Genomic DNA, 67301 nt, shown 5'->3' on the forward strand with positions numbered 1-67301 from the left:
CATGGAGGCTGTGAGAGGATGGAAGGGATGGCGTTGGAAGCCATAGAGATGGTGGCCTAAGCTGTATTGGTGATGGTGGTGCAGTGGTGGTGACCTCAGGAGTGACCCCCATACAGATGAGTGGGGATGAGGAGAGATGGATTGTCACAGTGTTTTCAATAAGGTGTGATAAAGGGGAGAGGTGCATGTGCTGTCACGGCAGCTCCATAACCCCAGGCTGGTGTTTGCTCACCTCAAATGCCCTGCCTTTGCTTGGAGCATGAGGAAGCACTCATAAGTCCTGAGTCAGGAGACCCTCAGCAGGATCCCTAGTGCCCCGCTCCACCCTGCACTTGGAGTCAACCAGTCAATGGATCAGAGGGAGACAGGTCTTTTCCTGGAGGTCTTGCTAGCCAGGAAGAGAAGTGGGAGGAGGAAGAGGGCAGAGAGGAGGAGTGAGAAGAAAAAGAGAAAGGAGAAAGAGGGGAAAGAGCAGGAAGAAGGAGGAGGAAGAAGAGAAGGAAATGCATGGGGTGGAGGAAGAGGAGGGAGAGGAGGAGAGGGCAGAGAAAGAAAAATCTGGGAGAAGGGAGGAGAAGGAGGAAAAGGAGGGAGATGGAAAAGAGGGAGAAGAGGAGAGAGGAAGAGGGAGAAGAGAGGGGAGAAAGCAGGAGAGGCAGAGGGAGAAGAGGAGGAGAAAGGAGAGAGGAGAAAGAGGAAGGAACAGAAGACAGAACAGGAAGAGGATGAAGGAGAGGACAAAGGGCCAATGCTCCTGGGGGCCTCCGCAGAATGCCTGGGGCAGGGCTGAGAAGTGGTCCTGGTGGTGAGGCCATGACCTTGGAAAGTTCAGAGGGTCCCTTCCTAGGGTCACGGTAGGCCCTTCTTAGTTGCTGAGCCCTTGGCTCATCACCAGGCCATTTGAAAGCAAGTGTCCCCTTGAGGAGAGAAGGTGCTAGCTAATCTGGCCTCTCTAAGGTATGGAACTATAAGGAGAGTCTGTGGGAGCTGCTGGCCTGAAATAGGGGCTGGCGATTGAGGTGATCACAGGGAGTCGTTGAATGGCTGGAGAGAGCTGTGTGGCTGGGCTGCCCCCGACCTGGCCTAGGCTAGAGGCTGAGCCCGCGGGAAGGTCCGGTGGTGTCAGCCGACCCAGGGGCTGCACCGCCACCTGCTGAGCAGCCCGGGCAGTCAGGGGTTCTGCGCCGCGGGGCCCACGCACGGGACCAGGGGCGCGCCGACGGCGAGTGGGAATGAGGGGCGCGTAAGGGGGTGCTCAGGTGAGCGCAGGCTCGTTGCTCCCTGGCGCGCCAGCCCTTCTCGCCAGGGAGTTGGGTGCCCGGGTAAACACCAGGCGCGATGTGTGCGGTGTATTCACAGAGAGACAAAGCCAGGGCGGGGCGGGGGCACCGCCCGCGAAGCGGGGGCGGGGGCGCGGGGTGCAGACTAGCCTCCCCCGGCGCGGGGTGCCCACACAGCCTGTGAACCCTGAGCCCGGCCCACGGACAGGTGGAGCGGGGGCGGGGCGGTGGCTGGGCGGGTCCCGCCCCGGGGGTGGGGCTGGGAGGGCCGGGCGGGGCGGGGCTGCGCTATGCAAATATCGCCCACGGGCGGCCAATTGCCGGCGCTCCCCGCGCGGCTCTGAGCGCCCCGTCCCGCCGGCGGCTGCGAGACCAGAGCGAGCGAACGAACCGCGGCCGTCCGGAGAGCCCCGAGCGCAGCGCAGGACCAGGGCACGCCGCGAGGAACCGTGCAGCCCGGCGCGGCCGCCCGGCCGGGGTCCAGCAACCGGGAGAGCGCAGCGCTTCGAAGCCGAGTGCGCGCCACCGCCCGCGCCCCGCGCTGGGGAATGCGCCCTCGGCGCGCCGGCCAGGGGGCGCCCGCAGCCCGCCCCGTGGGAGGCGGCCCCGAGCGCCCCTGAGTCTTCCCATGGCCCGGGCTGGGGCCCGGGCCCTCGGCTGCTGACGCGCCCGAAGCCCGCGGAACCGGTTAAGCCGCGGCCGCGGCGCCGATCCCGGCTGAGGCGCAGCGGCGAGAGGTCGCTGGCAGGGCCATGGCCCCGGGGGGCCGCTAGCGCGGACCGGCCCAACGGGAACCGCTCCGTGCCGCCGCCGCCGCCCGGGCGCCCAGGCCCCGCCGCTGCGGAAGAGGTGAGTGCAGCGGGAACCGGGAGGGAGCGGGCAGGCGGCCGGGCCACCCCGCGACCCCTCTGGGACCCGCGGCACTGCAACTCCGCAGAAGTGTCCGGGGAGCGGGGCTCGTCGAGCCGGGGGGCTGCCCGCGGACATAGGGGCGACAAGGCTAGGGTGGAATTCTTACCTGTCCTGGCGGCCCGGACCCCTTACCTACGGGGCGGCGTATGGATGTGTAGATGATGTGGCCTGCGGGGTCACCAATGTGCAAAGCAACTTTTTCCTGCAAGGTTCTGGATGGGTGCTTTCATACACCCCCTACCTTCGCGCTTCTGGAGCGGGAGTTCCGATCCCCCTTCGCCTGCCTCAGCTCTCTCTCTCATTAACGCCTGAGGCAGCGCTCTTCCCCGTTGGTGCGCCTGCCCTACCTCAGTGTCTCTACTTGAGGACTGGTCAGCCCGAAGGGAAGCGCTCTACTGGCAGTCCCCACGTGGGGGGTCTCCCAGATCAGCAGGGTGGGAGGACCTCCAGTCCTGAGGCATTTCTCCCAGCATTGTGCCAGCCCCTTGACTGCCAGCTGCCACCTTGGGTTTGCTTTTACAGCAGAGTACTGCCTGGATTAGGGGCACGGCTGTATGTAGGGTGTAGGTGAGCTTGGAGAGCCTGTGGTCAATCCCTAGTTTGAACCAGGGGTCCCATTGGTGAAGTGGGCAGGGGATGGCGGGGGCTTGGTGGGCTTGCCTCAGCAGATGGGACAGGAGGGTATCGAAGTGGCCTAGGAATGAGGCAGTGCTGGCAGGAGTTGGCTGGAGCTGGGGCTGGGGGCCCCACTAGATAAATAACTCCTAATTCTTGAGATAGCTGTGTTTTGCCACCAGAACATTACTGCTTGGGGGAGGTGAGGGACACTCCAACCAAAGACACTAGTATGTCCACCCTGAAGCTGGGCCAGGTTGGGGACCTCTGTCCTCCTGAATTCACCCAGATAGTCTCCCAGTAGTTGTTATCCTAGTTGCAGAGAAGGGAAAACTGCACCCAGGGGTTGGGAGCCTCATCTCAGCCCAGGGGGTTGAGGCCTCTTCCCAGGCTACCCAGGGGGTGTGCCAGGACCCCATAGGGTATAGTGTCTAAGCAGGCGGGGGCACAGGCACGCCTACTCCTGCTGCTCCCCCTCAGCTCCGAAGGAGCCAGGCCCGGAAGTGGGGAGGTGGGGGCTGGAGAGAAAGCAGGGGCCAGAGAGAAGGCGGCAGCCCAGCCTCAGCCACTCTCTGCTCAGCATACCTTGGGGGGAAGATGGAGCCAGGCTCAGGTGACCTTGACTGGGAAACCCTGGCCACAAAAGGGGGGTTTCAGTCCCAGCTATGCTGGGGTGGCTCTGCTTCCTGGTCCTTGAGGTGTTGGGGGATGGGGAAGCTGAGGAGCCAAGAAGGAGATAAAGCTCTTGTTGAAGGGGGGGAGGGAATCTGAGGGGCTGGGTAGTGGGTGGGGTGCTGTTGATAATCTCCCCATGTTCCCCCACGGCCCCTGTTCCTGCCTCCCTTCCATCCAGGCAGTCCTCAGCTCGGAGGAGCCAACCTCCCTTCCTGGAGGCAGGCCGTCCACCCCCACCCCCAACTCCAAGCCTGGGTGGTCTGGATTCCGCTGGACAGTTTGACCACCTGGCCCCCTGTCCCGCCCCAGGTGCCACCGGACTCCTTCCTCTGGCCGCCTCTTCCCTGCACCCCTTGCCAGCCCCAGCTCCACGTTTCTTTGTTCAAGCGTCTCTCCTCCGTCCCTCCCTCTCTCCTCCCTCTCTCCTCCTCCCTCCCGCCTGCCTCCCTCTCTTGCTCCCTCCCACCAGCTTTTTTCCCTCCTTCCCTGCTTTCCTCCTGGTGGGCTCCCAGGTGGCGGTGGCTGTTCCTCCTCTGTCCACTGACCTGGGCTTGGTGTGACTTGGGGGCTTTTCTGGGGCTGGGGCTGGATGACAGACATCTCGGGACTGGCAGAGGGGAAGGCACTCTGGGAGTGCCCTCCCTTTCCCTCTCTGTCCTTCTTCTCCTTTTCTTCCTTCCCTCTCCTTCTTTCCCCCACCTGCCAGGCTGCCCAAGAAGGGGGCTGGACTTGAGACTGAGGCCCCAGCAGACTTGAGCACCCCCCCATTCACCTCTTTAAAGGGCCAAAGCATTTGGATGGGAAGTCCCTGTAGGGACCCAGTAGAAAGACTCTCCACCTATCTGAACACATTGGGTGACTCCAATCCTGTCCTTGGTGACACTGACTTCGTCACCATGAACATGGATGCAGGAAAAAATGAGGTCATGGGGAGCGGGGAGGTGGGAGGCAGGTTGACACAAGCCCTGGATACATAGTATCGAAGCTCTCTGAGGGACTCAGACAGCATCTTGCGCCAGGACAGTATCTCCCAGCTCCCCTGAGCCCCACCCCACTAGCAGGTCAAGTTCTTGAGCAAACTCATGCTTGTAAGGACGTGTGTGGACCTGCAAGTGTGAACGTGTGCATATCCACAACTGTTATCAGGGCCTCCCAGGTGCACCTGGAGGGTGACGGTGGCTGCACAGCCATTTCTCCCACCTGCCCCCACTTCTCAGAGCCTGCCATTCAATCAGCACTAGCTTTGTGCCTCCCAGACCTGGGAAGGGGCTGGTTCTTTTTCCCCCCGTCCCCCAGTCAGCCTCCCCAGGAGGGAGCATATGTGATGGGGGATCTGGAAGGACCATGAGCAGCGTGCCAGGCCCTCAGGAGAGAACATACACACAGAGGGCACTGCATAAGGAGTGGACCAAGAGGCTGAAGCTGCACTTCCTGTCTGAGGAGCCATGAGTGGTTTGCCTTGGCAGGAGAGGCAAGGGCTGGGGGAGGTGGGTCTAGGGATGTCATCAGGGTCTGATGAGTGGGGCCTAAGAGTCAGACTGCAGCCTGGGCCTCTTGCCTCAGCATTGAGCAGCTATGGCAGCGGAGTCCCAGGCCATAGTACTGCCAACTCCCATCCCAGTGTCCTAGAGATGGGCCTGGGATCCTGCCTGCCATGGAAGAAGGGAGTACACAGGGCAGATCTGGGGGATGGGGCTCATGTTTTCAGTCTGGATGCCCCCACCCGCAGTGCATCCGGTTGGGGGGGATGGTAGGAGTTGGCGCTGGTTTGTGCCGGGAGGGAGCAATATGTTCTGACAACTGGTGCTGGGCTGCGTTTACCCAACAGCCAGCCTGCCTGGGGAGACAATATTTGAAAAACAGTATTGAAACTTGGACCTGCTGGGGCTGTGGAGGATTCTGAAGGGGGCAATGCCGCTGGCCCAGATCCAGCCCCAGGCCCACTGGCCATCCTATCTTCCCTTCTTTGCCCTCTAGAGGTGGAACTGGAAGTTTTCCCTGGCAGGAAGTCCTTCTGCCTGTCTGACCTGGGTCTCTCCTGCTTTGATTTTAGTAAAAGTGGACTCTGCCATTCTCTGCCTTTCCTTTTCTGACTGGTGCTCCCTCTCTTCCATCTTGGGCTGTCTGCATGTGTTTCATTCCCCCACTCTCTCCTGTGCCTCCCCTCTACCGCAATAATCAGGTCCAGGTTTCTCTGTACTGGGAGAAGACCTGTGGCTGGAGCAGGCAGGGGTGCACCCCATCTGTTCCCCCATTCCTCCAGGTGGGAGGGAGAAGGAGTAACCCACTTTATTGGGCGTGGATGCAGGGGAGAAAGGAGAAAGCATGCTGGGAGCTGGAAAGAGCACTAAGATCACCTAGTTGGGCTGGGCCCTGTGAATGGAATTCAGCATGCTATGAGGGGTAGGGTTTGAGTCTCTAGCAGCCCCTATCAGTTCTGGGGACCCCAGGCTGGGGCCCATCGGTACTATCTCCCCAGACAAAGGCAGGCCAAACAACGCATATGAGGTGTGCACACAGGGGCATTCATGGCCCCAGGCTGGGGGTGGAAGCGTGGAGGTACCCATCAACCTCTTTGTTCACCTTAGAAAATGAACAAGGGGGCCGGGCGCGGTGGCTCAAGCCTGTAATCCCAGCACTTTGGGAGGCCGAGACGGGCGGATCACGAGGTCAGGAGATCGAGACCATCCTGGCTAACATGGTGAAACCCCGTCTCTATTAAGAAATACAAAAAACTAGCCGGGCGAGGTGGCGGGCGCCTGTAGTCCCAGCTACTCGGGAGGCTGAGGCTGGAGAATGGCGTAAACCCGGGAGGCGGAGCTTGCAGTGAGCTGAGATCCGGCCACTGCACTCCAGCCTGGGTGACAGAGCGAGACTCCGTCTCAAAAAAAAAAAAAAAAAAAGAAAATGAACAAGGGAAATGTTGGTAGGGTCAGACTCCCCCGTCTGCCTCACACATTCCAATCTTTTTTTCCCTTCCCAGGTGTCTAGAGAGTGGAGCCTGCCTTCTGGGCCCTAGGCCCCTCCCACAATGCTTGTCGCAGGTCTTCTTCTCTGGGCTTGCCTACTGACTGGGGCCTGGCCAGCCTTCCCCACCCAGGACCACTTCCCAGCCACACCCCGGGTCCGGCTCTCATTCAAAGGTAAGAAGCTGTTTTGTTCTTCCCCAGAAATCATCCTCTCTTTACAATAGCGCTTGGCTCCTCTGCACACGAGAGAGAGGGTAGGTCAGGACAAAACCAGGACAAATTGTACAGCCACATAGGTTGTAGGGGAGAAGGGGGACTAGGGAGGTGGTGACTTGCTGAGAAAGGCTAGAGAACTGACCCACTTAGACACTTAGCAAAAGAGTCCAGAGTCTGGGCATCTTCCGGAGTCAGACTGTGGGTTCCTGAGCTGGGTGGCCTGGGGTCTGTAGGGCATGTCTCTCTGTATGATAATCGGAGAGGTGGCAATGTCACTCCTTCCAAACTTGTGTCTGCTGCGGCCCCTCCTTGCCACTGCTATGCATCTGGTCCTGCCCTGAGCAGCCCCTGGGGTGGAAGGTCAGGCAGTTGGGCAGACACTGGAGCCTCTGGAAGAGCAGGACCTGCTCTCTTGGGGTGTGGATGCTCCAGGAGCCTTCCTACGGTTTCCAAGTTGGAAAGGTTCCTAGAATCTGGGAGGGGACTGTTGGCTGTGACTGGCAGGGAGGCCACCGGTGGGTTCAGGCAGAGTACATGCTACTGTTAGGGCCTGAGCTCCTGAGCTCCAGTGAGCACTTTGATGAGAAGTCACTGGAGGTTTCAGTGATGGGCTGGGGTCTGCAGAGTGAGAGGCTGGTCGCCCACTCCATCACCATTGCACTTAACCCACTGGGCAGGTGCACGCACACGGTACACACATGGGCGTACAGATGGCTCACTTGAGAGCCACTTCCTCAAGAGTGTGTGTCGTCTGAAGAGTCTACCCTGGGCCCAGGGTGAGGGGCAGTGGCCATGCTGGGGCCTGGGGGACCTGGGGTCATTGGGAGTTCTCAGCCTTGGCCCTCCTCTGGCCAGAGGTAACTTCATCCAGCCGCCTGCCCTGGGTGGGGTCGACTCAGCCCTGGCTGGCCAGATTTCCGGGCAGCCATATTGGGGTGAAAGGCTGGGGTGACCTTTCCTTCCTTGGGCTTGGCGGAGGCCTAGCCCCCACCTCACCATGTCCCCCAGCAGGGCCCCTCCCCTGGCCTCGTCCCACCCTGGCCCTTGACGGGAGGAGAGGGGGAGTAAGCTGCTTATCATCCCTCTTCCCAGTCACTGGTTCCTGGAATTTCTGAGGCTGTGCCTGGAAGGAGTCCCCTGCAGGGCCTAAGAAATGGGCCGAGAAGAGTTAATTTGTTTGGGCTGAAAAGCAGCCCCCTTCCCTGGCCCGGGAAGGTGAGATATTTATTCTGCTGATACCTCCACCCTTCCCTGGTGGAATTCTTCAGAGCAGATTAATAAATCTTGAAGGGGCCAGTTCCCCCGACCCCCTCCCTGGCCCAGGGTCTGGCAGTGAGAGTACAGTGTCTCCTCCCCCAACAGTGGAAGGGAGGGGTGGCTTGGTCTCCACACCCCTGGGACCTTGCGTCCACTCTGGGTGTTGTTTTTGTCATCATGCATGCAAGCAAGCAGGAGGGGCAAGACAGAGAGAGGTCTTCCGTGTGCTCCTTCTAAGCCTCCCTGGACCTCCAGGGGCAAAGGCTTTTGTTCCTGTTTTCCAAAGAGAGAAACTGAGGCTCAGGCAAGGGCTGGGTCAAGGTCAGGCAAGAGGCAGAGGCAAAGCCAGAAATAGAACCCTGGTGTCCTGGCCTTGCCGGTGCCCACATTGCGTTGGGTCGATTCCCTCTCAATTAGCTCTGAAGCCGACACCCGCAGTGACTAAAAGCTGAGCTCGCTGGCAGCCAGCCTGGGTGCTGCCTGTCGTGGCTGCCTGGGGTGGGGCTGCAGCGTGCCTGGGGCCACCCATCCCAGGGCCCCTGTGCCTTTGCACAGGCAGGTTCCCCTGCCCTGAATGACCTTCCCTGTTCCGACCTGGCCTTGTGTCCTAATTTTGTGCTTAGACGTCACTTCCTACTATATGGCAGGCCCCGTGCTGAGTGCTGGGGACTCTGTGGTGAACAAGATGGGGTGCTCACAGTCAAGCTGGCAGAAAAAGCAATGGACACCCAGTTGGTCAGGGCCACCTGGGAGCCCAGCACCTGCTGTGTACCAGGCCCCGTGTATCCCCACACACTGGGTGGTCTCAGCCTGGTTATGCATACATGAAGTGGCCCTCAGTGAGGAGCAGGCCCTCACCAAGTGTGTGTGGAGTGAGAATGGAGACCAACACTTCAAGAAATGGCTCCCACCATCTTCCTCCCAGGGTACACATGAGTGGCACAGAGAAGGTTACTCTCAGAAGCACTGCTGGTCACTGTGGCTCCGTGTCATAGTTATTTAATCTGTGCCTTGGATAGACACGGCAGTTGACACCCCAGGCCTACAGGAGCTCAGGCTGGGCACTCCCTGCCCTGCCCTGGGTCCTGCTGCAGTGGGGAGGTGCCAGTTCCCGCCTGGGTAGGGCTGGACCCTCCAAACTGGAGGTCCTGGCATAAGAGGCCATACTGCCCAGGGTAGATAAAGGAACAAAGGCAGGAACTGGGCCAGGCTTGGGTTTGCTGCCCGCCCATCCGCCTGGGCACCCCAGCCAGGTCTAGAGCCAGGAGGGTGTGAGGGTCAAGCAGCCCAGGGTTCCCTCAGATTAGGGGCCTCCTATGGCCCAGCTTCGGGGCTTCAGCAGCACAGCCAAGATCAGGCAGAAGTGAGTCAAATGGAAAAGATTTCCAGGAGCAGGTGAGGGGTTTGTTCATTCCTCACTCTTGAGAGAGTGGAGCCTGGGCTGAAAGCCTGGACAGACCCTCCTTCCTTCACCCATCCATGCCTGGGCCTGGAGTCCCCTTCACCCCAGAATCACTGCCAGGTCTTAGAGAAAAAGCTCTTCCTTCCCCCACCCTGAGATGACCCAGGCTCTGGGGCAACACCTCCTTCTGTGGCAGCAGCAGGGAGGTGTGAGGGCCCTGCCAGGCCCTTTGTTCAGCCTGGGGAGTGTTTACTTTTTCCCAGGAAGCTACCCCACGACACACTGCTGCTGCCTGGGCTGGGTTTGGCCAGGGATTGGGGCCAAGAGATGCTTGGTGGGGTTGAAGGACCCTGTGATGACATGAGATGGTTGTGCTGCTAGGGAAGCTGAGGCAGGAGTAGGGAGAGGGAGCAGAAGGTCACCCTGCCAGGGGAGGTCAGGAAAGATGAACACAATCGAAATAGTAGTAGGAGCCCACGAGGATAACCAAGCAATGGTCCCTCCAAGGCCTGAGGAGGGTCTGCCTAGGTTTCCTGTGAGGAAGGAGGCTTGCAGGGGCCGAGCAGCTTCCCAGGTCACTCAGGAGCAGGACTGAGATGGAGCCTGGATCTGCCTGATGCCTGAGTCTGTCCCAGGACTGAGAGTGGAGGGCAGGGATGGTGGTGGTGCTGGAGGCACAGACCTTTCGCATGAGCTAGGAACAAGGAAGATTCCAGTATTCTGCAGTTCTGGTTTAGCCTTCCTAGCCTCATTTCCCAAAGAAAGGGCTGGGGTTGCATTGGGCAGGCTCCTCATGCCCTCTGTCTGCTGAAGCAACAGAATTGGGGTTTGCTTATTTCCAGCCTATAAATCCAGCCCTCCATCACTCCAGCCCTTCCACTGAGCAGGGTCCCTAGGAAAGCCTCTCATGTCAGAGATGGGAACACCAGGGCCTAAGAGAGGAAAGGGCTCCTGTTCCAGAGCAGCCTGGAGTTTGGGTCCTCTGGGCCAATGGCCCAGAACAGTGCCACTGCTCACATCATTTGCATGTGGCATCAGAGGACCAAGGTTGTCAGGTTTGGAGATGATGAGGTTAGAGGTTAGGAAGGGTCACAGCCCATTGACTTCCGCTCAGGAGTTGGTGTGAGTTGAGGTGCCTCTAGCAAGCCTTGATGGGGCCTTAGCCCTCAGGCCTGGTGCAGGAGTAGGGGTGGGGCTGGAGAGCTAGAGGATCGGCTCTTGTCCCCCAGGGGCTCCTTGGCCAGCCAGAGCAAGGCATGGGCTTTGGTGGGGGAGGAGGGGGAGGAGGCCCAGGAGCTTTGAGGCCAGTGTGGCACCAGGGAGCTGGGTGGGAGTCAGGAGGCTCTGGCAGCTACAGTGGGGGTTGGAGCTCACAAGCCAGGGAGGGTGGGTGTTCCAGGATGATGAGGGAGGAAGGAAGACTCAAAGCATGAACTTGAGCCCAGATCCCTTGAGCCCAGATCTGGAGTTTCAGTTTTCTGGAAATGGGAGCTGCCTTACTCCTGAGAGACTTGGAAGTAGCCGCTTTGGAGTTGGGAGGTCCTGGAAGCTGCCCATCCCCCAACTGGCGAGGAATTGGTCTTTGGAGAGAATGGAGATAGGGTCCTTGTGCTTGCCTGAGAACCTGCCTGACGCCCAGCCTGGGTCAGCCAGGCCAGGCGCTGGGGCTTTCAGATGTGGCCTTCCAGATCCAGTGGAGCTTCAGATGGGACCGCCACTGGCTGGGCCTCCACAGCACAGGCCTTGTCTCTGGTTCCCTGGCATGATGCCTGCCCCTCCCTCCCTGGCTCCAGCTTCCCTTGGCACTAATCGAGGAGCTGGTGCATGCTCAAGGAGTAAATCATGTTCCTTGGCAGCCCCCGCTGCTTCGTAATCGTAAAGAATTTAAAGAGAAACCGCCAAGATAAAAATCTCTCACCCCAGCCCAAAAAGGCATCTTTCACCCTGCAGCTTGGGAGACAGTGAACCTCAGAGTGGGCTCTTGGCTGTCTGCACCTGTGTGTATGCACCTCCGGCCCCTTGACCCCTCCAGAGGTGGTAATAGCTTAGAAGGTGGCTTTAGGGCCATGGGTACCTGGTCCTTGACTCCTGGGAGACCTCCATCTCCTCACTCAGGAGAGTGGAGTGCTTAAATTTGGTGTAATGCAGAAGTGGTGGTGGTCGTGGTTGAGCTGGCTGGTCTTAAAGGCAAAACCCAGTTCTACCAGTGTTAGCTGTGTAAGTCCAGCCAAGTGGCTTAGCCCCTCTGAGCCCTGGTTTCTCCTGTGTAAGGTGGGAATGGCAGTGGCCCTGTGGAAGCAGCATCATGAGGGCTCAGACTTGCTTGCATCCTGGCCGCTGGTAGACCTTGCTTGGTGAACATCATTCTATGTTCCCACTGCCTTTTCTGGAAAATGGGAGTAAGAATAATACTGGCCTCATTGTGTTGTCGGGAGGATTAGCTGTGTGAGTATGGTCACTGTGGAAGAAATCTCAGTCACCAGGAGCAATCCTAAGGCTGGTAGGCAGGGGAGGGCAGGTCCAGGGGCACGCCCCAAGGAGTCCCGGACTACCTCACCCCTTCCTCCAGAATTCTAACTTTTGGTAAGGGAGATGTTATTTGGAAATGATTCCAGGAAGGACCCTGAGCCCTGTGGGGTGGGTAGAGTAGGGTCAGGAGGAGGAAAATTCCTACGATGGGTATCTGGGCAGGCTTCTTGGAGGAGGCTGCATCTCGAGCAGGGGAGGGGAGGTTGTGGGGGAGGGAAGAACCGGAGCACAGGGAGGGTGCATGTGGTGCAGCACCTGGGGAAGAGGACAGACGCTAGATGCAGTCTTGCTTTTGGGACAAAGATGTGGAGTTATACTTTCTGTTTCTGGTTTTTAAGCTCTTTTTCCTCATGGCAGAGGTACTAAATATGTATTGTGGAAAAATTCCAGTGATATGGATGCATTTGGCGGGAGTGATGCCTTGGAAGTAGCTCCCTAGAGACTGGCTCCAAGGCCTGGTTGGGGTGCACAGTTGGCTGCAATAACTCCTTCTGTGAATGCTGCTTCAGCTCCTACCGTGTGTGCTAGGGGTGACCAGACCTGGGCTAGTCACTCAGGCATCTGCAGGGCTGGGCAGAAAGCATGTTTGCCTGGCTTGGCCTGGTGCTATCCTGGGAATCTGAGCCCAGCCTCAAGGAGCCCTGGGAACTTTGGAGAAGCAGAGAGGATTCCTGCTGCATTTTTCTTAGAAATAGCAAGAGGGCCTTTGCCAGAGGCCTGGATGCCAGAAGGCTATGGTCTGAATCCAAAGCCTAGCTCACGTGGGTGCCAGAGCTTGGCAGGCCTACAGCCCCCCACCCAGGCTGCTGGGCAGCCCCAGGGAGTGGGTGGAGGCCTCCTGGGCTCCAGTCCCTGACCACTAGTCCTGACCCAGCAAAGAATGGGGTCTGGGCAGTGGCTGCTGGCCTAGGATTGGGGGGCTAGCCTGTTGGGGAAGGAGCAGGGCTCATCTGGGCTGACGGGCTGGGCTGACTTCTGGCACTCTCACCAGGCCGAGAGGAGCACTGGCTATCTGGTGCATCTCTGCAGGGCAAAGACAGACCCAAAGCAACCGGCCCCTCCGAGGATCAGGAAGCCTCAGCTCCGGATCCCCCTTCCCCCACTCTTCTTCCTTCCTTCCTCTCCCTACTCCCCCTTGCCTCCACCCCTCCCTTTGCCACCCCTCTTGGCTTCCTACCCGGACATGCTCTTTCCTCAGACGTCTCTGTACCCAGCCAAGAGCCTTGTTCCTTCCCACTTGGGGCTCGGTGCTGATGCCCTCATTTCCCCCCGGCCAGAGTCCACTGCCTGGTGTATCTGCTGTTCCGCCAGCACGGTTGCCTTCTAAGGGTCATACACTACGATTGGCAGAGCAGCTAGAATTTGGGAGCCCTTTGGGCTTCTACAGCCCCAAGGCTGAGTGGGTAGCACTTCAGGGGGCCTCTCCTGGGGCTGCCTGTACTGCCATTTTTATCAGCGCTGTCCTGGCTGGGCCCGAGGCCTGTGCAGCATGCTGACTGCCTGCCCTTGACTGGCTACCAGCTGAGTCCTGCTGAGGTCCTAACCCAGCCTCACTGCATCCTCCAAGGCTGACCCCAAGCACGCACCTGTCTGCCCTGTACCTTGGTTTCCCCATCAAAATGTTGGGGAGGGGCTAAGACTATCTGGAACATCCTGGAAATCTCTGGCTGGGTGATGTGAAGGGGCTGCAGGGACCACAGGAATCTGAGGAAGGCTGCAGAGATGGGGGCTGGGCCCGGGGCAGGGGGAGGGTCTTGACACCCACCAGCCTGTTGGTCCCATCCTGGCCTGTCTGTCTGGGTGATTTATCAGAGTAAATGAGCCATGGAGAGTTTGTTGTCTTTTGCAGTCATGGGGAGGAGGAGGTGGTGGAGGAAGGAGTGAGGGGTTTCCGGGCCAGGTCTGGAATGTGGGAGGAGGGGGTGGGTCCCCCGGGGGTCTCTGAAACTGGAGGCACTCACTGAATGGCCTTTTCACTCTCCCCACCTGAGAAATGGATCAGTGCAGCCCTCCCCTTCAGAGCGAGCCCCTCTTTCCACCCCGTTCATACTTCTTGGGGCACATTCCTGTGTGATCTGCTTGTCTGGTCACCTCCTCCCACCCCCTGCTCAGGGCCAGGTCTCGATCACAGTGTCCTTCCAAAGCTGAGCCACAGCCCTGACTTGCCCAGCTGGTGAATGCCCAAATGTGTTCTCACAGGCAACCATGCATGCTGTTAAGTTCCAAGTGGGACGTCTAGGCCTCTGGAACTACTAGCCCAGGCCTAGGATGGTCAGGTGCATGGGACCATGGCGAAGGCAGGGTTCAGTGGAGGTGCTGAGGCCAGAGAGCCCCCATCTTTTGGGACAGAAGGTCAGAAGTCATTGGGTGTCCTTCGGGGATGAGGCGTGGACCCCTGGTTCTGGGCTGGCGAGTCAGGGAGTGATCCTGCTGCTCCATCACTTCTGGCTTTTCCTGGTTTGAGGCTGAGCTGTGCCCTCAGCCTATCCTGTCCTGGGCGGAGTAGGTGAGCGCTGGGGCGGAACGGGCGTGGGAACAGCATGCCTGGACCTGCTGGCCCCAGCCCCCTGCCCTCAGCCTTCAGTCACTGAAATGGGAGGGAAGTATACAGCAGCATTTTGGCCCAGCTGGGCTCTTACCCCTGTATGGTGTTTGCTGAACAGCTGGGATGTTTACAGTAGCCCTTGCAAAGGAGTCCCTTGTTCCAGGAGATTTCCCATCTTGAGGGTCCCTCTGGGGCTCTTCTGACCTCACCAACTCCCTGCACCCCTGGGATAGATGTGTCAGGGATACAGAGACCATAACCATCTCCACCCTTGCCATAGCCAGTGGCGTCTGTCCCCTTGGCCTCTGGCCTTGGCGTCCCTCTGCCCTGGAGGAGCCAACATTTCCCACTGCATTTCCTAGAGTGGCAGCTCTAGGTGGTGAAATACGGTAACTGGGTCCCCAGTTCAGACATTTAAATTAAATTCAGTCAGAGCGATTATTGAATAAAAACATGCGGAGTCATTTACATGTTAATTATGTTGAATGGACTACTAGACCATAATTAGTTGCTAATTGGGTGAGAGTGGCTGTAATTGGTTTTGTTGGCACTGACCTGGCTTACCTACCTGGGGGGAAGTGGGGGTTGGTGTGGGTGGCTCCTAGGGAGACCCTCTGGATCTCCAATCTGGAAGGCCTGGCTAGAGATGGTATGGGGGGGTCAGATCTCGAGGGGCTTAGGGTCAGAGGAACCTGGAACCTCTCCCCGGGGAGGGTACAACTGGGGTCTGGCTTGTAGGGTTCACATCCAGAGCATGGGGGGAAAAGGGGGAACTGAGGGAGCTACCCCAGATCAGGCTCCCCTGCCCAACCCCATGTGGGACCTGGTGAACAAATGGTGAGTGCCCAAGAGTGGGTCTGTGGGAGCACAAGGCAGGTGTCACTTGGGTGTATCTCTGCACATGCTGGGCCCTGGGTTGGCCTGATCAGGGTGTCATTGGGGTGTAAGTGGGTGTGCCAAGCAGGGGGAAGGTACATGCAAAGGCATCTGGGCCTCTCTGCCCTCCCCACTTAGCTTGGCTGGGGTTCCCGGGGTTGTAGGTCTGTGGCCATGGACTGAGGCCTTCCGGCTGGCCGCTCATTAAAAGAGGATTAGGCTGAGAGCCAGGGGGCCAGCCCAGTCCCCAGGCCTTCCTCTGGGGCTCCTCACAGCTTTGGGGGAGTGATAAAAGGGCTCGGGCCACCCCTTCCTGGATCCTGTGGGAGTATCCAGTAGGAACCACCTGGGCCCTGCCATGCCTCTTGCTGCCACTGCTACCATAGCCTTGGCTACCTCAGTTTCCCTCCTCAGAAGGTCAGGAGGTCTGTCTTTCTGGTGGATGAAACACTGACAAAGACCCAGGCCTGTGCCTCCCCTTGGCCCCCAGTCCCATCTCTCTTCAACTCAGGGATTAGGGCTGTACTGGCTCACTAGAGGTCAGAGGTCTGAGCTAGGCTGCAGGGATCTGTCTATCACCCCCAGTCCCCATCACTGCTGGGGGAGGTGATGCTGTCAGTCAGGGCCTGTTGCTTTGTGGGGCTATAACCAAGGGGGCGGGCTGCCCACCTTTGCTCCAAGACCCCTTTTTTGCAGCAGCCCATGCCTCGTTGGACACAGACCTGATGTCCTGGAGACCAGCAGCAAGGGGTAGGGGCTGCCCACTTGGGGTCTTCGGGTAAGGGCTGTGGACATGCCTCCTCAGTGCCTGTCCTCGCCTGCCCCCACCTTTAAAGTAAGGCGTCACCAGCTGCTTCTCAGAGATGAGGGACCAGGGGTCCCCCAGGACCCAGCCCCCTGTGCCCTGAGAAGGTCCTGCCTCTGGACCTGCGCCAGGCTGCTTTGGGCCAGGACCCCAAGTGCTTGACGGCCACGAGAGAGTCCTAGAGGCCAGGAACGGCTGCGGAAATGAGGTGTCTGATGCCAGAAAAGGCTCTTCCTTCCTGATGACGGGAAAATCTTTCCCGGATGTCACCCCTCCCAACCTGTGCCCAGCCTGGGTGAGAGTATGGGGGTGGGGAGCCCTTCCCAGGAGACAGCACCCAGGCACACCACCCTTCCTTCCCCTAAGGTCAAAGCTTATCCGGGCTGGAGTCCTGATCCCCACAGAACCCTTGATCGTGCCCAGCCCCTCCCTCAACGTTGCCATGGCATTTGAGGAGGCATGGCGCTCCTGCTGCCAGAGCCGGGCGTGGGACAGGTGGAGCAGATATGGGGACTGGCCTGAGGATATGACCAGACTGGGTCTGCATCAGTCCTGCCCCCCATTGATGCCACCTCAGGTCCCAGGTTCCTTTGTTCCTTCTGTCCCAAGTCCTTGTCCCTTAAGGGAGCTGGGGCCTGGTAGGATCTGGTCCCTGCCGACGGCAGGTTTTAGAGGAGGATACACAGGGCTACTTGCCCACCCCCTGCTCTGATCCAGGCTTCTTGGAGGAATGAAGGCTCCCAGTTCCTTTGCCTCATGGTGGAGTGGGGAGCAGGGGACAGGACACCAGTTTTGCCTCTCACCCTGTGACCTGGGGTGAGTACCACTCTCCTTTGGGCCTCAGTCTTCCTGTCTGCAGCTGGGAGTACAGGGCTGTCACAGGGCCTCTTGTTTCAATTTTCACGTACAATCTGGCATGAGTGGGATAAGAAGTCCAGCTGTGGGTTGAGAAGGCTGGAACTTTATACCTTCTTTGCTCTGGGACCCGGGGAAGTTCCCACCCCTCTCCACCTTGGTTCGTCTCTGGTAGTCTGGGTTTGGATGAATGATTTGGGATTTAGCTCTACTCCTGTAGGTTGGGGTTGGGGTAGGGACACCCTGGAGTTGGGAAGGCTGGAGCTGAGTCCACAGGAGGCTCCTTCCTGCCTTATAGCCCTCTCTGCTCCCCAGTCTAGCACTAGGAAATGGGGTAGCTGGGGTGGGAATGGGGGTGAATGTCCTACAAGAGGTAGTGACACCTGGAAGCCTGCTTCCTTGGGGAAGGACTTGGGACCGCATCCCACTGTACTTTCCCTGAAAGGCAGACACCCATGAAGGATGGTTTGGGGGAAGACCCGAGGAATGCCAGGCTGTGAGCCTCTCTCTGAGATCAGAACGGGGTCACTGATCCTCAGGGTCACTGTGAGTGTCAGTACCAGGAGGGCCTGAGAGATGGTATAGACTGGAGAATGAGGGTCAGAGAGCAAGAGTGCCCCCACCTCAGATCATGAAGCTCACCCAGAAACTCAAGCCATAGCCAAGGATCCCTGACCCTGGGTCCCACCCCTTCCCCACCATGCACGGCCTCCTGGGGTTCCCCTCTCCCCCCACACTGTTTTCACAGTGATCAAAGCATCATGTCCTGTGACACCAGAGCCATTGACGCCATATCCCGTGGCCACTGGGAGGGGTCCTGCAGGTCCTGAGTCATGTGCCCTGTCCATGGGGAGCGAGTCACCTTCCGGCACTGGCCCTCCTGGCAAGCAGTCTCTACCACCAGGACTGGCTTCCCCTGGGCCTCCCCCTCCTTCTGCCATGGACCTGGGTGGGAATCCCACCCCCAAGCACTCTGGCACGTCACATCCCTTCCCTGTGCCCTTGTTATTGTGAGCACAGGGCTTTGTGCACAGCAGGTATTTGATAACTGAGCAAGGGGCTCCCTCCACCCCCACCTCCACTAAGGGGCAGACTGGGGGCAGGGGGCAGAGAGGGTCAAGGCTAATCTCTTGCCCCTAAGCTGGGACTCAGTTTCCTCATCCTCTGAGTGTTCTCTACGGCCTTTCTCACAGAGGGAGCTGGAGCCTGGGAGTGCTGGGGCTTTGCGAGAGGGTGGGGGACTCAGACTTGGGCCTTGGGCTCTGGAAGTCATGGTACAGGGTTGAGATTGTAGAGGCCCAAGGCTGGGCAGGATTGGAGCGGGGGGATTATGGCTGATTGGGTTACTGGGGACTTGATGGCTGAAGCTTCCCCTTATCCGGAGTGCCTGTGTCTGAAGGCACCCACTTAAGCCTGTACCCCCTCCCCCTGCCATTGCCCCCAAAGTGCCCCCTAGCCCAGGGGACAGGTAAGGGCACGACCAAGCCATGCCCCCAGCCAGGGTATAAATAACCCCTGGCGGGCTGTCCCAGCCTGGGGGGCCTCCACTGGCAGCCCCACTTCCTCTCTGGCCACTTCCCAGCCCTCGGGGTGGGGGAATGTTTACTTTCCTGTTGTCACTGTGGGTGAGTGGCCAGGCGGTGGACTCCGTGTGGCCCAACAACAGGTGCAGGACAGGTGCCCAGGCCGCCCTGCCCAGGACTTCAGAGGCGCCGCCGGACAGGCGGGCGAGGCCATCGCCAGGCAGGATCGGCCCTTTGATCCCTCGGCGTCCCTGCATCCCAGTGGTTGACCAAGGTCATCACCTGCATTCCCTTGTCACCACATTGTCAGGGCCAGGCAGGGCAAGGCCTTTCCTTACCCGCTAGTTTCTCAGAATGAGGTCCTGGGACCAGACATGGGCTCTGGGTCAGCTAGTGGAACCCTCTGACCCCAGCCCATCTCTGCCCCACTTTCAGGCTGTGTCTAGGGCCTCAGATCCTAGCTGTTCTCCCCCTCCAGGTGCCTTGGGGCCTGGCCCAGGCCTCTCCCTTGACTGCCCCACCTGTGAAATGGGTTACCAGCTGGGGAGGGGAGATGAGACATGTGCAACCCCCTTGGTGAGTGCCTCATGTGTGGCAGGACATGTGTGCGCCGTGTGCATGCCTGTGCCATGTGTATACACGCATGCGCTCTTCTCTGTGCTGCTATCTTAAGCCCCCTTTGTGTGTGAATATTCATCATCCTCATTACAATGTTCCCTCTTCTGCTGAGCTAAAGATAGCTGGGGGTGGGTGGAGAAGGGGCTTGCCAAGGGGACCCCTCGGCTCTCCCTCCCCTTGGAGGCAGGTTCCCAAGCTTCTAGGAGTCCTTTGTCTGTCATTGGCTGAGCCCCCTCTTGTCCTTCATCCTTAGGAAGGACTTTTCCCCAGCATCCTGGAGTTGGAGGGCCAAGGCTGCTGGACTCATGTAAAAAGGAAACTAGAGGACCCAGTTGAACCCTGACCCCAGGGTTGTAGCACCAGGGAAAGAGCCTCTTTCTCAGAAATGACTATCCTGGATCATTCAAGGTGGCCTGAGAGTTCCACCATTAGCAGCCTTGTAGGGTCTGGGGGAAGCTGGGGTCTGTAGGGCAGTACGTCCAGCAGGGCTTTCTGGTCTCCTGGCTAACCTGCTTCAGACCAAGTGAGGACCTTGCTGTGCACCAGCTGTGCCCTCTGCCTGGTGGGCAGCCAGGGTAAGAACAGGGCATCCAGGCTCCATGCCAGAGTCTGCAGGCTGTCCCAGATATACCCAGCCACACCCCATCTGCTCATTAACCCTTTTAAGCCCCTGTGTGAAGCTGGCCCCACCCTGAGCGTGGGAGCATTAACCCCCACCTGAGCAAAAACTCTTTGATGCTGTTGCGTACCCTGGCCCGCACCCACCACCCCTTTCTTTGGGTCCCAGAGACTAGCTAGGGCTGTCTATGAATCAGGGGTTTAGCTTTGGGTGTGGTGCCTTCCCTGGCCTGCCTACCTGTCCCACTTTGTCCTCCCAGTCTGTCAGGGACTGAAGAGGGAGCTGAGAAGGATCCAGGAAGGGAAGCTGGAGGTTTAAGACCACTGTGTGAGCTGGGCACAGTGGCTCATACCTGTAATCCCAGCACTTTGGGAGGCTGAGGTGGGTGAATCACGAGGTCAGGAGTTCGAGACCAGCCTGACCAACATGGTGAAACCCCATCTCTACTAAAAATACAAAAATTAGCCAGGCGTGGTAGGGTGCGCCTGTGATCCCAACTACTCAGGAGGCTGGGGCAAGAGAATTGTTTGAACCCGGGAGGTGAAAGTTGCAGTGAGCCGAGATTGTGCCGTCACACTCCAGCCTGGGCGACAGAGTAAGACTCCGTCTCAAAAAGCAAACAAACAAAAAAATAAGCTGGGTGTGGTGGCTGACACCCGTAATCCCAGCTACTTGGGAAGCTGAGACAGGAGAATCTCTTGAACCCAGCAGATGGAGGTTGCAGTGAGCCACAGTCTCGCTACTGTACTGCGGCCTGGGTAGCAGAGTGAGACTTGATCTCATAAAAAGAAAAAAAAAAAGACCACTGTGTGGTGGGGGTCCTGAGGGGAACCTCAGGGCCTCAGTCTCCCCTTTGTCAGAGGGGGTATGGCTGGATGGTTTTCTGAAGGTCCTAATTGGTGTCCTGCCCTCCACCTGCAGAGTTGAAGGCCACAGGCACTGCCCACTTCTTCAACTTCCTGCTCAACACAACCGACTACCGAATCTTGCTCAAGGATGAGGACCACGACCGCATGTATGTGGGCAGCAAGGACTACGTGCTGTCCCTGGACCTGCACGACATCAACCGCGAGCCCCTCATTGTAAGGGCTGACCCTGATGTGGGACGTGGGGTGGGCATGGAGCCCCAGGGCTCAGGGCATGTCCAGAAGGCTGCACCCTCTGACTCCCCTTTCTGCAGATACACTGGGCAGCCTCCCCACAGCGCATTGAGGAATGCGTGCTCTCAGGCAAGGATGGCAACGTGAGTTTGGTGGGATCCACAGGTGGGAAGGGGGGCAGGTGACTCCAGTGAGGGTGCAGGCCTGGCCAGGGCACCTATGCAGCCTTCCCTCTGGCCCCAGGGCGAGTGTGGGAACTTCGTCAGGCTCATCCAGCCCTGGAACCGAACACACCTGTATGTGTGCGGGACAGGTGCCTACAACCCCATGTGCACCTATGTGAATCGCGGACGCCGTGCCCAGGTAAGCCCCAGCCACCCTGGCCCTGTGTTTCCCCCACTGGTGGCTGCATCCCAGGGTCCTGATGGGAGGAGGGGCTTCAGCTGCAGCCCTGCCACTTCCAAGCCTTGTGATCTTGGGTGAGTGACTTCTTTCACCTCGCTGAGCCTCAGTTTCTTCACTTGAAAATGGGGCTAACCGCTGCCTTTCTCACAGGTCGGTGCGAGGAGGAGGCAGTGAGCTAAAGCTCCCAAAGCTCCTAGCACTGTGCCTGGCACATAGTAAGCACTTGCTCCATACGTGGCGACAGCTCTCTTGGCTATGCCTGTGGACCGTGCCCCCACGGCTGAGTCAGAGGGCCTGGTGGGGGCCTTGCAACAGGAGACTGGACACCTGGGTCGGCTTCTACCATGTGGCCTGGGGGAGAGCTGCCTTCTTCCCCCAGGGCCGGGGTTGTGGGGAGCTACCCCTTCCCCAGCTCTGCCCCTTCTTGCCTGCTTCCACCCTTTTCCATTTCCATGTGGGCATGTGTGTGAGCTGGCGTGAACTTGTAGGGCATGTGTGAGAGTGACTGGATCTGAGGGGCACCTGTGTGTGCAGGAGTGTGCCAAGCCTGTGTGTATGTATGTGCACATGCATAGAGGTGCTCTGGGGTCCCACGTGTTCAGGTGTGTTCCTGGCCTGTGTGGTGTTAGAGGCTGGCAGCCCAAGCCCGCTCCCCCAGCCCCTGCCACCCTCAGCTCTAACCCCTGTTCCTCATCTTCTCAGGCCACACCATGGACCCAGACGAAGGCGGTCAGAGGCCGCGGCAGCAGAGCCACAGATGGTGCCCTCCGCCCGACGCCCACAGCCCCACGCCAGGTGGGCCTCATCCCTCCAGGCCTTTGCCAGGCAGCACTGCCTCTGAGCGGAACTCACCCTGGGGCTGCACCTGAGGCCAGCCTCCCCAGGGCCTCCCCTCTACCTCTGTGCCCACACCCTGTCCCCATCCCTTCCCCTGAAGTGCCCTCAGGCTCAGAAGCCATGCCCAACTGGACTCATGTCAGCCTCAGTGTGACCCCTACAGACGAGAAATAATGAAGCCGCCAGGTGGGGAAGACAGGAGCCCTGGGGACAGCCATGCCTTAGCCCTCAGAACCCATGTGTGTAGACACACAAGAGCACACAACAGTGTGGATGTGGGCCCTCCTCACTCAGCACCCAGAGTGGAAAGTGGCACATGAGTGCAGTCTGACACCTTACTCCCAAGTGTCCGTGCCCCATGCCTCCCATGGGTCATCTGTGGACACAGGTGTCCTGCACACTCACGTGCTTGGGGCGCTCTTCTCCTGGGCGGTATCTGTCCGCTAGTCATGACCTGGGTCTGGTCTGGGAGAGCTGGGGCTGGGCAGGGGCGGGCAGGGGGGCATGGGCTGCCGGCGAATGACAGAGCATGTTTGTGGTGGAGAGTGCAGAAATGCAGGATCATGTGGATTCTGTGTGTGTGTGTCCACAGTGTGAGCAGAGGGTTCCGTGTGCTGGCAGTGATACGTTCAGAGCTGTGTATGCACCCCTGTGTGTGCAGGAAGTCACGTGTGCAGAGTGTAACTGGACGTAGGCCTGTGTGCACCTTCCCATCGCCATCCTGCCACCTGCTGCCACCTCCTCCTGCCTCTGTTCCTCTCCTTGCCCCTTTCCCTCCCTCTGCCTGGCTTTCTCTTGTGGCCTGTGTGCTCACCCCATCCTAGTGCCTTTTCCAGCCTTCCTCCTAGCATCTTCCAGGCTGGGCTGGGAGGCATGGGGGGGCTTTGTGAATTCCATGTGGTCTGGGCTGGACTCCTTGACTCCTGGCTCCCTGGGGAGACGTGGAGCCTGGGGGCTCTGCTGAGGGGCAGGAGAAAGGTCATGGCCCATGGGTCCATCCTGAGGACTACAGGTAGGACACAAAGCCTGAGGATACAGTAACCTTAGAGCTCTCTGGCCTGGCCAGACCTGATGGCAAAGGGCAGGACCCCAGGCCCTTAACCAGTCACTCCTACCCTGGCCAGGTCTACAACTCCTTCTTGACCCAAGACAGGCAGCCACAGCAAAGAGCTGTGCCTCTGTAGCCCAGGGAGTCTTGGCCAATGTCTTTGTGAGCCAGTTGGCATGGAGGGGCTTCAGCCCCTACAAGCCCACTCCATGTCCATCTTATAGCCCCCAAGGCAGGGCCCCTTGAGACTTGATCCCCAGGTCTTCCCTAAGACCTGGGACTAGGAAGCACCTCCCTTGGAGCCCACAGCATGGCTCTGCCCTGGGAGACCTGGCTGGATGGAGTTTAAGGCCAAGGAGCTCTGGGGAGTGTAGGGGGTGGGCTCGGGGTATGCCTGGGGGCTCATTCTCACCCTGGAAGCCTGGTGACCTTACACTTCCTGGCTGAGGGACTGGCCTGGATCATGCTGAACCCCGCTCTGCCTTGCAGGATTACATCTTCTACTTGGAGCCTGAGCGACTCGAGTCAGGGAAGGGCAAGTGTCCGTATGATCCCAAGCTGGACACAGCATCGGCCCTCATCAGTGAGTGCCCCCCAACCCCGCTCTACAGTCTCAATGTGTGACCTCTGCCCCTGGAGATGGGGAATGGCACCAACACTTACCCAAGGGCAGAGACCGTGACTAGGCTGTCCCTGAACTCCCCAAAAGGCCCCACTTAGCAAGGGGGAGAGGGTGCAGGCCAGACCCCATTGTGAGTCAAGGGCAGCGACTGGGTGGTAGAAGCCTCCGCCTGGCCCCTTTGGATGGGGGACCAAGGAAGCCAGGTCCTACCCTGAAACACACAATGTGGTCCATGCAAAGTCCAGAACCCTCCTGACCACAGGCTTCCTAGAAGAGAATATAAGCCGAGTGCATATTGGGGCTGGTCTGAGAGGCAGTCCCATAGCATGTTCTTGATGTGTCTGAGAGGCTGGGAGAGCCCTGTAGGGAAGCACCAGCGGACAGTTCTGGCCCTGTGATCAGACGAGGAGAGCATATTTCTGGTCTGGGTAGGTGTCTGGGAGAGTTGGGGGCTGTTCTCTGAGTAGTGGTCCTGCTTGGGGTCTCAGGAGCAGCTGCTGCCCCTAACTGCAGGTTGGATGAACCCACCAGTGACCCTGGCTCATGCATGCTGCCTGTTTTCTGATTGTTCAACACAGTCTGCCTCTCAGAGCAGCTGTTGGGCACTGTGCCGCCTCCAAGCCTGGGAAAGGCCCTGGGGTCAAGGGGCAGACATTATCCTCCCACTCTTGGCAAGTGAGAAGGTCCTGATGGCAGAGCCCAAATCAGTCTGATGAGGAAAGACAGGGCCTGCCCTGGGGGAGCCTCAGATGTGGTATGTTAGAAGCAGGTATATTATTAAATTTTCAGGAATTTTTTTGAGCCACTTGTTAAAGACAACTATTATTAAAAGTTAAGGCCGGGCGCGGTGGCTCAAGCCTGTAATCCCAGCACTTTGGGAGGCCGAGACGGGCGGATCACTAGGTCAGGAGATCGAGACCATCCTGGCTAACACGGTGAAACCCCGTCTCTACTAAAAAATACAAAAAACTAGCCGGGCGAGGTGGCGGGCGCCTGTAGTCCCAGCTACTCAGGAGGCTGAGACAGGAGAATGGCCCAAACCCGGGAGGCGGAGCTTGCAGTGAGCTGAGATCCGGCCACTGCACTCCAGCCTGGGCGACAGAGCGAGACTCCGTCTCAAAAAAAAAAAAAAAAAAAAAAAAAGTTAAGGCCAGGCTCAGTGACTCACACCTATAATCCCAGCACTTTGGGAGGCTGAGGCGGGTGTATCATTTGAGGTCAAGAGTTCCAGACCAGCCTGGACAACATGGTGAAACCTGTCTCTACTAAAAAATACCAAAAAAAATTTTTTTTTAATTACGTAAGTTTACAATTAAACATTAAAACAAAGGTAACAACAATAAAAAGTAACAAACACTCAAAACTAGCCGGGTGCGGTGGCTCACACCTGTAATTCCAGCACTTTGGGAGATGGAGGCAGGCGGATCACCTGAGATCAGGAGGTTGAGACGAGCCTGGCCAACATGGTGAAACCTTGTCTCTACTAAAAATACAAAAATTAGCCAGATATGGTGGTGGGTGCCTATAATCCCAGCTACTAGGGAAGCTGAGGCAGGAGAATCACTTGAACCCGGGAGGTGGAGGTTGCAGTGAGCTGAGATCGTGCCACTGCACTCCAGCCTTGGCAACAGAGTGAGGCTCCATTTCAAAAAAAAAAAAAAAAAGACTTGAAAATTGAAATTGATCTATGGGCTACAGAATGGATGTTGTGTTAGCAGGCATGAAAACAACATGTGTCTCCTTGCACACCTCCATCAGAGCTCTGATGGAGACCAAGTGCATTGTCAATGAGCAGCAATATTTTGAAAGGAATCTTTTTTTCTGAGCAGTGGGTCTTAACAGTGGGTTTAAAATATTCAGAAAGCCAGCCAGGCATGGTGGCTCACGCCTGTAATCCTAGGACTTTGGGAGGCCGAGGTGGGTGAATCACTTGAGGTCAGGAGTTCGAGACCAGGCTGGCCAACATGGGTGAAACTCTGTCTCTACTAAAAATACAAAAATTAGCCAGGTGTGGTGGTGTGCACCTGTAATCCCAGCTACTTGGGAGGCTGAGGCAGAAGAATAGCTTGAACCTGGGAGGTGGAGGTTGCAGTGAGCCAAGATCACTCCAGTGCACTCCAGCCTGGGCAACTGAGTGAGACTCTGTCTCAAAAAAAAAAAAAAAAAAGGCCGGGCGCGGTGGCTCAAGCCTGTAATCCCAGCACTTTGGGAGGCTGAGACGGGCGGATCACGAGGTCAGGAGATCGAGACCATCCAGGCTAACACGGTGAAACCCCGTCTCTACTAAAAAAAATACAAAAAACTAGCCGGGCGAGGTGGCGGGCGCCTTTAGTCCCAGCTACTCGGGAGGCTGAGGCAGGAGAATGGTGTAAACCCGGGAGGCGGAGCTTGCAGTGAGCTGAGATCCGGCCACTGCACTCCAGCCTGGGCGACAGAGCGAGACTCCGTCTCAAAAAAAAAAAAAAAGAAAAATCAGTAAACCATGCTGTAAGTCGATGTGCTGTCATTCAGGCTTTATTGTTATTTATAGAGCTCAGGCAGAATAGATTTCGCATAATTCTTTTTTTTTTTTTTTTTTTTTTTTGAGATGGAGTCTCTCTCTGTCACCCAGATTGGAGTGCAGTGGCGTGATTTCAGCTCACTGCAAGTTCTGCCTCCGGGGTTCACGCCATTCTCCTGCTTCAGCCTCCCAAGTAACTGGAACTACAGGCACCTGCCACCACGCCCAGCTAATTTTTTGTATTTTAGTAGAGATGGGGTTTCACCATGTTAGCCAGGATGGTCTCAATCTCCTGACCTCGTGATCCACCTGCCTCTGCCTCCCAAAGTGCTGGGATTACGGGCGTGAGCCACCACACCTGCCCCCATTTCGCATAATTCTTAAGGACCCTAGGGTTCTTGGAATGGTAAATGAACATTGGCTTCAACTTAAAGCCACCAGCTGCATTAGCCCCTAATAAGAGAGTCCACCTGTCGTTTGAAGCTTTGAAGCCAGAAATTGACTTCTTGATAGCCATGAAAATCCGAGATGGCAGCTTCTTCCAAGAGAAGGCTGTTTCTTTCTTTTCTTTCTTTCTTTTTTCTTTTTTCTTTTTTTTTTTTTTGAGATGGAGTCTTGCCCTGTTGCCCAGGCTGGAGTACAGTGGCACCATCTCGGCTTGCCACAACCCCTGCCTCCTAGGTTCAAGCGATTCTCCTGCCTCAGCCTCTCAAGTAGCTGGGATTACAGGCACATGCCACCATGCCTGGCTAATTTTTGTATTATTAGTAGAGACAGGGTCTCGCCATGTTGACCAGGCTGGTCTCGAACTCCTGACCTCAAGTGATCCTCTCACCTCTGCCTCCCAAAGTGCTCAGATTAGAGGTGTGAGCCACTGGCCCTGGCCAGAAGGCTGTTTTATCTACATTGAAAATCGTGTTTAGTGTAGCCCCCTTCATCCATAATCTTATCTAAATCTTCTGGAAAACTTGCTGCAGCTTTTCCATCAGCACTTGCTACTTCACCTTGCATGTTTATGTTTTGGAGATAGCTGCTTTCCTTAAACCTCATGAACCAGCCTCTGCTGGTTTCAAACCTTTCTTCTCCAGCTTCCTCTCTTCTCTCAGCCTTCACAGAATTGAAGACAGTTAGGGCTTTGCTCTGGATTAGACTTTGGCTTAAAGGAATGTTGTGGCTGGTTTGATCTTCCACGTAAACCAGTAAAACTTTCACCATATCGGTGATAAGGCTGTTTCACTTTCTTATCATTTGTGTGTTTACTGGAATAACCCTTCTAATTTCCTTCAAGAACTTTTCCTTTGCATTCACAAATTGGCTAACTGTTTGGTGCTGGCAGCCTAGTTTTGGACCTGTCTCAGCTTTCAACATGCTTTCCACACTAAGCTTAATCATTTCTAGCCTTTTTTTTTTTTTTTTTTTTTTTTAACAGAGTTAACACTCTGTCCCCCAGGCTGGAGTGAAGTGAAGTGGCATGATCTCAGCTCACTGCAACCGCCACCCCCCCCACTCCCCGCCCCCCGGTTCAAGTGATTTTCCTGCCGCAGCCTCCCAAGTAGCTGGGATTATAGGCGCCCACTACCACCCCTGCTAATTTTTATATTTTTAGTAGAGACCGGTTTTGCCATGTTGGCCAGGCTGGTCTCCTGACCTCAAGTGATCCACCTGCCTCAGCCTCCCAAAGTGCTAGGATTACAGGCCTGAGCCACCGCGCTTGGCTCATTTCTAGCTTTTGACTTAAAGTGAGAGATGTATGACTCTTCCTTTCCCTTGAACACTTAGAGGCCATTGTGGGATTATTAATTGATCTAATTTTAATATTGCTGTGTCCCAGAGAATAGAGAGGCCCAAGAAGAGGGAGATGGGGGAATGGCCAGTAAGTGGAGCAGTCAGAACACACACAACATTTATCGATTAAGTTCACTATTTTATGTGGGTGAGGTTCACAGTGCCCCAAAATAATTGCAATAGTAACATCAAAGATCACTGATCACAGATCACCATAACAGATAGTTTGAAATATTGCAAGAATTACCAAAATGTAGGCCAGGCATGGTGGCTTATGTCTGTAATCCCAGCACTTTGGGAGGCCATGGCGGGTGGATCACCTGAGGTCAGGAGTTTGAGACCAGCCTGGCCAACATGGCGAAATCCCGTCTCTACTAAAAATACAAAAATTAGCCAGATGTAGTGGTGGGCACCTGTAGTCCCAGCTACTTGGGAGGCTGAGGCAAGAGAATTGCTTGAGCCTGGGAGGAGGAGGTTGTAGTAAGCCAAGATGGTGCCACTGCACCCTAGCCTGGGTGACAGAGCAAGACTCCGTCTCAGAAAAAAAAAAAGAAGAAGAAGAATTACCAAAATGTGACACAGAGACACAAAGTAAGCATATCCTGTTGAAAAAATGGTGCTAACAGACTTGCTTGACACAGGGTTGCCACAAACCTTCCTTCTATAAAAAAAGCAGTATTTGCAGCGCACAAAGCCCAGTAAACTGAGGAGTGCCATGGTGTGATCTTGGCTCACTGCAACTTCCGCCTCCCGGGTTTAAGCAATCCTCCTGCCTCTGCCTCCCGAGTAGCTGGGACTACATGCGTGCACCATCACACTCAGCTAATTTTTTAATATTTTTAGTAGAAACGGGGTTTCACCACATTGGCCAGGATGGTCTTGATCTCTTTGACTTCATGATCCATCTGCCTTAGCCTCCCAAAGTGCTGGAATTACAGGCGTAAGCCACCATGAGCAGCCTCTTTTTTTTTTTTTTTTTTTTTTAAGATGGAGTCTTGCTATGTTGCCCAGGCTGGAGTGCAGTGGCGTGATCTCGGCTCACTGCAACCTCCGCCTCCCTGGTTCAAGCAATTCTCCTGCCTCAGCCTCCCGAGTAGCTGGGATTACAGGCCCCCGCCACCACGCCCCGCTATTTTTTGTGTTTTAGTAGAGGTAGGGTTTCAGCATCTTGGCCAGGCTGGTCTCCAACTCCTGACGTCAAATGATCCACCCACCTGGGCCTTCCAAAGTGCTGGGATTATAGGCATGAGCCACTGCACCCGGCGTATTAGCTATGCTCTTGAGGTGATTTACATTTGTTGTGTCTGTGGGGTAGAAATACTGTACAGTGGTGTTGACAGCTCTTCCTGATTTTGCTTTCAGTGACCTCAGGTTGGTAGCTTGAAATTAGTCATGGCAGGAGTATTCACACCACAGAAATGGGCTATTGCTACTAATCAGAGCTGATTGTTACTAATCCCAACCCCCCCAGAGCCAGTGGTGAAACACTGACCAGCACTCCATGGAGATAAGATCATGCCCCAGGGAGCCTGAGCAGGGAGATAAGGCCCTGCCCTGGAAGTCATCTGAGCTGTGCCCTGGCCCTAGCAAACAGCAGCCCTCTGACTGACCCACTGGCCCACCCACAGATGAGGAGCTCTATGCTGGTGTGTACATCGATTTTATGGGCACTGACGCAGCCATCTTCCGCACACTTGGAAAGCAGACGGCCATGCGCACGGATCAGTACAACTCCCGGTGGCTGAACGGTAAGCGCAGCTCCAGGAGCCCTTCCATGGCCATGTGTCTGGGATGCGGCAAGGAGGTTGCAAAGAAGCACATGTCGGGGAATTAGGGACATATTTAGCCTATGACTACCTGGGGCAGGGGTAGTTTCTTATCTGGAGAGGAGTTGGGGGTGTTCTTGTACCTGGCTGGGGATGTTGGAGAACATCAGGGGCATCATCAGAGTAGGGGCTCACCTAGCTGACCCCTGCTATCTGCAGACCCATCGTTCATCCATGCTGAGCTCATTCCTGACAGTGCGGAGCGCAATGATGATAAGCTCTACTTCTTCTTCCGTGAGCGGTCGGCAGAGGCGCCACAGAGCCCCGCTGTGTATGCCCGCATTGGGCGCATTTGCCTGGTATGCATTGGCAGAGCCACCAGGCTGCCTCCTCCACCAATTCTGCCTTCATCAGCCCTGCTTCAGCCAGGGTGTGGGGTCAAGAGCTGATCTGACCTGGCCTCTTGCCCCACCCCTCAGAATGATGACGGTGGTCACTGTTGCCTGGTCAACAAGTGGAGCACATTCCTGAAGGCGCGGCTCGTCTGCTCCGTCCCGGGCGAGGATGGCATTGAGACTCACTTTGATGAGCTCCGTGAGTGCCCAGCAGGCAGGCGGGGTGCTCTGGCTACAGCAAGAGGGATAGAGGCTGGATGGGTGGTCAGGGTGCCTTTGGTGGGCCCCCTCCCCTGTGCAGGAGTGGGTGAGGCCCAGGGGCTCCCACCCAAGGCACCCTCCAATACCTTCTCCCTCTGTTCCCAGAGGACGTGTTTGTCCAGCAGACCCAGGACGTGAGGAACCCTGTCATTTACGCTGTCTTTACCTCCTCTGGGTGAGGCTGGGTTCGGGGCCAGCAGTGGCAGGAAGTGGCCCCGTTGGGGGATTATAACTCGTGTAGGACCCTGGCACGGTGGTGAGCCGTGGGGAGGGGGCATTTGGGGAGGGACGCTGTCCCGCTCAGAGCGCCTCCTGTGCCCACAGCTCCGTGTTCCGAGGCTCTGCTGTGTGTGTCTACTCCATGGCTGATATTCGCATGGTCTTCAACGGGCCCTTTGCCCACAAAGAGGGGCCCAACTACCAGTGGATGCCCTTCTCAGGGAAGATGCCCTACCCACGGCCGGGCACGGTAAGAACCCCACTCATCTTGCCTCTCCCCTTCATCTTCTTCTAAGAGGCCTCTGGGTCAGGCCCTCTGCAACATGGACCCCACCATCATGGCCCTCCCAGCCAGCAGAGGCAGTGAGCTGCAGTGCACACAGACGGGCCTTCACACACAGTTCAGGCTGTGGAGGAGCTCAGCCAGGATTCTGGGACAAAGATGGTGTGCTGGGTGCTCCTCAGAGGGTCCTCTGTGGAACTGTCTGGGAGCCAAAGTTTGGAGGGAAGCGTCTTCCCGGCGGACACTGGAGGCAGGCTGGAGGTTGGCTCAGCTGAGGAACAGGAGGCAAAGAACTGGGGAGGGGCAGGGCTAGGCCTCAGGCAGGGTCTCAGAGGTCACAGAGGTGTGTCACTTTATCTTGATGTGACACTGGGCTGATGCAGGAGTCTAAACAGGAGAGCAGCGGATCTGATCAATGCACTCTGACTCCATGTGGTCAGGACTGGGCTGGGGAAGCTGGTCTCAGCGGGAGACAGGGGAGGCTTCCTTCCAGAGGTAACCTGGAGTCAGAAGGATGGGCCAGATGTAAGCTGACCATGGTGGGGGCAGGCTGAGCCCAGGCTCAGGTGACAGCTTCAGGAAGGAGGAGAGTGAGCCTGGTGTGTGACAAGGACGTCGGGGCCTGTAGTCCAGCTGTGCAGGAGGGAGACGAGTGAGACCCTAGGAACAGCCAGAGAGAAAGGAGATGACAGGGTGGGGAGGGGACGTGGAAGGGAGTGGTCTGCTTGGCCAAATGCTGCCACGAGGTCATGGCACATGAGGCCAGGGAGGTGGCTGTGGCATTTGACCACATGAGACTTTGGCCGGAGCAGGACCTGTAGAGGTCAGGTGCAGGGCAGAAACCTGGAGAGGGGCTTTGGGGAGAGGAGCAGGTTGAGGTGGTGGGGACAGTGCAGCGGCCTCTTCTGAAGCTAATGGCTCCAGCCTGCACTGCCCAGGCAGCCTGGGACTGACACTTACCACCTGTCCACAGTGCCCTGGTGGAACCTTCACACCATCTATGAAGTCCACCAAGGACTATCCTGATGAGGTGATCAACTTCATGCGCAGCCACCCGCTCATGTACCAGGCCGTGTACCCTCTGCAGCGGCGGCCCCTGGTGGTCCGCACAGGTGCTCCCTACCGCCTCACCACTGTTGCTGTGGACCAGGTGGATGCAGCCGACGGGCGCTATGAGGTGCTTTTCCTGGGCACAGGTACCCACTGCTGCTCCCGGCCTCTCCCACGCTGGGCCCACCGGGTGCGGGGTGCAGATCCTTGGGGCTGGGGCTTGCCCTGCTAGGGCTTGCTGCAAGCTCATCAGAGTCACCTCTTCATCTTCATCCTTTGGTGCCTTCTCCCTATTGCTGGGATAACAGAGGCTAGGGGTGAGAAAACCCCATTCCCATTTCCATCCACAGGGGCCCAGGAGAACAGGGACACTAGGCATCTGGAGACCTATGTATGGCAGGAAAGGGGTGGAGACAGATGTTAGACACCTCCAGGATACACAGGCCATACACATGCTCATGTGTGCACACACATGACACAGTGCACCCCCTACAGTTCCAGCAGCCCAAACACAGGAGAATGCATGTCCCAGTGTCCTGTTCTCAGTAGGGCCTAAAATCAGTGTCTGGATTGGTGGGGGCAGACCCTGGCCATGACCCCCTATGTCCTGGGCCAGTCCCTTTGACCTGGGGAAACTCTTCCACCTTGGCACAGAGCTCCAGCTCCAATGCCCTAGGGGGGTTTGGGCCCTGGTGGGGGAAGGGGCTGAGGCTGGTACCCCTTCCCCAGCATCCCCAGCCCCACTGAGGCCCTGCCCGGCCCGTTCCAGACCGCGGGACAGTGCAGAAGGTCATTGTGCTGCCCAAGGATGACCAGGAGATGGAAGAGCTCATGCTAGAGGAGGTGGAGGTCTTCAAGGTGGGTGTGACACCACCCAGTCCTGACCTCTTCACCTTGACCCTCCCCCGAGTCCCAGCCTCTGACCCAAGACCTCTAGGTCAGGGCAGGGAGGGGGTCCCTGGGGTCCCAAGCTGATCTTTATCTTTTTCTAGGATCCAGCACCTGTCAAGACCATGACCATCTCTTCCAAGCGGGTAAGTCTTTGGCCAGGTGGGCCAGGGATGGGGACAGGGCCTGCATCCCCTCAGGGTCATGCCTTTGGCACAGGAATGGGTAAATTGAGACATGGAACAGGGAAGAGGAGCCCGGCCTAGGTGGCTATTGGTGAGGCTGGCTGTGCGACAGGAACTGACAGGCCCTACCCTTTGCCCTAGCAACAACTCTACGTGGCATCAGCCGTGGGTGTCACGCACCTGAGCCTGCACCGCTGCCAGGCATATGGGGCTGCCTGTGCTGACTGCTGCCTTGCCCGGGACCCTTACTGCGCCTGGGATGGCCAGGCCTGCTCCCGCTATACAGCATCCTCCAAGAGGTGTGGATCCCTAGACACCTGGGATTTTAGCAACCAGACCCAGGGCCCTATCCTAGGGGATTGAGGGTGCATGTGATATTACCCTCGGGGAGTCTTATGGGTAAGACATCACTTCCCCAGGGAAAAAGGGCCCTGCCCTGGAGTCATCAGGGATACAGGGACCTGGGGGGGCAAGCTTCCTGGGAGTACTCCTTCAGGGGCTATCCCCATTCAGGCGGAGCCGCCGGCAGGACGTCCGGCATGGAAACCCCATCAGGCAGTGCCGTGGGTTCAACTCCAATGGTGAGTATACTGGGCCTCATCGTGGGGTGCTGCTCACACTGCAGAGCGCCATGCAGCCCACGAAGCTGCTCACAGGGCCCCCACTGTAAGGGTGCCCTGATGGCTAATGGGGGGTGGGGGCTAATGGAGATGGGATGTCCCTAGTTGCCCCCTCAAGGAATGGAGCCCCATCAACACAGAGCTCTACATTAGTGAGTGGGTTCCCCTTGGTGCCTGCCCCGAAGCAGCCAACAGGCTGCTCGGAGGTGATGCTGCTTTTGCTCAACCCCTCTCTCACTCTACAGCCAACAAGAATGCCGTGGAGTCTGTGCAGTATGGCGTGGCCGGCAGTGCAGCCTTCCTGGAGTGCCAGCCCCGCTCGCCCCAAGCCACTGTTAAGTGGCTGTTCCAGCGAGATCCTGGTGACCGGCGCCGAGAGGTGAGTGCCTGCGCCCAGTGCTGCACTGTGGATGTGAGAATCCTTGTGCAGTGGTGAAATGTAGTAGAGGAGTGATCTGGAGCAACTCTCATGCTGTGAAACCCCTTCCAAGTTCCCTTCGCTACATGCAGATCCTTTGAGTGAAAACAGTTATGTGGAAACTCCATGGGACTGGCCTCATTCTATGGGAAGTGTTTCTAGGTATGCCTCTTCACATGAAAATTCCATATGCATACCACATTGGGGGTGTATCTTCTACAAAAACATCATATGAGTGAGCTCCAGTATGTGGAAATTCTGTGGGACCCTCATTTTATGGAAATGCCCTATGCCCTACAGGTGTCCCTGTTTACATGGAAGTTCTATGTGGTTATCCCAGTTGCATATTCTCATTAAATGGAAATTCTGGCTGGGCGTGTGGTGGCTCACGCCTGTAACCCCAACACTTTGGGAAGCCAAGGCAGGCAGATTGCTTGAGGTCAGGGGTTCGAGACCAGCCTGGGCAACATGGTGAAACCCTCTCTCTACCAAAAATACAATTAGCTGGACGTAGTCATGCATATGGTCCCAGCTACTTGGGAGGCTAAGGTGGGAGGATGGCTTGAGCCTGGGAGGCAGAGGTTGCAGTAAACTGAGATCATTCAACTGTACTCTAGCCTGGGCATCAGAGCCAGACCCTGTCTCAAAAAAAAAAAAAAAAAAAAAAGGGAAATTCTGTGTGCGCTTCAAATTTTCCTCATTGTACAGAATGTACAGACCATACCTCCTTATGGTCATCCCTCCTGAAATGGAAATCTGTACAGATGCCTTATTCAAATATCTCTCATTATGTGGAAACTTCATGTGGTTTTTGTGGCATATGGAAATCCCACATGGGTGCCTCTACACAGAATGACCACAAAGGTGGTCTGATCTGGTCACTGGTTAGGGCCTTAGGGTGGTCACAGAGCCTCTGAACCCCCTCTCCTTGCCCCTGCAGATTCGTGCAGAGGACCGCTTCCTGCGCACAGAGCAGGGCTTGTTGCTCCGTGCCCTGCAGCTCAGCGATCGTGGCCTCTACTCCTGCACAGCCACTGAGAACAACTTTAAGCACGTCGTCACACGAGTGCAGCTGCATGTACTGGGCCGGGAAGCCGTCCATGCTGCCCTCTTCCCACCACTGGCCGTGAGCGCCCCGCCACCCCCAGGCGCAGGTCCCCCAACGCCTCCTTATCAGGAGCTGGCCCAGCTGCTGGCCCAGCCAGAAGTGGGCCTCATCCACCAGTACTGCCAGGGTTACTGGCGCCATGTGCCCCCCAGCCCCAGGGAGGCTCCAGGAGCACCTCGGTCTCCTGAGCCCCGGGACCAGAAAAAGCCCCGGAACCGTCGGCACCACCCTCCGGACACATGAGGCCAGCTGCCTGAGCCCTGCCATGGGCCAGCCTAGCCCTTGTCCCTTTTAATATAAAAGATATATATATATATATATAAATATATATATATAAAATATCTATATTCTATACACACCCTGCCCCTGCAAAGACAGTATTTATTGGTGGGTTGAATATAGCCTGCCTTAGTGGCAGCATCCTCCAAAACTTAGACCCATGTTGGTCAGAGACGGCAGAAAACAGAGCCAGCCTAAACAGGCCCAGCCAGTTGGTGGGGCCAGGCCAGGACCACACAGTCCCCAGACTCAGCTGGAAGTCTACCTGCTTGACAGCCTCCACCAAGATCTACAGGACAAAGGGAGGGAACAAGCCCTGCTCGAATGGGGCACGGACTGTCCACCTTTTCTGATGTGTGCTGTCACTGTCAACCTGTGCTGTGGCATAGACATGGATGCGAGGACCACTTTGGAGACTGGGGTGGCCTTAAGTGCACTCAGAGAAGGGAAGAAGGGGCCATCACAGGATGCCAGCCCCTGCCTGGGTTGGGGGCACTCAGCCATGGCCAGCCCCTTCCTGGGTATTTATTCTCTATTTATTGGGGATAGGAGAAGAGGCATCCTGCCTGGGTGGGACAGCCCCTTCAGCCCCTTCTCCCCTCCCCGCCTGGCCAGGGCAGGGCCACCCCACTCTACCTCCTTAGCTTTCCCTGTGCCAGTTTGACTCGGAGGCTGGGAGCATAGCAGAGGGGCCAGGCCCAGGCAGGGCTGACGGGAGGCCCCAGCTCTGAGGGGAGGGGGTCCGTGGTAGAGGCCTGGGGCCAGTAGAGGCTCCCCAGGGCTTATGTCCACCACGTCAAGCAATGGGTGTGGATGTAATTAGCTCTGGGAGCAGTTGGGTAGATGGGTGGGGGCTCCTGGCGGCCTTCTGCTGCCCAGGCCACAGCCGCCTTTGGGTTCCATCTTGCTAATAAACACTGGCTCTGGGACTAGACTTTGGCTTCTCTCCTTCGTCGGGGGATTCACAGCCACATGTGGTGGGCCTCGGGAGCCAGGTGGGGGACTGGGAAGGGAGTAGATTGGCTCCATTTAAAGAAACCCAACATGTAGAAACCACATTTAGTTTGACAAACCTGGGCTGCTGCACCACCCCAAACACTTGGGCAGTGCGAAGGGCTGCAGAGCCCCCCCAGGGCCCACTCACTCCTCAGGGTCAGGGAGGGTGGGTGGACCCTGAAGGCTGAAAGTGGCACAAATGAAACGGCCTCACTCCTGGACAGATCCCCATCATCCAACAGGGTGGGTGTAGAAGCTGCCAGCCTGTGGTAGGAGCCAGCATTCACTTCCCACGCACACTATTTAGAGATAGCCGTTAGTGCTCGGTGTCTGGGGCCCCAGCACCCCCTTGTGGTCTCTTGAGTCTGTGGCAGAGTTGAGTGCTGAAAGGCAGCCAGGTTCCAGGGAAGGAGTCCAGCCAGGAAGCTCAGGGTGCCTGGAGGAGCCTTTGAGAGCCCAAGATTTGGGTTTTCCTATGGAGGTTGAGGGTGGGAAATCTCTAGAACCTGGGAGCTCAACACTTTGGGCTCAACCTAAACAATTTCTGCCCAGCAGTGAGCCCTGCACCTGAACAGAGCACCAGACCCCCTAAGCTGAGGCAGGCAGGCCCTGGACATAAACTTAGGCAGGCCTCGGCACACCCACATCAGAGAGAGCAGGAGCAGGATAGGTGAGCCCCATTCCTCCATACCCCAGGGAACACCATACCTGCTCTGGAATGCAATTTCTCCACCTGACAACAGGCCTGCAAAACATTGTCTGGAAGAGCCTGGCCACCTCTGCAGATCAGAGACTTTGTTGCACCCAAATTCAAGTGTACATATAGGCACAGGCACCTGCAAGCATGCATGCACACACACAGTCATACACAGGCAGAGATGGACACGCAAGGCACACACATGCTCAGGTACACACAGGCATGTTCACACCCCTGCATATAAGCAAGTGCACACGTGCAAACCTACACAAACTGCAAAACACACAAGCTTATGTGTGCATGAAGAGAAGTACACAAAACATTCACACATGCATACACATGTATATACACGTACACACATAAGCATGCACACAGGCACGGGATTCCTATAAGCACATGCACTCACAAAGGCATAAACACATAGGCACACATGTACACACAGGTATTCATGCACAAACATGTCAAGTTATTGCTCACTTGGTGCCAGTAAAAGACACACCCATGGCCGGGCAAGGTGGCTCACGCCTGAATCCCAGCACTTTGGGAGGCCGAGGTGGGCAGATCACAAGGTCAGGAGATCGAGACCTTCCTAGCCAATATGGTGAAACCCCGTCTTTACTAAAAGTATTTTAAAAATTAGCTGGATATGGTGGCACGTGCCTGTAATCCCAGCTGCTTGGGAGGTTGTGGCAGGAGAAGCTTGAACCAGGGAGTTGAAGATTGCAGTGAGCCAAGATCGCGCCACAGCACTCAAGCCTGGTGACAGTGAAACTCTGTCTCAAAAAAAAAAAAAATGCTAGGCCGGGCACGGTGGCTCAAGCCTGTAATCCCAGCACTTTGGGAGGCCGAGACGGGCGGATCACGAGGTTAGGAGATCGAGACCATCCTGGCTAACCCCGTGAAACCCCGTCTCTACTAAAAATACAAAAAACTAGCCGGGTGGCCGGGCGCGGTGGCTCAAGCCTGTAATTCCAGCACTTTGGGAGGCCGAGGCCGGTGGATCACGAGGTCAGGAGATCAAGACTATCCTGGCTAACATGGTGAAACCCCGTCTCTACTAAAAATACAAAAAACTAGCCGGGCGTGGTGGCGGGCGCCTGTAGTCTCAGCTACTTGGGAGGCTGAGGCGGGAGAATGGCGTGAACCCGGGAGGTGGAGCTTGCAGTGAGCCGAGATCACGCCAGTGCACTCCAGCCTGGGAGACACAGCGAGACTCCGTCTCAAAAAAAAAAAAAAAAAAAAAACTAGCCGGGCAAGGTGGTGGGCGCCTGCAGTCCCAGCTACTCGGGAGGCTGAGGCAGGAGAATGGCGTAAACCCGGGAGGCGGAGCTTGCAGTGAGCTGAGATCCGGCCACTGCACTCCAGCCTGGGTGACAGAGCGAGACTCCGTCTTAAAAAAAAAAAAAAAAATGCTGGGCACGATGGCTCACGCCTGTAATCCCAGCACTTTGGGAGGCCACGGCGGGTGGATCATGAGGTCAGGAGATCGAGACCATCCTGGCTAACACGGTGAAACCCTGTCTTTACTAAAAATACAAAAAATTAGCCCAATGTGGTGGTGGGCACCTGTTGTCCCAGCTACTTGGGAGGCTGAGCCAGGAGAATGGCGTGAACCCGGGAGGCAGAGCTTGCCGTGAGCCAATATCGTGCCACTGCACTCCAGCCTGAGCAACAGAGCTAGACTCCGTCCAAAAAAAAAAAAAAAAGACACATACACCAAGGCACACAGAGAAGATATGCATGCCCACCAGAGTCCGCTGGAAGCCGAGGACCTCTTTGGGGTAGCTCCAGCCTGTGATATGGGATTATGGGATGAATGCAATGCCCACTGTTTCCCTCTCTCTGGATTCCCTGCAGGTCATAAAATCCCAGTCCAGTGTCACCCAGCCCTTCTTAACCACTTCCTCCTGTGTGACGCTTTGAGCCTCTACTTCCTCATCAGTAAAATGAGGCTGATGACATGGGCATCTATCCTCCAGGGCCAGTGTGAGCTTACAACAAGATAAGGAGTGGTGCTGAGCCCAGTGCTGGGCAGGCAGCAGGCATGTTTCTCCCAATTATGCCCTCTCACTGCCAGCTCCACCTCCATCGTCCTCACCCCAGGGCTCAAGGTTCTGCCTTCCCCTTTCTCAGCCCTGATCCTACCCACTCCCAGGCAGCACCAGGGCCTCTCCTGAAGGGTGGAGGGGGGCAGAAGGACAGCAGGAGTGCAGAGTCAGCAGTTGAGGGATTGGGGCTATGCCAGCCTGATTAGAAGGGTTGGGGGGGCTGAGCTGGATTCACCTGTCCTTGTCTCTGATTGGCTCTTGGACACCCCTAGCCCCCAAATCCCACTAAGTAGCCCCACTAGGGACTGCACAGGTTGGTAGAGAGCCAGTTGATTGCAGGTCCTCCTGGGGCCAGAAGGGTGCCTGGGAGGCCAGGTTCTGAGGATCCCCTCCATCCAGAAGAACCACCTGCTCACTCTGTCCCTTCGCCTGCTGCTGGGACCATGGGGGCTGGGGCCAGTGCTGAGGAGAAGCACTCCAGGGAGCTGGAAAAGAAGCTGAAAGAGGATGCTGAGAAGGATGCTCGAACCGTGAAGCTGCTGCTTCTGGGTAGGGGTGTGGGCCCTGGTGGGGCTACTGCCACCAGATCATTGGTCTGGAGGCAGGCAGGCAGCCCTTCTGTGAAGCAAGGTTTCCCTGGGAAGCAATATGAGCCTGCAACAGAGTAGGGCACAGGGTGGGAGCCCTGGCCAAGCAAGGCCAGGCCTGACAGGTGGTGTCCTATTCCCCCAAGGCTGGACATCCCACGAAGCCCCTCTCCAGACGGCTCTGCCTCAGGTGACCCACCCTCCAGAAGTGCGTGCCAACCACACTCTTGCACGAGTGTGTGAGGCTGACTTTTCTGTGGCTGGGCTCCCACAAGCGTCATGCAGCCTTTGGTTTGGTAGGCCTGCTGGGCAGTGCTCAGAAGCCAGGGGCCTCACTGGGAGCCCGTTATTGGGCTGCTACTTTGGGAAGGGGATGGTCATAGTCCTCCTGGGGGTGGGGAGTCTCTAGAACCACCCAGATCCACAAAGAATGGCCCTCAGGTGCCAGAGGGCTGTGGCTGGTAGACCTACAAAGCAGCCAACTGGTCTGGCAGGTGCTGAGGCCCAGTGGGAGTAGATAAAGCCGTGTCCACCAGACCGTGGGCAGTGAGAAGAGATGGGGCTGATCCAGGCCTGCCTCAAGGTCACTGTCTGACCTCTCAAGGGGAAAGAGCAGCTTCAAGAGGGCCGGGCAGGCTCCACCCAAGCTCCCCAGAGTCTGGTCAACCAGCTGGAGGTGGGTGAGGGACCAAGCCAGTCCCACTTTCCCCCAAGGCAGAGAGGCTAAGCCGGAAATCTCATTAACTGTGCCCAGCGCCCTCGAAGGGGCAAGCTCAGAAAGGATGTCAACTCTGCCCTCCCTGCTACCCAAAGGCGCTAATTCCCTCTGAGCCTCTTGGAGACACCCGCATCCCTTCAGGTGAAAAGCAAGGGATTTACCCGCCTCAAATAACCCAGTGCATGCGGTGCCAGAGGCTCCCACGAGGTGGCGATGGCGCTTCGGGATTTCTTCATTGCAGTCTCACAGCATAATAAAGGCTGCCTGTGTCGGTGTCTTGGGGCCTCCCTGTCCCAGAACAGTTGAGGTCGTTGATTCCCCTCGTTGGCTTCCTTTCTTCACTTTCCTGACATTTGCAAACCTTGTGCCTTCAGGGTGTCAGGACTTACTTTGGACGGGGTGGGTAGGTGTGGCTACGGGGTGGGGGCTGACGCTCAGGCCTCTTCGCTGCCGGTCCACCCTGACAACTCGGGAGGGCCCGGTCCTCCCGGCCTCCTTGGGGGAGGGGGCAGGCGGTCAGCGCAGCTCTGAGGCGCCGCTTCCCTTTCAGGTGCGGGTGAGTCCGGGAAGAGCACCATCGTCAAGCAGATGAAGTGAGTGCCCCTGCCTGTCCCGAGGTCCCTGGGGCTGGGTCCTTCCCCACTTCCCCACGAGGCTCTGACCCTGCTCGCCTCGGCCTCAGGATTATCCACCAGGACGGGTATTCGCTGGAAGAGTGCCTCGAGTTCATCGCCATCATCTACGGCAACACGTTGCAGTCCATCCTGGCCATCGTGCGCGCCATGACCACACTCAACATCCAGTACGGAGACTCTGCACGCCAGGTGTGCCAGGAGGCGGGCTGAGCGGGCCTCTGGGGACTCGAGGCTCGTAGCTGGGCCCGAGTCCCTGGCCGCCACCAGCCACTCTCACCCTGCCCCCAGGACGACGCCCGGAAGCTGATGCACATGGCAGACACCATAGAGGAGGGCACGATGCCCAAGGAGATGTCGGACATCATCCAGCGGCTGTGGAAGGACTCCGGTATCCAGGCCTGTTTTGAGCGCGCCTCGGAGTACCAGCTCAACGACTCGGCGGGCTAGTGAGCGCGCGGGCAGCGCGGGGCGCGGGGCGTAGGGGGCCCTCCACGCCTCCCCACCCACCCACGGCCCGGTCTCGCGCAGCTACCTCTCCGACCTGGAGCGCCTGGTAACCCCGGGCTACGTGCCCACCGAGCAGGACGTGCTGCGCTCGCGAGTCAAGACCACTGGCATCATCGAGACGCAGTTCTCCTTCAAGGACCTCAACTTCCGGTACGACCCACATGCCAGCCCGGGAGGTCACTGCCCCAGGCCCCGTCCTGCCCCGGGGACCCCATCCCTGCGATAGACCCTGCCCCTTCCTGGATATCCCGCCAGCAGAAAGGGTAGTAGTCCCAGCAGAGAGCTCCCCGACCAGCACAGGGCGAGGGGATGCTCCCTGTTAGGCCCAGGGCGCGGGTTCAGGCCCCCGCGGCCCCGCAGGATGTTCGATGTGGGCGGGCAGCGCTCGGAGCGCAAGAAGTGGATCCACTGCTTCGAGGGCGTGACCTGCATCATCTTCATCGCGGCGCTGAGCGCCTACGACATGGTGCTGGTGGAGGACGACGAAGTGGTGGGTGCCAGGCAGGGCCTGTGTTCCAGGGGCGAGGAGGAGTTGCTGGCCCCTGGAGGCGGAGACGGCGCGCTGGGCGTGGGGAGGGCCCGGGAGGGGATGCTGGTCCCGGGCAGCCTGAGGAGGCCGGTAGGCGTTCAGCAGGCCCATCTGGGGCAGTGCGGGGCGCCCTCTGAGAGCCAGTTTAACAGGAAGCCCCACGTGCCCGGGAGCCCAGAGAGCAGGGGCTGCGGGTCGGACGCGACCCCCGGTGCCCAACAGCTGCTGCCCTCCTCAGAACCGCATGCACGAGAGCCTGCACCTGTTCAACAGTATCTGCAACCACCGCTACTTCGCCACGACGTCCATCGTGCTCTTCCTCAACAAGAAGGACGTTTTCTTTGAGAAGATCAAGAAGGCCCACCTCAGCATCTGTTTCCCGGACTACGATGGTGAGACGTCCCGCACTGTCGCCAGGCTGCGCCCCCGCCCCACGATCCCGGCGCGCGCCCCCGGCAAAGGGAAGTAAGGGCTGGGCCGAGTGAGGGCTCCCACCCCCGCAGGACCCAACACCTACGAGGACGCCGGCAACTACATCAAGGTGCAGTTCCTCGAGCTCAACATGCGGCGCGACGTGAAGGAGATCTATTCCCACATGACGTGCGCCACCGACACGCAGAACGTCAAGTTTGTCTTCGACGCTGTCACCGACATCATCATCAAAGAGAACCTCAAAGACTGTGGCCTCTTCTGAGGTAGGTCGCTGCCCTCTCCAGCCCCTTGCCTCAATACTCCAGCCCTGCCCCAGCTCCCCACCCCACACCGCGGCCTGGCGTCTCACCCGCAAATCCTGGAGCCCACTGCCTCTAGGCCCCACCCCAGCTCCTCAGGCTCCACCTCACCGCCACAGGCCCCGCCCCACCCACAAGTCCCGCCCATGGAATTTATTTTGGCCCCGCCCCAAGACCTCAGGTGTCACAGCTTCCAGGGCCGCCCCCCCCAACCCACCACACACACAATGCCTAAACCCATTTATTTTGGGTCTCAGGGATGCTGACTGGGTTTCGTTTTCTCTTCACAGGTGCCTGAATTCATGCGTGTCAGTCACCCTGAGACCTGGTAGCCCTAGCTGCCTTGCAGCCCCAACCGCCAGGACCCTATCAGCCCCCAGGACTCCCAGGCTCCAGCCTGCCACATCACCAAAGCTCTGAGCCCTGCTAGCTTTGAGGCACGAATCCTCCCCCATACCTCCCACAGTATCTCAGCACCTCATGCCCCCAACCCCAGCCCTGCCCTTCACCGCCTGGCTGCACTGGCCTCTAATATTCACAGCAGCCAGCCCCAGCTAGGAACGGGTAGGACTTGGGGCAGCTGAAACTCACCGTGACTCAGCAGTCCCCAGCTGACCAATCTTCCACAGCTCTCCTGCCCCTGGGGGCCCACGACTCACCTGGTGGGCCTGGGCTCAACAAACAGCTCTCCCTCCCAGCATTTCATCAAGGACAGGGAATACCCCTCCCACACACAGGCCAGCTGCTCATCTTGCCACCTCCATGTGACAAGTTTGACACCAGTCTACCCAGAGACAGTGACTGTCCCTCCCAGCAGCCTCCAAAGGGTCCAAAGTCCAAGTTAGCTCTGGCCTGTGCGGTCCCCACATAAATACATTAGTGGGGAGGGGGCAGACCTGGGGGCCCTTGGGTGCCAGAGTGAGAAAAAACAGGACTCTTCCCCAAATACTAGGCTCAGAGCAACCTCCAGCCTTCTCCATCAGGATCTGCTCCCTGTGTCCTTGGACACCAGATCCACACACCACTTCCTCACCCAAACACAGTACCCCGGGCTAGCTGGACAACAGGATGGCCTGTTAAGGGAGGGTACTGTTGACACCAGCTATAGCCAATAGCCGGGCTGTCCTGAGGGGTGGCTGGGGGCAAAGTCCAGCTCCCTTTGATTAGCCCAGAGGACTCAGGATAGGCCAAAGGCCCTGGCTGTGCCCAAAGGGGTCTACCTCAGGTGGGGTTACAAGCAAACCTGGGTGACCCTCTTGTCCCTACCAGCAGCTTCTCTTGCCCCCTCCATTCAGGGTTCCCTGGCAGGGGAAGCTGAGAGCCATGCCTGAACTATCAGGGACAAAGGCCCATGTCCCCACATCCCTGCTCCCTCCTTCCTCATCCAGCACCAAATCTTTGCTTATGTCCACAGGCCAAGGCCTGTGCTGCAGTTGGGGACAAGGAGCTTCCATCTGGCAAGGCTGGGGCACAATTTGCACTCCCCTCAGCTAGATGTGCAAACTCAGCAATAAACCTTTGCATCAGGCCCCAGCTGTCCTTTCTTGGTGGAGGGCTTAATTATCACAAGTCATGGGCATTTATTAAGTGCCCGGTGCTGGGCTGGGCATGAAGTGGGAAGATGGCCCCTCCCAGGAAGAAGTACCTGGCCTGACAAGGTGGGGCACTCTTGTGGGTATGGAACCAACTCATGGCTTTTGATGGGGGTTGAGCAGAGAGGAGTTGTGGAAAATGTTCACTGGGACGGTCTTGGATCAAGAGGGAGTTTTGAGGTGGAGGCTCATTCTGGCAGGGACAGTAGTTGTACCAGCCCTAGAAACATGGGTTCATGGCCACAGGAGTTCAGTGGAGCAAGAACAGGGGAGGAGAGACGTGGACAGGTACCCAAAGCCAGCTGGAGGGCCTGGGCTTTCTCAGAAGGTGATGGAGAGTCTTGGAAGCCCTCAAGGCAGGAACATAATTGCAGGGCTGGCATTAGGGTGAGGGAAGTGAGGCACACTCACCTCGTGTGCAAAATTTAAGGCAATGTCAAAAAATTTAGTAACCAAGATAAATAATGTTAGTATATTTTTAAAAATCAAAATGAATGCAAAACCTCACAACGAATGAAATATCAAAATCCAACAGAGGATCCAACAGAGGCATGCTAAGATATATTGGGGCCTGAAGCAAAGGGAAAACTATTAGTTGCTATTATGTTTGTAGGGATTTTTTTGCCAGTTTTAAAAATACATGTATCATAAAGTTTACTATCTCAACCACTTGCCAGTGTACAGTTTGGTGGTGTTAAGTACATTCATAACGTTGTACAACCACCACAACTGTTCATCTCTAGAACTCCTTTCCTCTTGTAAAACTGAAACTCTGTACCCATGAAAAAATAACCCCCCATTCCTGCCTTCCCCCGGTCCTGGCACCCACCATTCTACTCTCCTTCTCTATGAATGTGACTGCTCTAAGTGCCTCAGATGTGTGGGTCCATGGAGTCTTTGTATTTTCGCAACTGGCTTATTTCACTTAGCATCATGTCTTCAAGGTTTATCCATGTGTAGCATGTGGCAGAATCTCCTTCCTTTTAAAGGTTGTATATATTCCACACTTTGTTTATTCATTTATTTATTGATGAATGGTTACATCTGCCTTTTGGCTATTATGAATAATGCTGCTATGAATGTGGGTGTACAAATCTCTCTCCCAGCCTCTGTTTTTTATTATTTTGGGTGTATACCCAGAAATGGAACTGGCAAATCATATGGTGAATCTTTTTTTTTTTTTTTTGAGATGGGGTCTCTTTCTGTCACCAGCATGGAGTGCAGCGGCGCGATCTCGGCTCCCTGCAACCTCCACTTCCCAGGTTCAAGCGATTCTCCTGCCTCAGCCCCCTGAGTAGCTGGGACTACAGGCGCATGCCACCACGCCCAACTAATTTTTGTGTTTTTAGTAGAGACGGGGTTTCACCATGTTGGCCAGGATGGTCTCAATCTCTCTTGATCTCAGGTGATCAGCCCGCCTGAGACTCTCAGAGTGCTGGGATTACAGGTGTGAGCCACTGCAACCAGCCTCATAAGGTGAATCTATTTTTATTTTATTTTATTTATTTATTTATTTAGAGATGGAGTTTTGCTCTTGTTGCCCAGGCTGGAGTGGCAATGGCATGATCTCGGTTCACTGCAACCTCTGCCTCCTGGGTTCAAGCAATTCTGCCTCAGCCTCCCAAGTAACTGGGATTACAGGCATGTGCCACCACACCTGGCTAATTTTGTATTTTTAGTACAGATGAGGTTTCACCCCCCTCTGTTGGGCCCAGGCTGGTCCTGAACTCCCGACCTCAGATGATCTGCCAGCCTCGGCCTCCCAAAGTGCTGGGATTACAGGCGTGAGCCACTGCGCCTGGCCCCTTTTTTTTTTTTCTTTTTTGGAGATGGAGTCTCACTCGGTAGCCCAGGCTGGAGTGCAGTGGCTTGATCTCAGCTCACTGCAATCTCTGCCTCCCGGGTTCAAGCGATTCTTCTGCCTCAGTCTCACGAGAAGCTGGGAGTATAGGCACCCGCAACCATGCCCGGCTAATTTAGTAGAGATGGGGTTTCACCATGTTGGCCAGGCTGGTCTTGGACTCCTGACCTCAGGAGATCCGCCCACGTAGGCCTCCCGAAGTGCTGGGATTATAGGCATGAGCTGCTGCGCTCGGCCTACATTTAATATTTTGAGGAACAGTTTTCCACAGCAGCCGTACCACTTTACATTCCCACCAACAGTGCACAGGTGGTCCACCTTTCTCTACATCTTTGTGAACTCTTGTTATTTTCTGGGTTTTGTTTTGTTTGAGATGGGGTCTCGCTCTGTCACCCAGGCTGGAGTGTAGTGGTGCAATCTCGGCTCTGCAACTTCCGCGTCCCAGGTTCAAGCAATTCTCCTGTCTCAGCCGCCCAAATAGCTGGGACTACAGCTTCACGCCACCACGCCTGGCTAATTTTTTTTTTTTTTTTTTTTTTTTTTTTTAATTGAGACGGAGTTTCACTCTTGTTGCCCAAGCTGGAGTGCAATGGTGCGATCTCGGCTCACTGCAACCTCCGCCTCTGGGTTCAAGCATTTCCTCTGCCTCAGCTTCCCAAGTAGCTGGGATTATAGGCATGTGCCACCACATCTGGTTAATTTTGTATTTTTGGTAGAGACGGGGTTTTTCCATGTTGGTCAGGCTGGTCTCAAACTCCCGACCTCAAGTGATCCACCCGCCTCGGTCTCCCAAAGTGCTGGGATTACAGGCATGAGCCACCGCACCTGGCCTATTTTTCTTTTTTAATAGTAGTATCTCTTGGTAGTTTTTATTTGCATTTTCCTATTGCTTAGTGATGTTGAGAATCTTTTCCTGTGCTTATTGGCCATCTGTATATCTTCTTTGGAGAAACGCCTGTTCACACCCTTTGCCCATTTTTGAATTATTTTAATGTTGTTGTTGAGTCTTAGAAGTTCTCTGTATATTCTGGAGAATAATTCCTTATCAGAGACAGGATTTGCAAATTTTTTCCCCACTCTGTGGGATGCCTTTTAAACTCGTTTTATGTATTTTTTTTTTTTTTTTTGAGATGGAGTCTCACTCTGTCTCCCAGGCTGGAGTGCAGTGGCCGGATCTCAGCTCACTGCAAGCTCCGCCTCCCGGGTTTACGCCATTCTTCTGCCTCAGCCTCCCGAGTAGCTGGGACTATAGGCGCCCACCACCTTGCCCGGCTAGTTTTTTTTTGTATTTTTTAGTAGAGACGGGGTTTCACCTTGTTTGCCAGAATGGTCTCGATCTCCTGACGTCGTGATCCGCCCGTCTCGGCCTCCCAAAGTGCTGGGATTACAGGCTTGAGCCACCGCGCCACGCCTGTTTTATATATTTTTAATGGTTATTTTTTTTCCAGAACATTAAATAGTTGAAAAAACTTGAAAAAGTAGGCATGTTAAAACTCACATTATTTTAAGTTTAAATATTTTATTTATAACTTAAACAGAATTTTTTTTTTTTTTTTTTTTGAGACGGAGTCTCACTCTGTCACCCAGGCTGGAGTGCAGTGACGCAATCTCAGCTCACTGCAAGGTCTGCTGCCCGGGCTCACACCATTCTCTTGCCTCAACCTCCTGAGTAGCTGGGACTACAGGCGCCTGCCACCACGCCCGGCTAATTTTTTTTGTAGTTTTAGTAGAGACGGGGTTTCACCATGTTAACCAGGATGGTCTCGATCTCCTGACCTCGTGATCCACCCACTTTGGCCTCCCAAAGTGCTGGGATTACAGGCGTGAGCCACCACACCCAGCCTTTTTTTTCTTTTTTGTTTTTGAGATGGAGTTTCACCCGTGTTGCCCAGGCTGGAGTGCAATGGTGCAATCTTGGCTCACCGCAACTTCCGCCTCCTGGGTTCAAGCGATTCTCCTGCCTCAGCCTTCCGAGTAACTGGGATTATAGGCATGTGCCTCCACACCTGTCTAATTTTGTATTTTTAGTAGAGACAGAGTTTTTCCATGTTAGTCAGGCTAGTCTTGAACTTCCAACCTCAGGTGATCCGCCTGCCTCACCTCCCAAAGTGCTGAGATTGCAGGTGTGAGCCACTGTGCCCAGCCAGAATTTCTTATAATTCTATTTTCCTGGGTTTAATGGAGACAAAAATAACCAATAATATTTTCAAAATCTGCTTCTTGAAAAAATAATTATTAAAAGTTTTCGGCCGGTCGCGGTGGCTCAAGCCTGTAATCCCAGCACTTTGGGAGGCCGAGGTGGGTGGATCACGAGGTCAGGAGATCGAGACCATCCCTGGCTAACATGGTGAAACCCCGTCTCTACTAAAAATACAAAAAACTAGCCAGGCGAGGTGGCGGGCGCCTGTAGTCCCAGCTACTCAGAGGCTGAGGCAGGAGAATGGCGTGAACCCAGGAGGCGGAGCTTGCAGTGAGCTGAGATCGCGCCACTGCACTCCAGCCTGGATGACAGAGCGAGACTCCGTCTCAAAAAAAAAAAAAAGTTTTCATTAAGGCTGGGCGTGGTAGCTTTTGAGTGTAATCCTAGCATTTTGGGAGGCAAAAGGGGAAGAATCACCTGAGGTCAGGAGTTCGAGACCAGCCTGGCCAACATGGTGAAACCCCATCTCTACTAAAAACACAAAAATTAGCTGGGTGTGGTGGCACATCCCTGTAGTCCCAGCTACTCGTGAGGCTGAGGCAGGAGAACTGCTGGAGCTGGGAGGCAGAGGTTGCACTGAGATTGTGCCACTGGGCGACAGAGCGAGACTCTGTCTCAAAAAAAAAAAATTTTTTTTTTCATTGGAACACGTATATAGGGGCACATATTTTTCCTGGAGCCAGTGTGAGTTTGGAGGAGGAGAGGAGTGTGGCTCGGGTCCCCATGAGGCATAGGTTATGTCTCCATTATCTGACAAAACCAAGGCTACAAGGTGAGGGGCTCAGTGACATGGGTTGGGGTCTGAGCGGTTGACCAAGCATAGGCAATGCCCCCACCAAGCCCGTATTGCAAAGGGGTGTTGGATGGGCTGAATTTGCAGGACCTGTAGTGCTTGGGAGAGATGCCCAGGAGGCTGACTGATACTCAGTGCTGGACAGAAAGCTAAGTGTAGGCGGCATCCTCAATGTCCAGGTGGTGGGGAGCTGTGAGCCTGTGGGAGGCTGGAGAGGGGAGCATGAGGGCACCCAGGCCTGAACACAGGAAGAACACTGGATGGGGTTGGGAGGCCAGCGCACATGTGGGCAGTGATACTGGTGCTGCTCAGAAGACTGGGCATGGCGGGGGGATCTGGCCAGTGGTGCAAGACCCCTGCTGGGTGCTGTTGGCCTGGCTGAGCCAGGGCTGTTCATCTCTACTAAGGACCCGCTCCCCAGTTTGCTAGAGTGAGGTGGGATGCAGGTAGTGACAGAGGGAAGTAGTGGGCATGGGATAGGAGGCCTTGAGGAGCTGGAAGTGTTAGGCTTGAGAGGGAGGAAGCTGTCAGGAGAAGTGACTTAGTGGGGCCTTCTGCATAGCCACCTTGTCTTGGCAGAAAGGTAATGTGCTCCCCAGCCTTCCTGGGCAAGGGACAGAAGAGCCCCAACAACATGCAGGGGCTGGACCCTGCCCTCCAGATGGTCCCATCCACATATGCTTCTGACCCTGGGGTCTGGGATTCAGGGTCGGTACTCACGGATTCTGTGAGTTGGGGACACTGCCTGGCCTCAAACTGCCCTGTCCATGGCCAGCAAGTGCAGAGAGGCCCTGAGTCTCCCAGCCTGAAACCTGCTTAGCCCTGCTCACCACACCAGTGTAATTACACCCTAAGGAGCAGGATCAATGGGTACCTGATGCCTGATTCATAGTCCAGTGCAGAGGATCAGAGAGCACTGGCCCAGAGTCAGCACAGTGGCCACACCCCAGTCTTGTAAGTGGGGGGCATTTACTGTGATCACCTCAGCCACCACCATCCCTACCTGACCTACAACCTCAAGGTGCCCCTGAGGGCCCCCACAGCCTTCAGCTCTGGCTCTGGCGGGACAAACCTGGCCCGGCCACCAACCAGAGATTAGACAAGCCTGGTGGACAGTTAATGCCGCTGACGTCAGGGCCTGGCCGGGTGGCCAGTAGGGGTTTGGGCCCTCCCCACAGGCAGTAGTACAGTCCATGTGACCAGGGCTCATTAAGCCGCTTCAGTGGCCAGAGAAGCTGGGGGCCAGATCTCAGGAGAGAGAGGGTAGGCACGTCAGGGCTGTGGGGATGAGGCCTTAGCCATGAGGTCACCAGTTCTGGGGACCCAGGCCAGGGAAGGGCTGGATAAGAGGGTTGCCTATGGGTCCCCTCCATACTTCTACACTCTGTGTTGTGGCAATAAAGCCCTGTTCATGCCCAAAGAGTAGCCTCCCAGGCACCAAACTGAGCAGAGCATAGTCAGCAGCTGAGGTGTAGTAATAGACCTTGAGGTATAGGGGTGAGAACCACCTTCTCCTGAGGATTTCAAACTCCTGATCATGAGCCCAGAAGGAGCGTGCTGCCCTGCACGCAGCCCTCCGCCCACCAGGGCTAGCCTGACGCCCAGGCTCCTTTTCCCTCCAGCCGAGCTCCTTTCTCCATCCACAGTGCCCTTTCCCTCCCCACCCTGGCTTGTGCCTTCTTCCCCTTGGCAGAGCAAGTCCGTGGGTTGCTTCGCCATCAGGCTCTCCTTGATTTGCGCCCTCCAACCTTGCAGGCGCTTTCACTTCTAGACCACCTGGAGATAGTGCTTGGAGACACTAGGGCTGGGGCTGTGTGGGTGGGGTGACAAGAGCAGCAAGAGCAGTCATTGTTGGACTAGCTGGCTCTTCACGATGACTCAAGCAGGGTTCTCAGAGGTGATCTATGAGGGTGATGAAGGACAAGTAGGAGTCTGCCAAGGAGATGGGACAGGGTAGGGAAACTTCAGCCCTGGGAAGTACGAGGGCAGAGGCACAGGAACATGAAAGCTAGCAAGTTCTGCAAAGAGTAGGAACATGTACAGCGAGGCCAGCCAGGCCTGGGAGAGGTGGAGAGGCCTGCTGGGAGCAGGTGGGGAGATATGAGTGAGACCAGCCAGGTGTGGGGGCAGGAGCTGCAGGGGGTCTGAGGAGTCAGGGGACACAGATACTGGGCTCTGGAAGGGCTGGGTTGGAGGCAAAGATGGGGCATTGCTGTTGGAGATGGTCTTGGGGCACTGTGTGGACAGCATGTTAACAGAGGTGGTGGCATGGTGAAAACAGGCGGCCTAGCTAGTGGCTAAGAGTTAATTACTAGAAAGGAAGGAGGAGAGCCAAGGGCTATCGGTGCCCTGGAAGGAGGATGTGAGTGGTCCCTGAGCTCTGCTGCACAGGTCTGGCAGTCTTTCAGGCCTGGGTTTAAGTTTGCGGAGATGGGGCAGTGGAGGTGGAGGCTGGGCTGAAGCCTGGGATAAAGCTTCCCCCATCCTCCATCCCAAGAGGCCGCCTGCAACCCTGAGGTTGCTCGGATGGACATTCCCTCCAGCCTCTGGGAGAAGGCGACCAGCAGCTCTCAGAGCCACATCCTAGCTGTCCAGCTGTCCGGCCACCACTGGCTGGGCCGGGAGATTCGGCAGGTGGCGGGAAAGGCCTCCGAGCTGTGTTTGCCCTGGCTAGGGCCCAGGCCTAGCAACAACAAACAGTCAGCCCCTCCCCCAGCCTGGCCACAACTGGTCTGACCCAGGGACCCCACATCATACCCGCCTCTGGGCCTCCCACAGCAGCCCAGCCCAGCCAGCCCCTGCTTCCTCCAGTCTAGATTGAGGACCCCAACACCCATATCCCAGGTGACCTTGAGCCAGCCCTGGCCCCTCATGAACTGCCAGTAAGAGCCACCAGCCCTTTGCAGACAGCTCCTGTGAACATCCAGGGTGTCTGCAGGTGAGAGGTTGAGAGGTGGGAGGCAGGCCTGAGACCCTCCTCAGCGCCTCTTCTACATGGCTCTGTCCTATGGCAGAACCATGCCCTTTTGGAGGGTGGGAGTCAAAGTGAGCTCTGATCTAGGGATGATATCGGCTCCAGACCAGGAGTGAAAGGCAGCCCTTTCCCATTTTCCAGTCAACAGCAAGGCAGAAGTTCGAGTGGCTTGAGGTTTTCAGGGGTTGCCACCATCCCAATGCTTTTCTCTCTAGCCCTGCCTGCCAGAGCTGAGCCCACTACCCCGTCTCACAGCTTCCCCTCTGCCCATTCCCCTCAGGAAAAAAGATAGCCATTTCCATGTGACAGAGGGAAACTGAGGTACGCCAGGTTGGCTGTGGTGGTTCTGTGAGTCAGCAGGAGAGAATCCTGGAGTCCTGACTCCCAGCCCAGGGCAAGGGAGGGTCGGGTATGTCCTCTGAGGGCATTCCTCCAGCACTGGGAAGCAGGGCAGGCATGACACAGAGAAGACTAGCTTGGATAGGAACAGCAGAGGCCATGAGATTAATCGGATCAGAGCCAGTGGCTGAGAAGCAAGGGGCACAGCTGTTCTGAGAACCCCCCCAGTTCACCCCAAAGGTCAGCATCTCCCCCAGCTTCCTACTGGCAGAACCTGGGACCTTAACACCTACCACCCGCCTCTGAGCACCAAGGCCTTGTGTGGAAAGCAGGCAGGGGTGGGGCAGGAACCCCCAGCCAAGAACAGGGCCATCCTAAAACCCCTATCTGTCCCCAGGGCACCAAGTCCCAGCCCCCTTCTTGTGGACAGGCTGACAGCTGTCTCCTACACCTTCTAAATAAGGATGGGGGTCATGGTTGGGGGGGCCCCAGGTGAGGCTCAAGCAAGCCAAGCCTTACTCCTTACCTGACGTCGCTGCCCCTGTCCTCTCTGTTCCAGCCTCAGCCTCCTCTTAATATCTGAGGTGGAGACAGAATTGATACAAGAAGCCCTCCCACCCTCGCCCCCACCCCACCCTTGGTTGGGAAGGGGGAGGCAGATAGAAGAGGTATTTTGTTGCCTGAGTGTCGCCTGGAAGTCCCTCATTCAAGTATCCCTCACTGAGGCTATGCATTGCCAGTCCTCTTGACTGAAGCTCGCCTTCTGGCTTTGAGGGGTGTGGGCAGAGCGTTTCAGGGGTTAAGGTGACACCCACAGACCTCAGAGAGAATCTGCTTCGGACTGAAGCATTCCCCCCACAAGACTCAACGGAGCCCCTCCAGCAGCTCTGCTCTCCCACCTAGGGGCTCCTTAACGCTCAGGCCGCCCCTTTGCTCCCGGCCTGCCCTGGCCCCAGCCATTCCCCGACCAGCCCCTCCTCCCGCGGGCAGCCAGGGATTGGCGGGCCGGGGGCGGGCCGGGGGCGGGGCCGGGCGCCCTTCATCCCCACCGTCGCTGTTGTCGCTGTTGCAGCCCTGAGTTCAGCTGGGAGCAGAGCGGACCGCACCGGCCCGAGCGGAGCGCCGCGCGTGCCCAGCCGCGAGGCCAGGTACCGCTTCGGGTGTTCATCCTGCCGCACAGGGGAATCGGGTGGGCCGAGCGCTACTGTCCACCCTCCTTGTCCATAGCTGGGCTCTGGGCAGCTCTCCTCTCGCGTCCTGACCCGGGCAGGCGCCCCAGCCTCCGGCGAGCCAAAGCCCCGCGCGCTCCAGGCGCCGGTCTTGGGGACCTGCCAGTCGGGACTCAGCGCCGAGCTTGAGCAGGGCGCTGGAGGTACCGGGAGGGACACGTCGTCGCCTTGGGGCCTCTCAGCATGGCCGGGAGGTGCAGCAGGAGGTCGGCGGGCACCCGGGGCTGGGACCACAGGACGCCTTGTTGGAGGCTCGGGCGGCACGCCCCAGGCTTTCTGAGGCAGGGCCCGTGGGGCAGGCTGGAGAGGGCCCGGGGGGAGGACCCAAGAGGAGCCTGGAGCAGTCCCTGGAGCGCTGCCCCGACGGGCGCCTGACAGGCAGAGCAGCCCGGCTGGCACGATGGGAATCCGGGTATATTTATCTCGGCTGCTTTGGACAAGGGCTTGAGGGCAGATCGGGCCGGGCCGCCTGAGGGGCCGCGGGGTACATGCTGGTCCCAGAGTCGGTGCCATTTGCAGAGGAGCCAGCGGGCACAGAGGACGCAGGGCGCGCGTGGCTCCCTGACCTGTGGCCGGGGCGCCGTGCGAGCTCCTCCCAACCTGGAGCTGAGTAGGGTGTAAGTCAGAGCCGGCACAGCGCACTGCGGAGAGAAGGAACCAAGACTTGGTTTGCAAGAGCCCGCCCCCGCCCGGTTGGCCCCTTCGATTGGCCACATCGAATGCGTGCATTTGTTTACACCCGGGCAGGGGGAGGCCAGGGGCGGGACCTGCGGGGACCCGCCCTTTTCCCCCCACAGGGACCTGAGTCCTGAGTCCAGGTATGGGCTCCCAAACAGGTCTGAGAAAGGCTAAGTCAAAGGCTCTTGAGCCCTGAGGAACACCATGGAAGACATCCCCACTCATGCCCATCCTTCCTTCAGCCTGCCAACCCTGTCCTTTCTTCCATAACCCACTCGGGGCACAGACCTGCCCCTGGAAAATGCCCTTGGACCTTTCACCTCTTCCTGTTCTGTAAAAGGTCTGGGATGGGGCTCATTTCCTTTTGGAAAGGAAGCAAATCCCTCAGGGCTCTCAGTCTGGGGGATAAAAAGCTAAAGAGACCCAAGGATGGTTCGATTTTGAATGGGGGATATTAGGCACAGCCAGGGTACCCTTCCTGCAAGAAGCATCACTGGTGGGAGGGATCAGGACTGGAAGATGCCAAGCCTGGCCCATCTCTGAGAGGGCTGGAATGACTGAAACCAGAAATGGGAATCTGATTTCTTGACATTGGGAGCAGGGAGCCGAATCTCTGGGGAGGGTGGGAGTGTGTATCTCAGAATTTTGCTCTGCCTGGGCCCATGGGACCCATGTCTTCGCTGGCCTCTCAAGTCACTCTTCGTTGTGTGCTGGTTCTTTTGGCCCATGTCACAAATGGTCCCCACACCAGTCCAGGGCTCCAAGTTGCCAGATCATGACAACTGGTTGCTCCTGCTCTTGTGCCATTGCCCTAGCAAGTAGCCTTGAAGCCCTGGACAGATGGAGAAACTGAGGCACAACAAGACTGGCTGGGTGGTTCATGGTCTCTGGGTTGAGTCAGGGAAGGATTTTAAGCTGAACTGGACACACCCTGGAAGTCTGGGTTGGGTGTGAGGACAAGCATCCAGTTTGAGAGGGAAACATATTTGGAGGGGAGTGGTGCGGGTGGGCCACCAGGGAGGTGCAGTTTTGGCATCTCTGTGAACAGAAAGCTGAGGTGGAATGTGCAGTCTATGCTATAGTAGAATTGGAACTCAGGGGGAGGATGTTCTAGTGTAGACATGGCCAGGGGCCAGGCCTCAGTTGGAGCAGGTAAGAGGGCTTGCCGAGGGCCTCAACTGCATTCCATTAATTTATTTTTATTTGTTTCATTTTTTGAGATGGGGTCTCACTCTGTTGCCCAGGCTGGAGTGCAGTGGCACAATCTAGTCTCACTGCAGCCGCCGCCTCCCAGGCTCAAGCAATTCTCCCATCTCAATCTTCTGAGTAGCCAGGACCGAAAGGTGCGCAACACGAAGCCTGGATAATTTTTTTGTATTTTTGGTAGAGGCAGAGTTTCATCATGTTGCCCAGACTGGTCTCGGACTCCTGAGCTCAAGCAGTCTGCCTGCGTTGGCCTCCCAAAGTGCTGGAATTACAAGTGTGAGCCACCGTGCCTGGCCATTCCATTCATTTAACATTTGCTGAGCACCTACTGTGTGCCCTGTGTAATCTTGTCTAGTGGGCGAAGGGTAGGCCTTTGACTCTAGGTAGTAGGACAGACATAGGAGAACAGGGTGGGGCTCTAGAGGACCAGGCGGGGCTTCTGGGGGCCAAAGGGAAGGACCAGCTGCTGGGCAGGAGGGGCTTTCCGGCCAGTGGCCTGGGGTGGCTTGGTTTTGAATTTCCGCTCTGCGGGCCACGTCCTGTACACAGCCTCTCAGCCGGCACGTCTGCACACGTGCATGGCTGCTGAGAATGGGGGTCACTCCAACTGACCATCATCTCCACATGTATTTTCCATTGCTCAGGTAGACAAGTCCTGGGTGCTGGACCAGGGATCTCTGAGCTTTCCAGTTGGGCCTGGCCTTGTGGCCCTAGTGGGCTCAGCCCCACCCTCTGGGTGTCATAGCACCTGGCTGGTAGGGGCATAACCTGCTCTGTGGAGACCTGGAGGCACAGCAGCAGTCTTTTTGTGGGGTCCTCCAGGGTTCTGCCTGGCCATCTTGGCAGTGTCCGTTGGGCCTACTGCCCCCTCACCTGGGATCCCTGGCTCCCTCTCCCCTTCTCGCTCTTTCTGGGGCTTTTTCCTCAGTTGTCTCTTTTTTTTTTTTTTTTTTTTTTTTTTTTGAGATAGGGTCTCTCTCTGTTACCCAGGCTGGCATGCAGTGGCATGATCTTGGCTCACCGCAGCCTCTGCCTCCGGGATCAAACAATTCTCCTGCCTCAGCCTCCCAAGCAGCTGGGATTACGGGCACCTGCCACCATGCCTGGATAATTTTTGTATTTTTAGTAGAGATGGGGTTTCACCATGTTGGCCAGGCTGGTCTCGAACTCCTGGGCTCAGGTGATCTGCCCGTCTCAGCCTCCCAAAGTGCTGAGATTACAGGCGTGAGCCACCACGCCCAGCCTTACAACCATCTCTTGCTGTCTCGTTGTCTGTCTCTTCCTCCATTTGGCTGTCTCTGACTGGGCGCTCACTCTGTTTCTCACCTCCCTGGTTGTCTCTGTCACTCTCTGTCTCCCTGTCTAAATGTCTGTCCGCTATCTGCATGTGATTTTTGTCTGTTTTTCTGTCTGTGTCCCTCTGTGTGTATCTGCATTTCCCTGTCTCCCTGGGCCTCTGCATCTCTGTCTGTCTGTCTCTCTCTCTGTATGGATCAGTATGCATGGACGCATGGAGCTAATGACTGTTTTCTCTCCCCGCTCTCTCCCTGTCTATCTCTCTTCCCTCCCTCTTCCTCTTCTTCCTGATGTTGGATGTTGCCCCTCCTCCAGGCCGACCTTGACTTTAGCCCCCCATTGGACTCTCTGACGAGTCCTGAACTGCCCGAGGCCTGTGTTTCAGCTTTCTTTGGGGCCAGAAGTCCGGCTGTCCAAATATTTGGCCGCCTCCAGGGGATTCCGGGTCAGCAGGGAGGAGAATGGGCTGGCTGGCGCAGGGTCTCCCCTGCCCCTGGGGGGCCACAGTCACGTGATGTCCTGTCTTTTGCCTCAGCTGGGCCTCGGGCTGCACGTCCTTCTCAGCAGACTGGCAATGGGGGAGGTGGGGGCTGCTGTTGCTGTAGCCCACTCGTGAACCAAGAGCTTCTGGCTGCAACCTCTACGGGTGGCAGCCTGAGCAAGGAGGGTCCAGGGCTGGGTGGGAAGGGAGGCTGAGGTGCCTAAGATTAGGCCCAGCTACAAGCATCTGTTAGAAAATGTACCCGGCCACAGGAAAGTCTACCTTCCGGCCCCAGCTGGGTCTCTCAGATCCTCCTAGACACCTCCGGATGCCCAGAACACACAGCCACAGACCCTAGATCCCAAGGCCAGGGAACTGGGGGTTGAGGATTAACGTAGCCAGTAGTTCAGTTCTCTGGGCCATCTGCCTTCCCCTGAATGTGCCCCCTCCTGCATGTCACTTCCTCGGTATTAGCCCAGTGTTGGTCACACACTGGCCACTTGCATTGTTGTGTTGTTGATGAGGAGGACGTGGCAGAGGGAGGACTAGAATCTACTGGGGTCAAAATCTGGAAACGTGGGTCTGGAGGAGGGTAAGAGGTGTCTTTTCCCTGTTCTAACATCCTCCTCCCACTTGCTTTGTCCCTAGACCCCTGACCCCAGCAATCAGCTACCACTAATTCCTGTGGCTGTGCCTTGAGAACATACAGTCCAAATGTCTCCACTGGATCTGGTTTCCCCTCTTACTAACACCTTGTCCTAGGAGGGGGCATCTTCCCTCTGAAGCCTGGAGGAGCAGGTGGACAGAGGGGTAGCTGTCCAGATGGGTACCAGACTTAGAAGGGGGGCACCCTGTCTCAGTCAAGGAGGGGAGTGGTAAAAATAAGCTGAGCTAGAACTGGGGGCAGCCCTCATCCCTGAGCCCCCAGGAATAATCATGAAGGACCCTCAAGCCAGGCCAACTGTCTCTCTCCTGAGATCTTGGCGGAGGTCAGGAAGCCTGGGCCTTAGCAGTAAGCTCCAGAGGGTCTGTGCCTCCGCTGGTACAAGTGACCACCAAGGAAAAAAGAGTGTGAAGGCCTCCCTGTCACCAGCTCACTACTGCAGACCCACACCCACTTATGTTCCTGAGCATGGGGAAGGAAAGCAAGACTCAGAGTCCTGGGGACTCCAAGGACCTTGATCCCTGGGCAGAGAGCTGTGCTTCCTGTAGCCGCTTGCATCAGCTGCCCTGAGGTGGCCTGGATTCCTGGGGCTCAAAATCTTTAATTAGCCAAACTCAACACCTGCCGAGGTGTGACTGATGAATTCTCACCAGGTGATGTTTGCGTGGGCGGGTGTTACCTGCTGCACCATCCCTGTGGCTTCTGGCCCCTCCTGGCCCTTATCTCCCAGGAAAGCAAAACAGGTCCCAGGGCAATGGCCTGGGCTGTTGATCTACTGCCCGGGCTCACACTACATCCATGACATGCCATTCTGATGACCTGCCCAAGGCCACTATGATCTCCCCACCCTAGCGCCTGGCCACTCTCTGGGCACCCATGGCCTGCCCTGGGGATGAAGGCTTTGGGGAGGCTCCCCACTCATCCCAAACTTTGACCAAGCCTCATGGGACCCCTAGAGGATAGGGGTACACTGAGGTCCTGAGTTGGGGAGTACGCTGCCCCTAGCCACACAGTGAGGCAGGGCCAAGCCCAGCACCAGAAGGTCTGCTCTGGGCTTTCAACACAGGAGATCAGGCTCTGCTGGGATCCTTTCTCATGCAGGGGCCCTTCCCTGAGTTTACCCTGACTCCCGGATACAAAGGAGCCTGGGAGGCCACAGGCCTGAGGGGTAGGAGCTGTCAAAAATGGGCTGGTAGCTTCAGGGAATGGCTGGGGGCTCCATGCCAGGCCAGTGCTAATCCTCACCCTGGTCCCCAGCCCCCAGCCCTCCTCCCTGCCCTGGACCAAAGTCCATACTCCTGGACCTGGCCTTTACAGCTCTATCAGGTTTGTCTGTCGCCACAGAACCTTCCTTCAGCCCTCACAGTCTGCCTTGTACTGCACCTCAGGGCCTCTGCCTATGCTGTGCTCTCTGCCTGGTGCACTGTTTCCTGTTTGACATCCCAGGGTGCCTACTGGAATTTTAGGACTGGCTTTGTTACCTCCTCCAGGAAGTCTTCCTTGATTCCCCCATCCTTTTTTTTTTTTTTTTTTTTGAGATGGAGTTTGGCTCTTGTTGGCCAGGCTAGAATGCAATGGCACAATCTTGGCTCACTGCAACCTCCACCTCCCAGGTTCAAGCGATTCTCCTGCCTCAGCCTCCCAAGTAGCTGGGATTACAGGCATGTGCCACCACGCCGGGCTAATTTTGTATTTTTAGTAGAGACGGGGTTTTTCCATGTTGGTCAGGCTGGTCTTGAACTCCTGACCTCAGGTGATCCTGCTCTCCTCGGCCTCCCAAAGTGCTGAGATTACAGGCATGAGCCACTGCGCCCGGCACCCCCATCCTCTTTTTTGAGACACAGCACTGTGTGGCTCACACTGAGTTGCAGCAGGAGCTACAGGGTAGTGATGAGGGTGCTTTTTGGGGGGGTTGTCTCTTTCAGACTGGAGGTCACTTGAGGAGAGATATTCTAAATCCTTTCTGGGATCTCGGGCCAGCCCAAGACCCAGCAATGACTGGTCATGATTGAGTAATAGCCACCAGGCCCCAAAGGTCTAGGCCCAGCTCCTGCAGGGGGGATGGGGAACCTGGAACTCAGACCTCAGACACCTCCCACGGCCCATGACACAGACTGTGGTCTCCCTGGAGGCAGTGCCTGGCTGCTACGGAAGAATATTAGGGCAGAGAAGTGTGTTTTGTCCAGGCTGCCAGCTCAGCACACTCTGAGGGCCTGTCCCAGCCTGCCCAGGACAGGGGGCCGAGAGAGGGCACCCCCAACTGAGTGCAGGGCGGACTCTGGAGTAGCTCTGGACGCCAGCACCGGCACCTCCATACCCAGGTGGGACCCTTGGAGGGATGCTGATGGCAAGGCTTAGGGCAGGGGCATGAGGACAGGTGGACCTAGGCAACTCTGGGGTCAGGGGAGAGGGCTCAAGAAGAGATGCTAACATTGTTAGAGTTCTGAGTAGGTGGGGCTGGGAGGAGAGGAGGTAAGATGCTGGCATCAGAAGGAGAGGCAAGTTTGAGGGATGCAAGAGTGCCATGTGTGGGGTCTCCAGGGTCCAGGTGCCAGAATCTGAACTCCGGCCTGGGGCTGCCTGGGGCAGTACAGGGAGGGAGTCCTCTGACCAGAGAGGCCAGAGGCTGCTGTGACCTCTGCAGCCTCCGGGGGCACCAGGCCTGAGGCCTGAGCCCAGCCTCTCCTGTTCACCCCTAGCCCTGAGTGCTACATTTGAGTCCCCCAGTGCTCCAGATTCAAGGGCAGACCTGAGACCATCAGGGGCTGGAGTGGGGATGGGGGGTTCAGGGCAGAATTCAGGGTTCCCCAGCAAAGAGGGTGCCGTGGCTTTAGGACCAGGCTCTGGCTGTCCTGCCTGGCAGTACTGTCCCACTCACTGGTCTCCACTCTGGCCTCAGCTCTCCTGCTGGCCAGGCTGGCCTTCAGGGTGTCCTTACAGAACCTGGGGGCACTATGCCCAGTCACCTCTGGGTATGAAGCAGGCAATTCCTGGATCCAGTGATGGGAGAGGGGCCAGTGAGTTGTCTGGGCAGTGAGCAGGGATGGTGGGGAAAGGGGAGCTGGTTCCTTTGAGGCCTAACGGGGGTTCCCTGCCTGGCAGCAGAGGAGAGGCTTGGAAGAAAACATGGCCCTGAGGCCAGGACTGTGTGGAAGGTGAGGCATGTGTGTCACAGAGAACCGGCCCTGGAGCACCCTTTTCCTGGAAGGCCCCCTGAGGGCCCTTTGCTGCAGCCAGGCGGGAAGGGCCCAGGTGTCCAGCTACCCAGCACCGCCTCAGGCATCCTGGCTCCGGGGAGGGGGGACAGCCTCTGCGCCTGCCGTTCCCAGCGCCAGCTCTCAGCCCACAGAGGGCTCTTTGTTCTGGCTGCCAGCAGTGCCCGCCGGGCAGCTGGGAACAGGGCCCACAGCCCTCACCCTCTCCTGAGGCCTCCAGCCGTCGGGCAGTGCCATTCTAAATCGGACAGGAGGCCCCTGGACACAGGGTCAGTGCAGGAAACCATCTCCCAGTACTGATGTCAAGGAGGGGAAGTCTATCCCGGGTACATACCCAGAGTGAAGTCTGGGGACCTGGGACTGAGCATCTGGGGATGCTGGTGCCACTGGGCTCTGAACTTGGGTCATCCAGATGATCCTTACTTCACAGATGGGGAAACCGAGACCCCAAAGGCTTGCCTGGATGGGTGTGCGTGTAAGAAATGCATTATGTGCTGGCTAGGGTGTCCCATCAGAACATGCTGGGAACTCAGGTGTCCGAGCTGGATCCCCCCAACGGCAGATCCCAGGGAGGCAGCAGGCAGAGCTGCATGTGCGGGTATGTCCCGAGTGGCCATCTGGGAGGTGTGCTATGGCTGCAGGCCTCGGGTAGGAGGCTGGGCCATAGGCCCAAGTAATGGGGCTAACCAGAGGGACCGGCTGCTCTGCAGACATCTGACTGTTGGTGTGAGACCGGTGCTCCTGGTGGTGTGCCCTGAGCCATGGAGGTGCCTTTGCAGACAGAGATGGTGGAGCTGGTGCCCAATGGCAAACACTCAGAGGGGCTGCTCCCAGTCATCACCCCTATGGCAGGCAACCAGAGGTGAGTACAAGAGGGACCCAGTGCTGGCTCAAGACAGGGCAGGGCAGGGGTACAGAGCAAAGGGCTGGAGCTGAGCCACCCACCCTGACCTGTGCCTACAGGGTCGAGGACCCCACAAGGAGCTGTATTGAGGGCAAGAGCTTCCTACAGAAAAGTCCCAGCAAGGAGCCACACTTCACCGACGTGAGCGGGGCAGCAACGGGTTGTTGGGGGACACTGTGGGGAACTTGGATGCAGTAATAAGGTGGTCTCTGGCAGCAGTGGGAGGCTGAGGGACAGTCAGGGGGCATGCCGTGATGCCCCTGTCCCTTGCTGACTCCTCCCACCCTTCCCCATCCCATTCTGGTGCCTGCAGTTCGAGGGGAAGACATCATTTGGGATGTCAGTGTTCAACCTCAGCAATGCCATCATGGGCAGCGGCATCCTCGGACTCGCCTATGCCATGGCCAATACGGGCATTATCCTTTTCCTGTGAGTGACCTCAGAGAACCTTCTAAAGATAGGGGCCCTAAACAAGTCACCAATCATGACCTCCCAGGACCTGCCAGTTCCCTGTCCTAGCACCCAGGCTGCAGTGGGTGGGCACTTCTTACACTAACAAACCATGCCTGAAAAAAACATCCACAGCCAAACAAATATACCTCACTGCCCAGTAAACTGACTGAGGTCACAACACAGGCCAGTCTTACAGGCCAGAGACTGTCCTTCTGCCACTTTACACATGATGGCCAAGCCCCATGGCCAGGCTTTGTGTGGGCACACGTGTCCTTTGCCTGGGGGCTCTGCCCTGAAGCCAGAATGGAACACATGTTTGTTTCAAGGACTCGAGAGGAGGAGGTGCTCAGAGGGCAGTCATAGGGACACTCTTGACTCAGAGGGCCCCTTCTGGTGTGTGTCCCACCCTGGATCAAACGGGGTGGTGTTCATCACCCCTGGGACCTGCTGAGCTTGCATCCATACCTGTTGGAAGTCCAGACACCCAGGTCACAGACCCTTCACCCCCAGGCCTCTCAGAGCCCCTCACCCTCTGCCAGCTAGGGTAGCCCCCAGTGGCCTTTTTCTTCCATCTTCCCATGTGTCCCCAGGTTCCTGTTGACGGCTGTCGCCTTGCTCTCCAGCTACTCCATCCACCTGCTACTCAAGTCCTCAGGGGTCGTGGGTGAGCTTCACACCAGCCTGGAATGGGCGGGAGCTGGTGGGTAAACTGGGGCCAGTTCCTGACTTCTTGACCCTGCTGCCGCAGGCATCCGTGCCTATGAGCAGCTGGGCTACCGTGCCTTTGGGACCCCAGGAAAGCTGGCAGCAGCCCTGGCCATCACGCTCCAGAACATCGGAGGTGAGAGCAGTGGGCAGGGGCAGGCAGTAGGCAAGCAGACGGCCCCGAAAGCTGGCCGGTTGGGCTGACCCCAGCGCCTGCTCACCCCTCTCCCCACAGCCATGTCCAGCTACCTGTACATCATCAAGTCTGAGCTGCCACTTGTCATACAGACCTTCCTGAACCTGGAGGAGAAAACCTCGTGAGCCCTGGAGTGGGGAGGGGAGGAGAGGGGTGCTGTACAATGAGGAGGGGTGGAGTAGGGGGCTGGGTGAGGGTGGGGGTGCCAGGCTGGGCTAGTGGGAGAGACAAGACAAAGCAGACAAGAAGCTGGTGGAGGTGGGAGAGTTGCCAGCAGAGCCAGCATTCAGTTCACACTCACTTGGGAAGCACCTAGGGGACCCCCCTCCAGAAGGGGCATGTGGGGCTAGGGGCAGGGTGCAGCTGAGAAAGCTGGGCCCCTCCTCACCCCGAACCCAGCCTGTGAGCATGGGAGGCTCAAGCTTAGCTCTAAGCACCTGCTATTCCTGACCATGGGGTTGCCCCCCCACCAAGAGATTAAGCCCAGGTGTCCCAGTTGCCTATCACTTTAGCCAGCATTGACTGGACTTCAAACGTGTTTTGTGGGACAGAGGGGACACAGTCAGGCCCTGCTCTTGTCAGCCCAGCCGAGCAAGCAGAGGGGCTGGGAGGTTGAGAGTAGCTCCGGCAAGAGGGAGAGCTGGAATTCTGCCCCTAGGGCCCTGGGCCTTTCCCAAGGAGTTAACCTCCGGGCTTGCCTTTGAGGACGGTCCTAGCCCTTATCCCCTTGTTTCCCCATGCCCCATATCCATTCCTGGTGGGTTAGAGGAGGGAGCAGGATGAGGCAATGCCAAGATGCCAGAAGGAACCGCAAGGAGTACAGGTTATTGCAAGTGCCTGAAACCCCCATGGAAAACACCACCTTCCTCTAGAACCAGGTCCCTTCCTCCCACCCACCTCCATCCAAAGGCTGGACCCAGACCTGTGTGTCCTGAGAAAAGCAACAGCACTGCCTATAATAGAGAGGGTCCTGAGCATGAGCTGTGTGCCAGGCTGGAACCTTAGTTCTCACGTCACCCTGAAGGAGAGTACTGAGGGCACGCCCTTTTTTTTTCTTCTTTTTTTTTTTTTTTTTGAGACGGAGTCTTGCTTTGTTGCCCAGGCTGGAGTACAGTGGCGCAATCTCGGCTCACTGCAACCTCTGCCTCCTGGGTTCATGCGATTCTTCTGCCTCAGCCTCCTGAGTAGCTGGGATTATAGGCTTGTGCCACCATGCCCGGCTAATTTTTTTTTGTATTTTTAGTAAAGACAGGATTTCACCATGTTGGTCAGGCTGGTCTCAAACTCCTGACCTGATGATCCACCCACCTTGGCCTCCCAAAGTGCTGGGATTACAGGCGTGAGGAAGCACGCCCAGCCGGGCACGCCCATTTTGCAGATGGGGAAAGTGAGACTCAGAGCTGTGGACAAACATTCTTTAGATGTCACTCACTGGCACCACTGGTAACTCCAGCAGAGGGAGGCAGGGGCCCCATCCCAGGCTGAATGGATTCTGACCCTGGCTCCCGATTCCTGTCCCTGCAGGGACTGGTACATGAATGGGAACTACCTGGTGATCCTTGTTTCTGTCATCATCATTCTGCCCCTGGCACTGATGCGGCAGCTTGGTGAGTGTGGAAGGGTCAGAGCCTTGGAAGGGATGTCGGAGGCGTATACCATGGGAGGGGCCCCAGGTCTCAGAGTGCCCCCTCCACTTTGCAGGCTACCTGGGCTACTCCAGCGGCTTCTCTCTTAGCTGCATGATGTTCTTCCTAATTGCAGTGAGTCATCTTCCATGTTGGCCGAGAAAGCGGGCAGCGGGTCTCCCGGGGGAGTTCCCTGTCATCAGGAGGGGGCACGTGTCTCTGGGAAGCCTGGGCCAGAAGGCAGCTCTGCCAGTCCTGATCTAGATGTGGCTTCATGGTAACTTCCCAGGCAGCTCAGCCTGGCTCTGACACCCTCATCTCTCCCCACTCCAGGTCATCTACAAAAAGTTCCACGTGCCCTGCCCACTGCCCCCCAACTTCAACAACACCACAGGCAACTTCAGCCACATGGAGGTCGTGAAGGAGAAGGTGCAGCTGCAAATCGAGCCTGAGGCTGCAGCCTTTTGCACTCCCAGTTACTTCACGCTCAACTCACAGGTTCTGACAGGTCAGGGTGGGGCGGGGGCCCAGTGAGAGTGGGGGACTGCCTTGACAGCCTCATGCTTCCCCAGACAGCATACACCATCCCCATCATGGCCTTCGCCTTCGTCTGCCACCCCGAGGTGCTGCCCATCTATACCGAGCTCAAGGAGTAGGTATCTGTGGCTGGCAGCGGTGGGGGGGCTGCCCTGAGCTGGTTTGGGGAGAATGGATGTGGTCCTGAATGTGGAGAGGGGAGTGACAGGAGCCAAGTCACTTTATCTAAGATCTCCGGGGCAGCCATGAGAGGCGATTATGAGCAAGAAGGAGACTCCCTCAGCTGCTGAATGGTGAAAGTGTGGTGCCAGAGAGGGCTTGGGGCACATGGGGGTCTCCCAATGTTACCCAGCTTGTCACCAACACCCGTCCCCCACTTCCCCACAGCCCCTCCAAGAAGAAGATGCAGCACATCTCCAACCTGTCCATCACCGTCATGTACATCATGTACTTCCTGGCTGCCCTCTTTGGCTACCTCACCTTCTATGGTATGGTGGCACTGGTGGGCAGAGGCCTAGGCCAGGCTGGGGGGAAGGGGCTGGTTGTGGCCATGGTGCCCTCCATACCGAGGCATGTGGTGCCTGGCTGTTCCTTGCTGCTGTGGAGGTGAGTCTGCATGCCAATCCCCACAGTGTTGGGGTCCCCCAGGCAGCTCAGATCCCACCTCCTTCCCGGGGCCACCTGCTGACCACCCTCCCTGCCTGCCACAGATGGGGTGGAGTCAGAGCTGCTGCACACCTACAGCAAAGTGGACCCATTTGACGTGCTGATCCTGTGTGTGCGTGTAGCCGTGCTGACAGCAGTCACGCTCACAGTGCCCATCGTTCTGTTCCCGGTGAGCTGGTGGGCAGGTGGCCAGACCAGTGGCGGGAGGGGCTGATGGGGCCAACAGGCTGATTATTCTTCCCACCTGTCCCCCAGGTGCGCCGTGCCATCCAGCAGATGCTGTTTCCGAACCAGGAGTTCAGCTGGCTGCGGCATGTGCTTATTGCTGTTGGCCTGCTCACTTGTATCAACCTGCTGGTCATCTTTGCCCCCAACATCCTGGGCATCTTTGGGGTCATCGGTGAGGGTCTGGCCCTGCTGTGGAAGCAGGGTATTGCCCCAGAGGAATTCACCTCTGCAAATCCTGGCAGATTCCTGAGCTTACACCCTACATTAAGTGGAGTGGCCATGTGCACAGTTTGGCCTCCCATCTGAGCTTTTGTCCATAGGCTATTCTAATCCCTTTTCGGGGCTCAGAGTCACTGAGTCAGTCCCCCATGCTGGAGGACAGGGGTGGACCCCAGGGATCAGAGGCCTCCTCAAAGGATCTCACTGGGTCTTGTCCACATTTCACATGTGAGGAAACTAAAGTTCAGAGTGATTAAAGGAGCAGCGGGGCCACACAGCTGGTGAATAGGAGCCTTGGGCTTGATTCAGCCCCAGGATCACTGCACT

At 56.9% G+C, this 67301-nt stretch overlaps 3 protein-coding genes and 1 long non-coding RNA gene across 8 annotated transcripts in view; 3 read left to right on the forward strand and 1 right to left on the reverse strand.

Annotated features, from left to right (window-relative positions):
- Positions 1-1887: 1887 nt before the first annotated feature.
- Positions 1888-36399, forward strand: LOC105480471 (semaphorin 3F). Of its 2 annotated transcripts, XM_011739401.3 has the most exons (19): positions 1888-2129; positions 6466-6625; positions 20618-20778; positions 20877-20939; positions 21040-21159; positions 21904-21996; positions 23576-23669; positions 29622-29741; positions 29979-30118; positions 30239-30353; positions 30521-30590; positions 30740-30884; positions 31891-32113; positions 32737-32825; positions 32960-33001; positions 33182-33339; positions 33554-33621; positions 33906-34039; positions 35019-36399. In XM_011739401.3, the coding sequence occupies exons 2-19, from the start codon at positions 6514-6516 to the stop codon at positions 35427-35429; spliced, it is 2358 nt and encodes a 785-aa protein (XP_011737703.1). In that variant the 5' UTR covers positions 1888-2129; positions 6466-6513; the 3' UTR covers positions 35430-36399. The 2 variants fall into 2 exon arrangements, with proteins under 2 accessions (XP_011737703.1, XP_011737704.1); XM_011739402.3 differs by lacking the exon at positions 21904-21996 and having other exon boundaries at positions 1982-2129.
- Positions 30268-44245, reverse strand: LOC139361967 (uncharacterized). 2 transcript variants are annotated; one of them, XR_011620056.1, is made up of 5 exons: positions 42700-43014; positions 40673-42521; positions 31878-32263; positions 30502-31577; positions 30268-30386 (listed from the first exon to the last, which is right to left on the reverse strand). It is a non-coding gene; the product is annotated as an uncharacterized lncRNA (long non-coding RNA). The 2 variants fall into 2 exon arrangements; XR_011620055.1 differs by lacking the exons at positions 40673-42521; positions 42700-43014 and adding an exon at positions 43505-44245.
- Positions 39441-44441, forward strand: LOC105480470 (G protein subunit alpha transducin 1). 3 transcript variants are annotated; one of them, XM_011739398.2, is made up of 9 exons: positions 39441-39755; positions 41062-41104; positions 41194-41335; positions 41435-41592; positions 41675-41803; positions 42014-42143; positions 42421-42574; positions 42686-42877; positions 43204-44441. In XM_011739398.2, exons 1-8 carry the CDS (start codon positions 39650-39652, stop codon positions 42874-42876), a joined length of 1053 nt encoding a protein of 350 aa, XP_011737700.1. In that variant the 5' UTR covers positions 39441-39649; the 3' UTR covers position 42877; positions 43204-44441. The 3 variants fall into 3 exon arrangements, with proteins under 3 accessions (XP_011737700.1, XP_011737701.1, XP_011737702.1); XM_011739399.2 differs by having other exon boundaries at positions 44328-44441; XM_011739400.2 differs by lacking the exon at positions 39441-39755 and adding an exon at positions 40808-40910.
- Positions 44442-53704: 9263 nt separating this feature from the next.
- The window catches only part of LOC105480472 (solute carrier family 38 member 3), a 15246-nt gene continuing 1649 nt past the window's right edge, over positions 53705-67301 (forward strand). Inside the window, exons 1-14 of the mRNA XM_011739403.2 lie at positions 53705-53820; positions 62152-62303; positions 62405-62486; positions 62659-62774; positions 63389-63462; positions 63547-63639; positions 63739-63820; positions 65224-65306; positions 65401-65459; positions 65658-65822; positions 65897-65976; positions 66249-66349; positions 66572-66696; positions 66783-66927. Coding sequence (XP_011737705.2) covers positions 62203-62303; positions 62405-62486; positions 62659-62774; positions 63389-63462; positions 63547-63639; positions 63739-63820; positions 65224-65306; positions 65401-65459; positions 65658-65822; positions 65897-65976; positions 66249-66349; positions 66572-66696; positions 66783-66927 — 1306 coding nt within the window. The 5' untranslated portion in view covers positions 53705-53820; positions 62152-62202. The remainder of the gene's footprint in view (positions 53821-62151; positions 62304-62404; positions 62487-62658; positions 62775-63388; positions 63463-63546; positions 63640-63738; positions 63821-65223; positions 65307-65400; positions 65460-65657; positions 65823-65896; positions 65977-66248; positions 66350-66571; positions 66697-66782; positions 66928-67301) is intronic.

The sequence above is a fragment of the Macaca nemestrina genome, chromosome 2, assembly GCF_043159975.1.
Source record: "Macaca nemestrina isolate mMacNem1 chromosome 2, mMacNem.hap1, whole genome shotgun sequence".
Classification (NCBI taxonomy): domain Eukaryota; kingdom Metazoa; phylum Chordata; class Mammalia; order Primates; family Cercopithecidae; genus Macaca; species Macaca nemestrina.

What these genes read in the sequence shown, in the direction of transcription:
- LOC105480471 (XM_011739401.3), top strand. Translation starts at nt 6,514, where the DNA reads ATGCTTGTCGCAGGTCTTCTTCTCTGGGCTTGCCTACTGACTGGGGCC. An exon ending in CCGTGGGTTCAACTCCAATG is followed by an intron (nt 33,622 to 33,905) that starts GTGAGTATACTG and finishes CTCACTCTACAG; the next exon opens with CCAACAAGAATGCCGTGGAG. An exon ending in CTGGTGACCGGCGCCGAGAG is followed by an intron (nt 34,040 to 35,018) that starts GTGAGTGCCTGC and finishes TTGCCCCTGCAG; the next exon opens with ATTCGTGCAGAGGACCGCTT.
- LOC105480470 (XM_011739398.2), top strand. Translation starts at nt 39,650, where the DNA reads ATGGGGGCTGGGGCCAGTGCTGAGGAGAAGCACTCCAGGGAGCTGGAA. An exon ending in ACCATCGTCAAGCAGATGAA is followed by an intron (nt 41,105 to 41,193) that starts GTGAGTGCCCCT and finishes CCTCGGCCTCAG; the next exon opens with GATTATCCACCAGGACGGGT. An exon ending in TGGTGGAGGACGACGAAGTG is followed by an intron (nt 42,144 to 42,420) that starts GTGGGTGCCAGG and finishes TGCCCTCCTCAG; the next exon opens with AACCGCATGCACGAGAGCCT.